This window comes from Symphodus melops (assembly GCF_947650265.1).
Source record: "Symphodus melops genome assembly, chromosome: 5".
Classification (NCBI taxonomy): Eukaryota; Metazoa; Chordata; class Actinopteri; order Labriformes; family Labridae; genus Symphodus; species Symphodus melops.
Window position 1 is genome coordinate 24,782,828 of NC_136695.1, and position 72,089 is coordinate 24,854,916.

A 72,089-nucleotide genomic window follows, 5' to 3' on the forward strand; every position below is an offset into this window, starting at 1 on the left:
AAATCTTGGCACTAAGGGGAATCGGCTTGTCCCAAAAAAACTCCTACACCTCCTCTTCATTGATTTAGTAGGCAGGGAGGAATATTGGAGGGATGCCTCTAGTGTTTCTTTTCGTTTTGTTTGCGTCCAGATTTTTGCATTTTTTACGAGGAGATAGGGAAAAACTGAAATTTGAGAAAGGAGAGTGGGGGAATGTTTGATTTGAATTGATGAGCCATAAAAGCCAAATGGTCGCAAAATGCAAGGCAATTTCCATCCTAAGACTGGGCTCAGATGCAGACTGCTCAGGTTATCCAGCTGGTTAATGAGTGAAATATGTGGGATAGATGTTCTTTCATGCCCCAGCAGGGTGTAGCGCAATAACAGCTCTGCTCTCAGGTTGACCCTTTAGAAGAGTAGAATTAACCCTTTTTTTTCTATCACTCCACAACTTTTCTATTCCTATTTTCCCATAAAAAGTACAGCAAACGCTCTTGTAAAATGCCACTAAGATCTCCAAAGCGTCTGACTTTAATGAAATGTGGTCAAGATGGAGTTTGGTGGCTGAGAAGATTTACAGCTGAATCCACAGAGATGGTATACGGCTTTCACAGTTGAAAAAATGTTGGTAGTAAAATAGCTTGCTAAATATGACGAGCATAAGGTTGCCATATTGTGTGCCGTGATCTCAAGTGACATATAAAACTGTATTATTGTCATAATTGAGTCGGTTGTGCATCATTGATGCAACCTACCAGAGGGTGTTTTTTTTTTGCAGATGTTTGCAATTAGTGTGTCAACTCCTCCAACATGGGAGTTGACACATTATTGTGATTACATGTTTACCATGTTCTGTGTGAGGCAGCCTTCACCAAGGCTATATAGCCTGCTTATTATAGCTGTGCGCTGCAGTTCTCAGTGGAACGTGACTCCTGTAATAACTACCAAATGCTCTTCATGTTTTTTGAATTGACATAAAGTGCAACTTAAACAGTTCTTAATGATATTGTCAGCATTATTGTACTTTAAGACCTCCATGCCACATTTAACTGTATTTTATTTTACTAGACACATTTTTATGACACTATCAGCAAATTGTTACTTTTCATGGATAGCCTACACTTAGACTGAATGTTGAATATTGATTATCTGATTTGACTTTGTGCAAGATAGTGAATGAGCTACACCTTTAAGACAAAGCCAAATACACAACTGTACACAAATTTAGAACAAGACACACAGTACATGTTCCAATATATCTTTGATGTTGTTTTCCTTTCATATTGGACAACTGTACGGAACAACTTTTTCCTAGAGTTGCTTTCTGCCTCTTTCCCTAACAACATAGGGCAACCCCCCCTTCACTACACACACACAGAGAGAGAGAGAGAGAGCAAGAGCGAGAGAAAGAACCACTGCTCTCCTCCCTCCCCTCTTCCCTGGGCTTGCCCTTTTTAGGCTGTTCCTCTTTTTTTCCGTCTAAAAAGAGGGGTAGTATGACAGCTTTTCCTGCTCCTTGTGGATTGGAGCCGGGAGAGAGAAAACTCTGTTACTCACTCCGTCTCCAACTTTTAAAGGAAGTTACCACCTCTTCCCCAGACTCTGTACACACACACACACACACTCACACAGGCAGACACACGCTCTTCAGTACTTGACCGCAGCAGCAACAAGGAATCAACTGAAACAGCCAGGACTGCTTGTTGTGTTGTATTTATTCAAAATTTGGAGGGAAAGAAGACTTTGAGTTTTGCAGTTTGCTTGAAGCTTTCTGTGTGGACTGAAGAGTTTCAGGGGGACGACTCTGTTCATCACACCGGTGAGTTTGACAGTTCTTTTCAGTGTGTGGACTTTACAAGGGAACCACTGTGAACCACAACGTTTCTGTCCCTGTACTTTTACAATGAGTTAACTTTTTCTGTTAAAGATTGTCTACACTTTGAATAATCTACATCCCATATGAGCTCAAATGTTAGTCTGCCAAAGCTTGTTTGGAGGTGAGTGTGTTTGGGAAAACGTCCATGTGCTGTAAAGTTTAAAATCTGGTATCTATTATAGCAGCTCGAAAAAGGTTTTTATCATCACATAAAATAGTTTCTTGTGAGATTGTTTATGTTTTATTGAGGAGTGGTCAAGTGAATAAGTTTTGGTACCAAGCTCCTAAACACTTAACAAAATCAACACATGACTTTTATTGCTGTTCACTGTATACCCATAAGTCGTACATTATATTACACTGTTTCTGTCCTGATTTGAGCTCATAATCCACATTAGTCCATGCACAGTGTGTCTTTGCATACTTATGAAACCCCCCTGAATGTGGGTGTTTTTGACATGTATTGTATGAACCGCTGCCAAAGAGGAGCTGATGCAGCACATCTAGTTGAGAGTAGAGCCTGGGTGCAGCTTTCCTGTGCAGCTGCACGTTACTCTCTAACCTTGATGCCATTAATTAGTTGTCACCAATCAAAGCAAACATCCTGTTGCTTTTTTTTTTTTTAATTTTTGAGATAAAATATGTCATACAGTCAAAAAGAAGCAAAGCAATACGCTTAGTAGGGGTTTAAATTGAGGTGTCGAAATTCTACACATGGGACATATGGCTTGTTTTGTATTTCAGCTGTTTCACAACTTCTTTGTGCATGAGCTCAACATTCGCGCAGGACAGCAGTTAACCATATGCCTCAGCTCTGAAATCTCTCTGGATGTTAGAGGTCAGCACCTCTTATCGAGTTGATGGAAGAGGGAGTTGATGGGTGGAGGGTGAATAAGGCTGGGCTGCTCTCAGGGGTCTCCTTTAATTTACACTATCTGAGTGGGCTGGCTAGCACTTTAGCTGTGCCTCCCTCCGGTCAATCAGATAACCTTCAATAGGATGAGTGTGAATGCTGAGTTAAGTAAGCCCTTCAAGGCTGGATCAAGAGAGTTGACTTCTGTGTGACCTCTCCAAACCGTTCATGCCTGCAGACTTTCCTTTTCCCCAAACCCCACTGACTCACTTATCATTGGGCCTGTCTTATCCGTCCTGACGATGGTTGTTAACTGACTATATTTACCCACAGATCAGAGGTCAGACTCTGACTTGAGTTGCCTGTCTAAACTCCCAGGGTACCAATCTGTTTTGAAAGGGAGATACAGAAAGTTTCAGAGTGCACAAAGCTCAGATAAGTCAAGAGAACAGAACCCCACGTTGACATATTTACACAGTGGCAAGAAGTAAACACAGCCCCTTGCACAGGAGGGGGTCAAATGTGCCATTTAAGATTAGAACAAGGATTTTGAGGAAAAACCAATATAAACATCATATATATCAATATATCAATATCAACTTTATCTAAGACTTGATTTAGAAAACCTGAGGTACATCAAAGATGATGAATCTGGTTGTTTTAGCAGGCTTATAAATAGCTTTTTATTTATAGTGGTCTTGTAGTTATCCTTTTTTGATTTACAATAGATTCGTCTTGATCTTCTTGATTTGTACTTTGCCTGCATTGTGCTATTATTTATTCTCTGTTCTGCCTTGAATTTATTTGTGTCCATGCATGTTTGTAAGCTACTTAGGTAATGGCTAATGTGGCTCCAAATAAACAAATGCACAAAAATTGTCCCTGTGGATGTTAGCAGTAGAGCACATTCTTCACCTTTTGTACTCTCATTGAGTGTATCTCTGAAAAATGAAAAACAGGCCACTGTCAGATCCTCTTCAACTAATGTAGAAAACAGTAACACAAGTTCCACAGTTTGCAAATTAAATGTAAGTTACATAATAAGGAAAGAAAATGAGCCAAAAATGGGTTCCATGTTCAAAGCCGTCACTTAAAATCACAAATAGATCAATACTTCAGTATTGGTTGTCATTGTCTCGAGAGCCTACTTGGACATGCTAGAAAATTCTGCATCAGACACTCTACAAGTCTAACTCAACCCAGTTCAGCGTGACCTCCCTGCTCGTTTGTCATGAAGCCGAGCAGTGACTCATTATATTGCAATCTCAGAAAATAAATAGTACCATTTCTACCTCAACTGACCTATAATTTTTGAGGACCAAGGACAGTAATATGTTCACAACAGAGATGATTTATCAAGCTGAAAGAAAGGTCGCGAGTCACAAGCTAACTAGGAGGAATACAGAAAAACACTGTTTGAATAGATTTCACAGTGAATACTTAAGCAGTGACATGCAGCCATTACTGTCACCAACATCGGCTGATCTCCTTGAGGCACCCCTCCCCTAAGAGATTCATCCAAGCAAACACTTGGCTCTCTATATTTCATTCCGTCTTTAACCCTCATAGACATAAAGTGTCAAATTCAATATATATACAATGTAATATATATACAATGTTCTTTTCAACGCAAAAATGAATATATATATATATATATATATATAATGTAAACAAGATGTCATTTTGTGATAAAGAACAGAGAGGTTGATTTAGGATGTGTCTCAGATACCATGTTTAGCAGAGCTCCCATCACCCACTGATGTCTTACAGGTCTCAGGGCTTATGTCTATTTAGCAGGAGCGTCATTGGTCAAGACATTCCCTGTGTTTCACTCGCTGACTCAGACAGATGTTTGAAATGTTTAATCCAGGGGGTTTGCCTCAGTTTACACTCCTGTCTGTGATACATGTAAATGTAGCTACATAGGATTAAACAGAAACACTAAAACACCCTTCAATTTAAACAGAAGTGATGGCCGTTTGATTGATCTCAACATGAATACTGAGTGAAAAAGTTGAGAAACCTTTTGTGCACATGTTGTGTTAGCAATGTTAGCAAAAAAATTGGGTTGAGCCAAAACAAGTTAGTCGCAATCTGGAGACATTTAAAACATTATAGAATGATTTACAATCCTTCAACAGGCTTTACCCAACCTATAAATCCCATAATCAACTTTGGAGCCACCTCATACTTTACACAACACGGGTGCACATGGGCCTAAGAAAAAAATGTGTATGAAATATTATTTGCAGGTAAATAACTCATCCATATGCAGGCAAACTTATGAATGAACAATTTCAACAAATCATAAATCGTAGAATTTAAAACTGAATAAACTGTCAAGCATTCCCTCATGTCCCACACGGGGCCTCATCCCAAACTTTGGGGAACCTCTCATTTGAGATGAAACTGTTAACAACATAGCATAGAGATCTTTTTCTCGACTGTTAATTTCTAAAATAGTCTAACGCCGCATATACCAACTGATTCATTACATTTTACCCTTTAGCAATGAAAACCACATGACTGAGAGCCTGATTTACAAAATGATTACGGGGCTTTTGTGCCTGAAAAACACATTTAAATCACAAAGCAGGCTCTAATTGCCATGAAAGTTAGAAAGGAGCAATGACCATCCATTGAGAGTAGGTTGTAACTGCCCCACAGTGTTTGAGATTTGCCCTTGTTTGCTCCATCCAGGTAGGAGGCTTTGTTTAAAACACTGAAAGTCATTTCATGTTTTCCTGAAATCTGACATTAGAAAAAATGTTAGAGGTTTCCCCTCCCCTCATAGCTCATCATCTTTATGTGAACCAAATTGTGCTCCATCAGCATTTATCATATGTTCTGTTGCGACTGGGATTTCCCAGTTTGTTTTTTTAATCTATCTACCCTGAGGGATGACTCTTCTTTGATAAAAATAGAGTGTGTCGAGAGATGAACGTTAGATGAAATAAATGCTTGCTATAGTTGGTTATCTCAAAGCTTTTTTTTTTTCAACCTTTGAAGAGCTGAACACATGAATCTTTACCTTTTCAACACAAACAACATCTCTATCGCAACAATATTTGGGTGCCATCCTTACTTTCATGCAACATGTTTCTCAGCAGTATTGCATAAATTCTATGGACCCAAACACATCATGGCCAAACACATGTTTTGTGTCACTGTGTAATCCTTAGAGTCTATGTAATTGATACACTGTGTTGTGTTGGCGTTCAGCTGTATGGTGGCCCAGATCAATGCAAAGGCTACGCTCAAGGCTCTATTTTTGGATCAAAAGCATTCATCAGTTTAGCCAATCATGGAGGAATGTTCATATAAATCAATCACACTTTACAGAAACAAACAGAAAAGTAGTCGACACAATAAAGCTGTCAACACAGAGACACATACTGTACACACTCAAATAAACGCTGTCAGCAAACACGCACACAGCTGTGGTTTCAAGATGGCTTCCGACTGCCATAAGCACTGGTTGATTTGCTTGATAACGTCAGTATCAAGATGGCTCATGTGATATCTCCTCTGGATTTATATAGCACAGTATTCTCACTTTACCACACATCAGGAACACATCTGGGTACTATTAACCACTTGCCCTAACCCCCAGCTCAGTCCCATATCTCCTTTAACCTCCTATTACCTGCCATTGCCCACAAAATATGCTCTGTACTGTGGTTCACTTTTTATGATATGAGGATACGCAGGGATTTATCAGGGCAGAGGTGGCAGTAACTCTTAGCCTGACTGGCGTCGCGTTTGGCGTACGAAGCCATGGTAAGGTTACAATCCTTGTCTTGTTGAAAAGCACGGGGCGTCGTCAGTCAAAAAGCAACTAGCTAAGAATGTGCAACTGGTTTAAATAAGTAGCCTATTGAAAAGGTTTTTGTCCTTGAAAGCGAAGCTGTTGTTCATTTCGTCTATGTTAAATAAAGTTCCTGCCCAAAGCAGAATACATCAGGGTCTGAAAAAACAAAGCTTTCTTTTAGCTCTTTGTCAAACACTCCACCATATTCAAAAAGTGCGGATAACATCTCAACAGCTCTCTAATGGAAGAAAAGAGTGAAAAGTGCACAGACAATACAGGCTTAGATATTTATTTATTTCCTGTGCAGACTCTTATCCCTTAACTTAATAAAAGTTGGCCAAGTTCAAACTTTGCATTCATTGAGGATGTATATTTTTGCTGCTGGCGGCACTCTTGAAGTCATAACATGAGGTCAAAACTGATATATGGTTTAGTTTCCATCAGAATCATTTATTTCTATTATCTCATAAACTAAAGGCTGTTATGAATTGTCAGAAGATTTTTTTGGACTGTCAACAGGTGATGATAACCTTCTTTAGGCAGTGAAGAGCGATAATGGACCTTGATTTTTTTTGACGGTATTGCGCTTTTTAGCACCTGGTTTCTCAGTCCTCATGAAACTGTTGATCAAGCTTGTAATGATATATAGTATCTGAAAGACCCTGTGCCCATGTGATGTGTCACACTTAGGATAACCCCAACAGTTCAATCCTGACCTTTGATTAAAAAGCAAATCTTGCTGATGTGATTCATTTGAAAGCTCCAGAACATGTGAGCAGACCTTGGTTGAAGATTGATTGATCAGCTGCTTTTGAGGTCATGGATCAGTCTCCATGGCACTAACACAACTCTTTTTAGTGCATCAAGCACTAGACATTTTCTCTGGGTGTCATGTTTCAGACCCCTTATTCATAGCACATAGAACTATTTTTCCTCTGAATTTGTCTCTCAAAAGATAGGGAGTGATTAAGACTCCGAAAAAATTTAAGAGACATAGACTGATATGACAAATGATTAAGATATCCAGCCAGAATCAGACTGGGACGTAAGCCAAAGTAAAATGTTATTACATTCAGTTTTAGTTGGATCAACAAACTAAATCGACTTTTTGAACTGCATGTTACTGTGTTGACTGTTTTGAATGGAGGGGGCAATGGACCTTTCTTTGGTGTACTTAGAGTTTTTTTTTTTATATTTCAGCCCATCATATTCTCACTGATACTCTCTGCCTTATTGATAGTGCACTGACAGTGTAAAAACAACTTTTGAAGTATTTGCAAATAGACCACGTCCTGGGTCAACTTCACCTGGTGTTGCATGGCTCAATCCTGATGGCTACCACATGCCTATCCTGTTTCCAAATGCAAAAGTTTCCCTCTCAGTCAGACACTCCAGCAGGCTTTGACATGAGGGGGAAGCAGCACTAGAAAGTTGCACTGCTTGATACCAAAGATCTGTCAGAGGAACTGGGAAGAAATGCACTCTGAGGACATTCTTGAATGCTTTAACAGACACGTTGAAAACAGATCTTAGTTTGGACAATGTTTCTGTTTACCAATGGGAAAGCAATTTAATTCACCACTGCTATGGGGGAGAGCTTGAAGTCCCATTATGTTTTACTTGGAGACAAGTTTTTGGCTTGATTACAGGTGTGTTAAAAATGGCTTCCAGAGAAGGACATCAAGTGGACACTTTTCTGATACAGTTTCAGATACTTTGGCTGTTTGAAGCTTTGTGCAGCTACTGAAAGAATTTCTCCATGAGTTAGTGTGCAATCCAAGCCAAGACAAAGTTTTGATTCTGTATATTTATTCAAGAGAAACACACAAAGATTCAGAATGTGCTCTCAAGCTAAGAATAGGAAATGAATCACCTAGACTGGTTTATTTGATGCTGTGCACCATTAAGTCCAGTGACAGCAACAGAATCAAAGCAGGAACGTTTTAATGAACGCAATCAAGAGCACAGACACTGTGAAAAATGCTTTCAATTCAAATGGCACCTCTCTTTGATTTCCCTCAATTGAGCCTGTGTGTGGACTTAAATCTAAAAACAATTACATGTGATCAAATTCAGATTTGGCTGTTTTCATTCTCTGAAGTTTCATCTCAAAGCAAAGACAGAGCTTCCAATGTGCCAGGACTTTTTTGAGGCTAAAAGAAATTTAAAGTATGACAAATATTTCTTTCCCCTCTACAGTTCAGCGTGCGTCCTGACAATGGTGGAAATAACATTGACTTGGTACCTTGTGTAATCTGACCTTTTCATCCTCTATAGATAAATTAAACGAGGCTCAACTCCCTGCATAAAATCCACTGGAGGGCTATGACTTTGATTTCCTCATTGTGGCAGAACAGTTTTGTGGTTGGATGGTTTAGGAAACAAGCACTGGTTAAGTATCTGGGGAAAACTGCTTCTATTCTGAGGCATGGTTTCATTTCGGAGGTCTAAATCTCTCAGTTGACAGTACAGTAGGAAGCGCTGTCATTCTGTTTTCAACAAAAGTTCTCGGAGACAATGGATGTGATGCTAAAGGAAGGCAACCTGGATGTTGTCTCTGCGGAAATGGACAAACCTTGTGGGAAGCACGGTCTATTGTTGTTATCTCCAAGTGGATGTCAACAAAAATAACTCTACATGATAGTTGAGAGTCTTTCTACGACTCAGCCCCTTCAAGGAAAACCAAAGTAAACAAAAGAAGTAAACAGAAATAGTGTTTGACCTCTGCTCAGGCCATGACAAAACACCAAAACATGTCTATACTGGCGTCAGTGTGAGCACATTTTCTGCTGTAAGTTTACTGCAAATAAGTCACTGTTGATGGACAGATTGTGGGAAGAGAGAGATTTCCAACCTTCATCAAACTGCTTCAAGGATAAACGTTTGTTTTGATTTGAAATGAGACATAGACATCTACACAGTTAAAGATAAATAAGGATGGATTAAATCATAATTTATTAATCAGCGTTTGCAAAAGACTGGGGAAGTTGCTGTCTCAGTGTTCGACCTCAGGATGTGAGGCCAGGACAAAAAGAGGGATAAGCTCCAGCAGGGATGATAAACAGCACTTAATATTAATACTAAAGCTGCTAAGATGATAAACTAAAGTTAAGATGCACCTTTTTGGACTTGAGCATGAGCAGTAGTGCTTTGTAATTATTTTGTATAATTGGGTTTTTCCAAGGTTTTACACAAAATAACACCATATGGTGTACCGAGTCTTCAGCTGCTCTCACTTCCTTGGCAGGAGTTGGTGTGAATGCTCTCACTAGTTAGCACTTCCCAAAATTGGCAGTTCAGAGTGTTAGAAGTTTAAAGCTTTGTTTGTTTGTTTGTTTGTTTGATTCTTTTCAAAAGTGGATGGCTGTCTTGATCCCATCCAACATGATGAAGTCACTAAATAGGATTTGGAGTTTGGTTTGTCCTGCGAAACGAAGCTGTCAATTTAAGTCTGATTATCAGATTACGCAGGAACCATGATTGAAGGACGGTTTATACATCAAATAACTTAAGCATGACTCCCCCGGTAGGATGGAGATCTTCTTTCCAAGGCTGTATAGGGAAGGGCAACATCTGCTCTAGAAAAGCAAATTGGGTCACTTGAAGAAAATGACTGAAAGTTGAGTCATGGGATATGACCTAGCTTGGGAGGAGAGGGTCTGTTAATAATTTCCTACTTGAGGTAAAACAAAAACACAACAGAACAACAGGGCAGGATAATGAGTGTTTACATAAGCTTTAAACAGGTCTCAAGTCGTCATTAACCCACCGTAACGCATACATGAGTCCTGATGAAGCTCAGGTTTGCTGCATTCCAGTGTCAAAAATGAGGCCTGTTACTGTAGGTGTCCAATCATTGCCTTTGACCTTGGCTTGAAGAGAGACTGTAGTCATTTGAGCCGCTCGCTTTATTACCCTTGAGATACAAACAAAATATCTCATTGAAAGCCCATGTTCCTCAACTCTGCTTGGATAATGATGAATAGATTCCATTAGCAGAGAAGGATTAGGCTCAGCGGGAGAGACGAAATGAACTTGCTCATAATTGAAAAGAAAGGAAGGAAGCTCAGCAGGAAGACAGCGTGAAGGTCCATCCCTGAGGCGCTCTGCAAAAACAAAAGGCCCATCGTCTGTCTGACTCTCGTGGGGACTGAGGGTGGCCTGGAAAGCAGGTTGCCATAGTGACCGCTCTGTCACTTGGCCCCTGAATGCTGTCTCAGTCAGGCGCTCTGTAGTGTACATAGGCTCTGCCAAGAGTCAACGAGATCAAAATCTGCCCTACAAAGCATGGAAGCTCTGCTAAACCAACTGCAGCTGGCAGGAGAGTTTTCCCCCCCAAAACACAGCAACAAGTCAGAGAACTTCACCGCTCAGCATTTCTCACAGTTTATACCCCACATGGCATGACAGGACTAACACCCCAGTATGTTACAGACCAAATATTGTGTAAGGTTTGAGAGACTTAGACTAAAAATAGTCACACAATACAAATACAGACCCTATAAACTCAATGAAAATAGAAGGGGAATTCCAATTTGTATACTCTGTTATTGAGACATGCTACACACACATAGGTTGAAGTAAACCCATGCACAAACAGGATCCTATGGTCTTGCACAAATGGAGAGATGTCAGAGTGAGGGGGCTCTCCTTGGCTGTTTGGGGGGGTCCACAATGAGACTTGAGCTGCATGGCGACCTTACAGTCTGAGCAACTGCTGCCCCAAATAAGAGACTTAATAAGAACAAACAGTAAAATTAGGATAATAAGAGAAATAGGCCTTTCTCACTAATTGCTTCAGTCAATCTTGAACTCTGTCAGTTTTATAATTATGTCTTCCAGAGGTGTGTTCCTTTTACTGAAAAGGATGACTGACCAAACGTTGCAGATGACGTGAAGGCTAACAGTGTTGTTTCCACTGCAATCAAACTGCCTTTGTTGCTGCATATTGAAGTGAAACAGCAAACTATAGCTCCTGCTCTTACAGCCAGAGGATCAATAGGACAAACCTAATGAGTTTAAACAAGAGGTCCTACCCTCTGGCATCTATTACAGTTTTTTTTTTATTGTAAAAGAAATAAAGTATTTCTGGTCATTTAGTTGTAAAAACTCAAACATCATGGTTTGTTCTGTAAGATTTTCAATTGATATCTTTTTATACTGCATATAGCCTGACAGTCCTGTGTTTTTTCAGTCTCTGTGAAACTGTGCGGACTTAAACAGCACAGTAGAGCCACTGAAAACAGAACCGCCTGCCTCTAGTCTCTTGCTAGACCGTGTCTCCTGTAAAAGGCCTGTCGTTGTTTGCATTGCAGTCGCTGCACTGACTTTGGATCTAATGTAGCTTGACATCTGTGTGTGTGTGTGTGTGTGTGTGTGTGTGTGTGTGTGTGTGTGTTTGCTCTTGTCTGTTTAGCCTGTGGACCAAAGATCACAGCGACGGAGAGACAGGCATAGGACCAGCGATCATTTTGCATCCAATCTCAAACAGCTGATTGCACAATGAGCTGGGACTGAGGACAAGCTTCTAAGTTTCATTTTGTGGTAAGTTTAGACTCTTTATGTGTTTTACTTTCAGTTTACTTTGACTTTTACTGGGAGATGTTTGCTGTGTTTCAAGTTTATTAGAAGGCTAATTATCATATGGTTCACATGTGTGGTTTAAGGATTGAATTTCACTGGAAGAGACCTCAATAAACCAGGAAATGCTTACATACAGTAAAGCATCAAGGTTTTCAAATCATTATAACAAGAAGGCACAAAGGTTATCAGTGGGTGAAATTTAGAGGTGAATTCCAACCTAAACATGTGGTTTGTGCAGACTGTACAGACATCCATATGATTCATGTGGAGGCACAGTAACATGTGGTTTGACTTAGAGAGCAGTACACACGGGTTAGAGCGGGACGGCTTCAGTTTATCGTCATCGTACGTGATCAGAGTGATTTTCCACAGCCAGCCACAACACTAAACACACGTAATCAGGTAACATCCCTTACATAACAATTAAAAGACTCCTCCTTCTTTTGTGTGTGACCTGGTCTCGCCTCTGTTGCCATCAAACACTTGCGTGCACAACACAGTGCAACAACATGATGTCACCAAGCCAGGGAGGTGGAAATTGTTCACAAACTGGCAAAGTGGAGAAGAAAAGCCAGAGTCAGCAGGAAGGGGTAGCAGGGTGGAGAGGGAGGAAAGGAAACACAGAAAGACCCAGGGGCACTACACAAACCTGGTTCACTATTCCATGCAGGCAAATCCAATAGACGAATTTCTTAGATGAAAAACAGGCTTGTTTCTCCTGAGGAGCTCGCAGCAAGGTAAAACAGAGGACTGGATATGGATAATTTCTGAAAATAAGAAACAGATGGAAAAGGAGACTTTTGACAGGTTCTACTTAAGACAGACTTCCTTAAGGAGTCATGACTGAATGCACGTACAGTTAAAAACACAATAGAGCTCTCCAGACTGACAGGAAACACAAAGGACAGATATCTTGAATGTGAGTGACACAATATCCTTTCAAACATAAGTCAACATCCCTTTCTTTTTTCTTTGTGCCACTAAATTGATCTGGGAGTCCCATCAGGCAGGAAGTAGTCCTCTGTGGCTTCTTGGAAAATTGACTTTTGACCTCCTTTATGGAGGGCTGTCATGGTTCAGACAGAACGGTAGAGGCAGAGTGCCATGTGCCAAACGCATAACGATGATCCCAGATGAAACCAGTACTTATGGAGGACACAGAGGGGGCTTTGTTTGACACTTAACGGCCTCATCCCACCCACTCCAGTGCACATGAAGAAGTGCTATGGTCACTGGGTTCGACATTCAAGCGCTGCACATAGAGTAACTCTGTACTTTAGAGAAATATTGAAGAAGAACAGGCATGGCAGGCATCATCTCCAGCCTTATATACCTCATACTGAATGAATACAGCTGTTAGTGTAGTTTTTGTTTTTCTTTGTAGTTGTCACAGACTTTTACATGAAAAATGAAATGTGTTGGCTCATTAATCTGTCCTCTCATCCTGACATCCTCCTATGGCAAAATGTTATTAAATATGGTGTCATGTTTTTGTTTTCAGATAAAGACAGAGGTGAAGAACAATCATGGATGTGAGGAAAAAAGAAATGGACCTCCTGAGCAACAGCATAGCTGCATATGCACACATCAAAGGTAAGTGCCAACCACACACAACATCTTCATTGATCTGTAACTTAAAAAAACTGACATTAACATTATTCATTTTTTTCGGATTTGTCTTTAGCTAACCCAGAGAGCTTTGGTCTGTACTTTGTGCTCGGAGTGTGTTTCGGACTGGTGCTCACACTCTGCCTCCTGGTTATCCGCATCTCCTGCAAGCCGCGGACAAACATCGCCCCCTCCACGCCTGAGAAAAAAAAGTTAAAGGACATCAGTCAGGAGGACGACGACAGTGAGGATGATGACGATGATGACATTGCGGACGATGTAGAGGTTCCTTTAACCTTGCCCAGCACAGAAATCCCTGTTGGTAATCATACCAGCCAAATAGACGGGACGCTGAGTGTGAATGTATTTACATCAGCTGAGGAACTGGAGCGGGCACAGCGGCTGGAGGAGAGGGAACGAATCATACGTGAGATCTGGAGGAATGGCCAGCCTGATATACTAGGGTCAGGGACAGGGACTATTGGAAGAGTGCATTACTACTAAGACAAACAAGGCATCATGGGAAACAATGACAGCCCATGGAGGTCAAAGGTTAACCCGAGCTCGGTTGGGCTCGATACACCCGAAGCCTGAGAGACTTATGAGCTTGTGTCACGAAGCAGGACCAAAGTGATAAGACACAAAGACATTCTTATATTGAGCTCTGATTGAGCTTCATGATTGCACTTCCTATGTAGCAATGTTATTTTTAAACTAACTACATAAAAAACTGAATAACCCAAATGGAATAGATGCAAAATGAATGTTGGAGCTGATTGACACTCAGCCTTTTAAAATGTGTGGTGCTTAATGACCAAAATGTACACAACATATCTGTTTATTTAGTTTGCAAGTGAAAATGGAAGCATTATGTAAGGATGATGTATGTATACATGTACTGTATGTTGCAATGAAGATCATCTGTCTGTTTTGAAAAAAAAAACTTTTTGAGTCTTATAAGGAAATTCAATAGTTTAAGTTAGAAAAAAATAGTTAATGTAGCCAAGAGTAAATTGTAAAGACAAATACAATTTGAGTCTGTAATTCACTAATAGGCTATGTTAAATCATTCTGTGTCTGTGCTTCAGGGAGAATTCCACCAAAGGAAATGACAGAATTAAAGTATTAAGAGGAAATAATGTAGACTATTGTTGTTTCTCCTCATAACGCTCACATAGGATGAATATATGTCTGCATGAGCTCTTTTTTTGTTGTTGTCATGCCATGGATTCATAGTGAAGTTTAAGAGAGAGATATGATGAATGAAAAAGGCTTTCTTTATTATTTGTTATGTCATTGTCTCTCCTTTACCCATTACATGTAAGAAATAGGCCTTTTGGTCGTTAATAAAATGGCGGTAGAGTCAGATGGATTAACCAACTGAACTTGTTTTCAAAATAAAGATTGGATGACCCTGAGTAAAAAATACAGTTCATTAAGAAGAGTAAATAAACCATTACAGTGAAGGGAGAATTATGAGGTACTGTTTGTAACACAAATCAAACGCACCCTCCAGCCTATGCACGGGCGGTCCACTTAACCTGTCAACACCTGCTAGACCGTCTGCTCCTTTTATAGCTGCTCCTGTGGAAACGTGAGGCCATTTCCTCGATACATTTACAGATGAAAAGTGCAACAAAGTTCATTTGGCTGTTTAACTTCGTATGCGTGTCGCCCGCCATATCAGATGTCCCCACACACCTTGAAGCAGTTTCACCTGCTGCCGCTGTCAACTTGCACCGCAGCGCCTCCCCTCCAGGTAAGTGATACACAAACAGTAATGTCGTTGTGAGTGATGTATTTCAATGTTGCCCGCTGTGCCACAGCAGCAGACAGGCTAAACATTTGGACTGTGATTTAGTCCCTCCACCATTTCTACCGAGACTGAAAACAATATAAATATAATGATAGAAATACAACTATTTAATGTAAAGCCCGAAAGCCGTTTTTTAAACATTCATTCAGATTTAACACAGTGACAGTATGTTTTCCTTTGCTTCCTGTGTCTTTTAAGTTTCTGTATGCTAATGTTTGCTTACATGCTGTGGAATATGTGTGTTATTCTCTACTAAATTAGCTGTCCATGTTCTTGCTTTACTGTTACACTGTTGCTCACTATTTTCACTGGTTACTGTGAATGACTAAGAACTCCCCATTGCGGCTGAGTCTGACTCCCCTCTTGGTTATGTGGCATGTGCATTATGATGCTTTGATGCTTTTTATAGTGGCCTAATTATTTCTGTGGCATACATCCTTTTACTTTGTTCATTTTTTCCGAGGAGGACTTCTGGCTTTGTACAACAGTGTCTTGCATGTTGCATTGCATAACTGTGGTCTGAAACCTCTTCACACAATTGTTTTACTCAAACTTTGGCTTCATAAGAAACACAGCACGACATTGATCACAAACAAGACTGACGGTTACTTTCACATTTTGTTTTGTTAGATTACAGACATTTTTCTCTTTACATGACCGTCTGCCTTACTTTGCTTCCATAGTGTAATTTTCACAATTACAAACTCATCTTCCCTCAAGGTGGTCACACCTATCATTTCATAATTATGGATATTTCTGACAAGGACCTCTAGGAATGGCCACACAGAGACAGAACTCACGTGATAGTATATCGAAAGAAAGATAGAAAAAACCCACATGTATTCATTTTACATTAAAGCCGTTGTCAGGCTCCTCTGACTCTGATGAATGTTTCTAAGGAGTGACAAAGTCAGAGAAAGATGCCCAAATCTAATCTAAATTTATTCCCATGTAAGCAGACCCACATAGACTGATGGAAATATTGTTTGGCTGCTTGTAAGGACTGAAAGAACATTGATGAATCACCCACTCTGAGTGAATGTTTATACTGGTCATTAACACATGCCAAGCTTTGGTGGTTTGGTGATTTACGAGATCTGAAAGTATGAATTCTTGGCAAGCAGTATAAAAGGACAAATACTAATTAGGATACAGTATATGGCACATGCCCACATTTTTTCTGGGTGCCAACTTAGACCCAACTCACATCCTCAAAGTTGTGGTAGCATTGCTTGGTTTTAAGATGGAGACAAGCCAAGAACTTCCATCATAGAGTCGTCCTCAAAGGCCAAACTCTGCTGGAGGATGAGAGTCAGGTTTGCTTTGGGGCCTCTTCTGTTTCTAGATGGAGCCCACACTGAAGTCTCCTCTGTTGGGGTCTTGGAAAAGCCTTGCATGTGGTCAGGGGTTTTCAGTATCCAGAGGCGTTGATGGGATGGACGCTTTGAAGACGCTGTGTAATTATGTTTGCGTAAACCTAGAGAGAATGGAGTCAACTTCCAAATATAGGACCCAAAATGTGTTTTACTAGACCTACTTACAATATTATCCGTAGTCTCTTTGGATTTCACAGGATGTAATTAAGATGTATTTGAAGCAACATATTTTGGCCTCTGGGAATTACACAGTTATGGAACAATGTAGCAATAAAACATGGTGAGCATCAACATTCGGGAAATCCAGCGAGGGAATGTCATAAAACTGAACCACAACACAGTGTGGGAATGATTGCTTCAATTCGACTACACAGATTAGACTGTCTTTTGTGGTCATCTGACCAACCCCAGAAACCAGACTTGACAACACATGACATCTATAGCTACATTCAGGTTTAGTAACTACTGTTTTAATAGTTGGATTCATCACATTTCATTATAAACTGATAACAAACAAAATATTTCTGCGGTTATTAATAGAACTCAGCCCTGGCTATGATCCGTCTCAGTCCATTTTAAATACTCTGCAGATTTATTACCATTTCCCATGAGGTCATGCATAGCTTTTTTCTCTGCGACGGCCAAGCTCTCCTCTTCGACAGAGGCGAACTGTTCTTTTCTCGGTTCAGCTCCTTTTTTCTCCATTTCTAAATTTAACTCAGAGATCTTTTTTTGTGTTTGACCTCTGAGCTCCAAACTGCTTCGCCGAGTGCACTGTGCTTTGTCGTTTATGTCTGAGACCTACAGTACTCTATGTTTTCCTTGAGTCAAATATCCATACATGCTGTTATCATTTATAGAAACACCTGAATCTGCCATCACTGACATTAAGTACTCAAAAAGTGGAAAACGTTAAAACTTTGTGACATCAACTTTACACGTCTTTGTTTATTTTATCTCACCTATTGCCCCTTCCCCTAATATGGAACTATTATTTAACAGAATTTTAAAAATAGTATGTTCCCATGGTAGTTTCAGAAGCAGCCGTTCACTGATGAGCTCCAGATGTCATCCAGATGTTCTCTACAGCGGGCAACACAAGTAGGCTTGAACAGGAACACACAACCACTACTACTATTACTACCAACGCTGCCAAAACCAAATCTATACCCCTTGATGAAGTTAAATCGCTCTCTTGTGGGTGCAAAGTATTTGTCATTGACTCCCTTCCCACGCTCTCTAGATCCATCAGTGAGTCACAATGTTCAGAGTTTTCAGAGTGAGTCAGTTTCTCTCTGAGTGACATGGGATGCCTTTTTACGCTTAACTGCAAAAAAATAAATAAAAAAAGTAGGCCACCACAACCTCAGGATAACTCCTGAAGCATTTCAACAGCTTTTTGTTTCATAAAAGAACAACCATTTACCTTATCATTTGCATTAATCTTAACACATGTACCCCTCTGTATAAAATTTATTTTTTGCTTCCTAAAGGGAGGCCGATTCTAGTACCACATACCCCTTCCACCAATCCAGCGTTCACTAAAGTGAAACATTTGTCTGTAAGTAGAATTGTTTAACAGTGTCCCCCAGTGGCTCAAGGCAGCATTACATTCTGTTGTAGCAAATATCGGCACATCAGCTCCGTCTTTTCAGTAGTTTTGTTTTGCACATATAACATTCACATAACAGTGCATTGATGACTTAAAATTATATTTCAGGTCTTTGCAAAAGACATCACAAAAAAATCATCTTATGCACAGTTGCATATATTACAAGTTGCATTCAGTTTTAAAATGTAAAAAGTACAGTAAGCTCAATGATAAAGGTACGAAAGGTGACAGATGAAACAGAAAAACAGAAAACAGTCATTAGCAACCAAAAGTAACCCATCTATGACCAATATTTGAGATTTCCAGCATTCAAATGTGTAAAAACTTTTCAAGAAAGTTTTTTTTTTTTTTTTGCTGAATCAGGCTTCTACAGTTCTGTGCTGGGTAAGCCTGATGCTTTCATTTAAACTTTACTTCAGAATATAGTCCTGGTTTGTGTGCCTGCAGTTGGAGCGCGTAAGCTTGTCTTTACCATGCCCAAACCACGTCAGAAAAAATGTCCGTCTTAGTTGAGCCTTGCAGTACAAGAATCGTCATGGCGCAGTGTCGGACAGGCAACCCAGCCCCCAGTCTGTGTTGGGATTAATGTTTCATCCTCAAAGCTTTTACTTCCTCCTGAATAGAAACAATCCACAATTAGAGAAATGATCTTTGTGAAGACAACTTCAGCAAAATAAAGCAGACAAAACATTGAAAAAAAAAAACCCTGGCTCACTGACCTGCAGTGCCAATCGTTTGTTTTTCTCCTCCTTCAGTTCTTCTTTCACTTCTTGAATGTCTCGCCTGATCAAAAGAGACAGACAAACAACCAGGAGGTTATGGACAATGTGTGAGTCTTAAGTAGGTCAAGATATACACTGACAGTGAAGTGAAACTATCAATAAATTCTAAGGCCGCTTAGTAGTTAGGTCCAACTAAGAAATGATGTCATCGCTTTAATTTAGCAGCAGCACTGAAACATATATTTGTGTAATGGTGCCTTGAGGATTAGAATGTGCTAATAGTCAAATGAGAGTTTAGCTTTAATGTGGAAAAGGCTCATTCATGTTGATGAACCTGTCACCTAAATCTCTAGCTCCACTTATTTACATGAAGTCTATAGCTTTTGCAACTTTTGCTGATTTAGCTAAGTCCTATGTTTCCTGTGCTCCAACAAAAATCATATGAGAGGTCAACCAAGCCCAGTGGATACACATCTGCATAGTCCTTAAAAAAATGTCTTAAAAGGGAACACAGGTGAGAGCAGTTTTGAATAGACATTGAGCTTATGTTTGCCAATGAAGTTTTTTGTTAATTATTTCACAATATGGAACACAACTTTGATGCCAAATTTGCTTTTTAAATGTTAAATCCAATTATTTCAGGTGTAAGAAGTTCTTTGGGTAGAACCTCATGTGGCTGCAACTGCACACAACATGGCTCATGTTGACCAACCAGGCTGTATGGCTGTTTTATGTAAACGCAGAGCAAAGAGACAAGAGATGCTAAAGAGCCAACAAGTCTCCTTCTTAGTTTGGAATGGGGAACTCAAACGTACTACGCAATTTTTGCTCCACTCGTAGGTTGTTATTTGTCACTTCCTGTGTGTGCTAACATCAACAAACAGCACATAATGAATTAAGGATGGGAGGGTCTGTTTACGCCCTCTCGGTCAAAGAGGTCTGTTAGTGTGACTAGCTTTGATTCTTTTTGAACATGACTCAGATCACCTGAATCAGCTGGAAACAAATGAGCAGTGCTCACCCATGTCGTGTCTGCAGCAGCTCCAGAGCCATCCTCAGCTCTTTGATTTCTGCCTGCAGGCTTTCCAAGCTTGACTCGTCCTTATGGGTCACGGGTTTGCCCTCCACAACAACTTTGGGTGGTGCTGGTCGACTGGGAGGCGGGGTCTTGGGTCTGGGGTCAGGCTTTGCAGGTGATGGCAGAAGATTTTCTGTGTTCTGTAAAGAATACATAGCATTCCATAATACTGTACAAGATCACTGACCTCCAATAGTGCTAAAATACACATCTATTACATGGTGCTTCACTGAAGGAGCAGAGCTTAACTTATACGTGTATTTGCAGACCAGAAAATGGATTCTGTAAATGGGCAAAAGTTGCTTCCTTAAAGATTGTTTTACTTATAAAATCCTCACAACCTCCCTTAATAGCCCACATTGTTAAACAATGCAATGGGCTGCAACATTTTGTTCGGAAACAAGAATTTCTGTATTTCTCAGAATGCCTTCTGCCAACCACTTGAGATCAAGTACCAACTTGCTGCTGATGAAAACCTCAAGGGCCTTTCCCGTGTTCAAAAACATCTTGTGGCTTCGTCGCAATGAGATCTTGGCTTCTCTTAAAGTGTTTGGACTTGTAGCACTCTGGAGCCTTTTTGCAAAATGTGTCGAGTCTAAGAAACCCTCTTCCACCTTGTTGCACATTACTGGTACTAAGTGTTACTACATATTTTATGCAGGACAAAATGTGTTTTTTTGCTTACGGCCACATCAGACAAGTATGCAAAAGATAAAGTAGGCGTTGTCTGATTGTTACAAAGATAATATGGTTGCAAAGGTCATCTACAGAAATGTTTGTTATACTGTTGTGGTCATTGGTTACTGCCAATGTTGTGATAAAAGAAAAAAGTGATGAATGAATATGAGTGTGTCACTGACCACTGCGACCAGGCCTGATGGCGGTCTTCTCTGCGGGGGTTTAGCTCTGTTGGCTGTAGGATGACTCAGCTTTTCAGTCTGCAGATCCACGCCATCAAACTGGTCGGTCTCTTTCTCCCGTGGTTGTTTTGGAGACACGTTGGCCTCATCTCCATTGGTTCTGCTGGAAATAAGAAAAACAGTGTTTAAAGATTTGGTTGTATTTGTCTGTCACCCTTTAATAAACGACAAAGGGAGAATCAGATGAGGGGAAAAACACGTCAGAATACCGCAAAAAATCTCTCATATTTTCTTTGGAAGTAATTTGGTGCACACTTAGAATGTGGTTTCCAGTTTCCTGAACTGTGCAAGGTGCAGGTGCAAAGTATAACAGCGGAAGTCTTACAGTCTCTCTGTATCAATCTGACCTATTTGTGTATGAACACTGGATTCACGTCAAAGCTCATTCGCAACTCGTCTTTGATTCACAAATGAAAGGTATATAAAAAGGTTTATAAATAATCAGCCTTGAAGGTTAAGGCCTGAAAAACTCAGCTTCAGCACTGAAACATTCAGAGAGATTCTTAAGAAGCTGGTTTGGAAGGCATCCCAAACATATTTGCTTGGAAACACATTTCAGTAAAAGCTTGTTCTCCATTAGCAGCCCCCTTAAGACAAGCCCGTTATTGTTTTCTCAGTTGTGCGTGTGTGCCTGTTTCTGTGTGTTTTGCCCAGGAAACAGGAAATGGGCTGCTCTCGTCTGTTCAGGCCCGATCTGACTCATCCTAGAGTTTCCACTAAGCCGCTAAAGGTCGGGTATCCTGGCATTCTTCTTTAAGGACACCATGGCAACTGGTGGCGATGACCAAAACCTTTAACATCTGAAGGCGCCGCATTCGGTGCCAGTCTAAAGAGGAGAAACTTGTCCTGACATTTCTTAAAGGCTTTTTTCTTTAAAAACGGTTGCTATTGAATTACCATTCATGGCCCTGACATGGAAGAATTATTCTCTTGTAAGACTTTAGTGGCTGTGCATGGAGATTAGCTGTTGTGAGGCACACTATAAGAGCTGTTGGACTTCACTCACCTTTGTAAAACCTTGTTGGGTTTGTCTTTTACTGGAGGCGGGCTGGGCTTGTTGAATGACGGCAGCTTGACTTTGGTTGGAGGATTACTTCTCAGGTCCTTTATGTCCGGTTTATCATCTAAACAGCAAATGTATCAGGTTTAACCTTGAAAGAAATGTGTCCTAAATATATATATATATATATTTTTTTTAAAGTCACTGCCATTTACCTTTCTCCATCGCTGAGGCCTGGGTCTTTACTGAAAACATATAAAATTATTGTTAACTATAAAATTGCATTTAATTGTATAAATATACACATATAGAGTTGCAGCTTAATAAGACCTGTAATTTATCAGACAATCACAAACATTGTAGAAGTTAATCTGTGACATCAACTGGTCAGCTTCATATGTCCAAAAATATTTAAGTCTTCAAATATTTTCAAAACCACCTGTTCCTGCACCTGGATCTCTGTTATGTTAAGGATCGTTAGCACTGAAAAGCACCAAACTTAAACAAATGGATGCATGGATGTTTAAGGTAATTAAAACCAAGAAATAACGCAATGTTGAGTACCTAGGACTTTAATTTTAGATAGATAGATAGATAGATAGATAGATAGATAGATAGATAGACAGACAGGCAGGCAGGCAGGCAGGCAGGCAGGCAGGCAGGCAGGCAGGCAGACAGACAGACAGACAGACAGACAGACAGACAGACAGACAGACAGACAGACAGACAGACAGATAGATAGTTTATTGATAGATTTTTTTTCCTGTTTTTTTGGGGGGGGGTTCTCACCTGTGTGCCAACGCGAGTGGCCGCACATTCAGTAGCTCCGTCCCTGTCATACTCGTCTTTAATTTTAGTCGCTGTGCTATCCAAACCAGTTTGATTTTTACGAGAATTGTCCAAAGGTTAAAAATCTAGTGCCATGACACCCTACACGCAACTACTTTGAAGGTGCTCTACGATCTGCAGAGACTCTCACAGGTGTGATTGTGTGTTACAACAGTAATATAGAGCAGGATGTTGCTACAAAGACCATGCATACTCAGCAAATCTGCCTGCCATAAATACAAGCTTTCATACCTCATGCAGGTGTGCCCTGTAAAATGAAAGCACTGCCTTTTACTATAGTATTATTGTGACTTGGGAGGACTAAAACACTGCCGCTAAAAAGCTGTGGGTTGATTTGATTTGACAAAAGAGAATAATTAGCCTTTGTTTCGCCCCAAAAAGCCGTAAGTTTTAATGTGGTACAGAAAAGAATGCGCCTGTGTTTTTGAATTAAACTAGAATCTAGTTATGAGCAGTTGCATGGGATGGCGGAGATGTGAACAGTCACTGAAGCAGGCCGGGCCACAGCTGTAGCCAATAGCACTGCAGAAACAGTTCTCAAGGGTCCCAACGAGTTCGTCAGGGACAGTCACTCTGGCCGAGCTCATACAAACACAGCGCCTGAGAAGACCTTTGCCTTGGAGACTGAGAAAATAGATGCAATTGTTTGAGAGGTTCCGTGTGGCTGTGTAATTCCAGTGCCTATTCCAAACAAAGACGGTAAAAGTGCAGAAAAATATAAGCATCTTACAAGTTAAACTACCCGTATTTATCCTTCATAAAGAGCAGATTACTCTGCACAAACAATAGAATGAGACAACAGGAAGCCTACCTTGAATGTTCAAAGCATTGTGCAACATTTCCTCTCAAGCAAACCATCCACACAGCAGCAGTAGCTCAAGTGCTGCTTCTTGTGCTGCTTCTTGTGCTGCTTGTGAAAAATCTCTGTGACAGAGCTCCCCCCCCCCCAACACACACACACACGCACACCACCACCACCCCCTGTTTCCTCCAAGACTCCTAGACTGGGTCACATGACCAATCTAACCATTCCCCTTCTCTCTATAGTCTCAGACATCCTGTAAATGAAAATACTGTAACAGTTACTTGATGACTGTGTGCTGCTGATAATCAGGTTGTTCAAGGTGAGAAGTCAATCACTTAGAAAAGAGCTTGATCTTTAAAGCACACAGGTTTTTGATGTGATTGAATTTGGAATTCCCTTGAGTTGTTTTTTTTTTCTTCAAAATTGTGCTAAATTTGCATCCTGTATAACAGAGTACACTCCTCAGCTGCAGCCTAACAAGAAGCCACATCCTGCTATGTATAGCTGGCAGATTGGTTCTTCTTTATTGCTTTTAAAAATCTTTTGATGTTTGTTTGCTCTTATAGTCTGACAATGAAAACAGTTTAAGACAGGATTTTAGTTTAAACAAAATCAGCAATGCATGATAGGTAATATAAGGAAACACATAAATTGTCATTGTTATACAGATGACACTAAACTATACGTATGAGTTCAGTCAGATGACACCAATTTGTTATGTAAACGGGAAGCATGCCTTCAGGACATTAGGACCTTCAAGACCAGAAATCCCCCTCAACGCCTTAGCTCAACCCCAACACAGCTGGCTGTTCAACGTTAGTCTGGCTCTACTCGATTTTTCTGCCTGTTCAAGGACGTCTTGTTCTTGTCTCTGTAAGGTGGATTAATGTAGGGCCTTTGTAATTAGAAAAGAGTACGCTGTACACCTACTCTTTTCTAATCTTTCTTTTCTTTTGAAAAGTGTCTTGAGATAACGTGTATTATGAATTGACACTATAAAATGAAAAATGGATGGAGTGATAGGTATGATATTGATGATACAAGATAATCATTTGATAGATATTAATAGATTCTGCTTGATGCATGTAATCTTGTGAACTACTTTTCTAACCAAGATAAAAGAAGCAATGCCAGCTTGTAAAAAAAACTCGACCATTCTTTGATAAACAAAGGAGGACACAAGGACTGACATAAACATGTATCCAAATAGCTTTTTGTGAGCACAATTTCAGAATCAAGAGTATTACATTTGATCTAACAATGGATGTGTTTATGTAGAATGAATGGTTACAAATAGCTGCTTAGAGAAATGTACTTCTGAGTAACTTACTTCATTTGAATAAATCCTAATTTACTGATTGAATAGGTTTGAATTTACAATTTAAATCTGCAAATTAATTTGTAATCTCAGCTGGCGGACAATGAGGTTTAGTATAACAGCCTCCAAATATAATTTAAGTAGGAGTATTTAAAGTTTCACAAATTGTAGTCTCTCAAGTACAATAAGGAAAGTATAGTATAGTTGCTACTGAGTAAAAAAAGCATGGACTGAACAGAATAAGTGCAATAAATGAATGTTGAGTACTGTACTTCCAGCACTTTCAGTTGCCTCAGCACCACTGAAATAACAGCATTGATCAGAGGGACATTTTGAATGCTTTTATAACACACTGAAAATCCCCTGGAAAAACTGCAGCCAAATGGTCCATCTGCTAAAACAACAGTCCTTCACAGCCCAGACGTCCAGTTTAAACACCTCCACAGCCAGAAGTCGTGAGTCAGACAGGAACCTTTTAAAGATGTCAAACAACGTTTGTCCCTGAGTTTGATCAATGCCTACATTACATCTGGTTCTCTTACCTGAGAGTTTCTTGTTGACGTTGCGAGCAGGCGGTTGGCTTGTGGTCCCAGACTAGAGGAGGAGAAACGGAAAAGTCACCATGTTGGCAAGAACGTCCCCTTGTGACTTAAAGCATCTCTATTTGACACTCTTTCCACTGTGGGATTTTTTAGTGAGTAATTCCAAAACAGAGGATGTTGAATACAACCCTGACTCACTCCAAACTGACTGACAAGTACCAGCCAGTGAAGAGCTAGCATAACTTTAGCTATTTTTAAATTACAACGGATATGTATATAAAATATGCATTACAATGAAGTAGGTCCATGGATTCATGGTAGCACAGTTAAGTCGTCAAAACGTGAATATCTCGTCAACTAGATTGGTCCCGTCCAACAAGGAAAGTCCACAGTTTTAGTCCACTCACTTGCAGACTGTCCATTGGTGGAATCACCATCACATAGTTATCAGGGAAGAAGCCACAGCGTCCATTTAACTCTCCCTCCCACCAGCCTTCATCTTCTGTTTCCTTCAGATGGAGATTAAAGAGTCACATGAGAAGCTCAAAGACAACAGCAGCATCCTCTGGGACGTGAAATTGCTGCACAAGAGGTTACCAAGCGGTCAAGCAAGACATGGCTTCCATGTGATCAGTTTACAATAAAGACATCTTAGAAACCTTATATCTTTTAAATGATACCTAAAATTTGGACGGCTGCCATATTTGTGTCATGAAAACATGTGCGTCAAGGTGACGCGACCAGTTAGGCTGGTTGAACAATATTATACAACCATGGAACTTCTTCGTAAGAAACACCCAGACGTGTTCATGAGTCTGTCAAAAAGAAAGCATGACATCATGGGAAAACACAGTCAGAAAAACAACAATACGATGTGCCCATACCTTTCTCAGTATGACCACCAAGTCACCCTTTTTCAGATCCAATTCATCCTCTGCTTTGGCCTTGTAGTCAAACATGACTTGGCAACACTCCACCTCTGAGAACACACAGATTAAGAGACAACATAGTTACTAACCCCAAAGCACGTACACATTGTACTGTGAGGCACGTGTGACAGGAATAACAACTTGAAGCTTTTAAGACTATTCTTATCAGTCTTTACAGCACTCACGTCTTGACTCAAAAAATAACCGGAAAGAAGTTGTGACATTTCGAGATAAAAGGTGTAAACTTTGATCCTTGAGAGACTTTCCACTCTGACGCAATGCTCTACGAACTTATTGAAGGAGTCAGTATTGTAAATGTGAATGTTTGATTTATAGTATTGGTAAAGTGTGGGAATTACAACTTGTCACAGGTGTTCCAAAGCAGACATGTCTATCTTCTTCGCCTGTCTAGCTGCTGTTGAAATGTGGTTTAGACATACCTATCGTCTTCACCCGTCAAGCTACTTTTGGAATGTGGTTTAAAAATAGAGAGTACAGAAAAATGTAATTCTATTGGCATAAAGTCCAGGATTTATCACTAACTTTAAGAATTATCAGTTAGTAATATGGATGTAATGAAAACATTGGGACTTACTTTGCTTTGTTTTATTCCTCACACTTGCCTTTTGAGATATCTTTAAGAGAACAATAAAAACATTAAGTTCAATATTTCAACAATTGCTGTATTTCAGTAACATTAAGTTTGTACTCTTACTTACCTCCTTACTGAACACTGCATCAGTAAGCTTGGGTCTTGACTTGCCCTCATTGTGCTTTCCCTCTGTAAAAGCATTTGCCATTGATGAATTGGGCTGTTTTATCAATGTTGTGATTATATCACATGCAGAATGAGGAACATGATGAAATAATAGAAGTGTTGGCTTCACCAACCTTTAGGCGAAACAAATATTTCCTTGACAAAATTGGATGGAAATGCGCCCACTTTGCCATTTTTTATCCCCATCCACCATCCGTCTTCTATCTGTTGAGTATCAAATCAAAAAGAGGCAGAGTTGGTAACAAAATATTAAATTGGCATTACGTTGCTGCAGGGACATTTTGCTCAAACATTGAAAGCAGCTGGAAGCTTAAGCCATTATAGCTTTCTAACAGTATAAGGTGTGTTTTCAGAAAGCAATGAAAAGATTATTTAAAATGAGTAATGAGCAGTTTAGGTTCCCATTGGTTGAGGTCTTAGTCATTTAAATTTGAATCAAAATGGCTTTTTAAGTTCTGGGAATGTCAGAACTTAAGATGACAAGAACACAAAATAATAACCACAACATTCAACTAAGTTAACTAAGTTTCAGTCTCAATATATAGTTTTTGTAAATATTTTAGTATTTGATTAATATCATCCAGTGTGATTCCTGAGACTTAAGTCACTATTTTGAGATCTATGATTACTTCATTGATGGCATGAAGACTCAGAACCAGTCAGATCAGTTCACATGCATTTCTGTAAAAACATGCTTTGTTAACCTTGTGGCTAAGAACAAAGGGAGCGTAACACACGAACAAACATTGGCATTATCATGAAATAGGCTTTCATTTACCCTGGGAAGATTTTCCAAGCAAACATTTCACCTTGATTAACATATAATGCCAAGATTTTGTCTATCAAGCAGCTATCAGGTCTGAGTTAGAGCATTAACAAAAGAAGGGGACTCTACCTCTCTGACTATCTCTATCGTCTCTCCAACAACCAGCATCAGCTCATCTTCATTCAGGGGGTTGTAGGCAAACGCAACCTCACATTTCCTCGCCTGTTTCATCTTCTTTGCTGGAAAGACAAAGAATGAAAAGCTACTTGAACAGAGGGAAGAGGAGTTTCAAATGATGGTAATGCAGACAAAGAAACTCAAGCTCTATAATGATGGGTTTAGCTTGAAAGGATGCACACTAATCCCAACAGTATAGCGCTAAAATAGCAAAGGCTCTAATCTGTCCAAGCCACTGTTTATATCTACTCCATCTTCATACTTTATAATTAAGATTTGTGTGGTGAGGATGTGGTAGATGTATATTTACAGTCAGCTTGCTATCAGCCCTGTCTTCCTGTTTGCATGTGCCACACTAGCCACAATTTTAAACACTTGTTTTTTTAAGAACGACAAAAGTTACCATAGAAAAAAGAACCAACTTTTTCAGTGCTTGGTAAAATATGTGTTATGCTTCATTTGAACTGCAAGCTGTGATTAGATGTTCTGAAGGTGTTATTGGAGGATAATGTCTTAAATTGCCTGAAACTCCAAATCATGTACACGACTTTAAAAAGACAGAGATATTGAAATGAGGAGTTTCATTACTCATGAACTAATTGTGTTCATATTAGGGCTGGGATCTTCAAATTTGATTTCGTATCTTGGGATCACAATTCAATTGAGAATCTATTTTCGGTTCAATATGATTCTGGTTTCATGATTCAGTCTGTTTCTGAGTTACTTCAGGATCTACTCCAGTCATCTGTGAGATGGCTGAATTTCTCGCTACTCTCTTTGGCTTCTGAGTTAAAGAGCTTTAGCACTTAGCAGGGAGTGACTGATTAGCCCAAAAACAATAAATTGATTTTTGGAAGTTATGAATCTATGTAAAAAAGAGAACCTCAATTTTTTACATAAATCGATTTTTCCTCCCACCTCTATTTAATATCCCAACATGAGGAAATAAAAGTTCACTCCACTGCAAGTGCTGAATTCAGTAGTAGACGTTTGCTTTGTACAGTCGTGTCCTGATGCAGGTCTTGCGACCCTCCAGGTTTCAGTCAGGCGACAAATTAAAAACCAATAAGGAAGAAGAAGAACCCCAACCAACATGTGATACAACCAAAGGGAAACACGTCATCCTTTTTTTTTTGTTTGTTTGTTTGACAAAGCATAAAGCTACATCTCTATATGCTTATCACTGTGACAAAAAGGGAAGGAAATATTGACTTGGCACTTTACTTGTTCTAATGCTTCGTGGTTCCCTCTGGCTGTCACCCATCAAATAGACAGGCACCTCCTGGAATGAAAAAATACAAGGAAAAAAAGGCATGTTTTACCACACATTGGTAAAAAGGTCCACACATAAACACACTGCACCATGACAGTGCAGTCTAATATCATGTGATGTGCAGCGTTTACAGACCTTGACAAAGTTAGCAGGAAAGATGCCTCTCTTCCCCCTCAGCTCCCCCTCCAGCCAGCCCTCCTCACTGGCCTTGGTGACGTTTTTGACTACATCCCCCATCCTCACAGCGAGCTCGTCTCCCATGTTGCCCTCGAAGTCGACCAGCACCAGCACCTCCACAGTGGGAGCTGCAAATGGGGCAGAAAATTAGATCCTTTGTATAAAGGCTGCTGAACAAGCTGACCAAGTGATGTGCCCTGACATTTCAATACCCAGACAAACCTCCCAGCAGTAAAGGCTATGGTATTGGCTTGGAACCAATTTGGATCATTGCAGATAAACCATGCAGTACAGTTTCTTTGGTCACTTAACAGTATTTACTATCCTACAGGAAAAAAAGTTTAACTTGATGGAAAAACTGCAATTTCCCAGCAAACACAGATGCATACACTCAGTCTTTGTATAGTAATTTGTATCCACACATGAATGCTTTAGTTCTGTGTGAATGTCAATATAAATCCATATGACACAATTTAATGTCATTTATTTACACACACTTTTTTAAAAATACCATCAAATTCAAAGATTCCCAGAAAACAGACAGCTGAGAAGAAAACATCAGAAATGTCAACAGGCCACAATTTAACAAAGCTGACTCACCCATTTTATCTCTCTTTCTTTGTCCCTCCTATTTGAACAACTGATTCCTCCACAAAGCTACAAACTCCTGCAGAAGTATTGAAGACACCCGAAAGAGTGTGACTGTGTTGTCTGAGACGTGGTGATATGGCAGCCAAGGACCTTCTTCCTGCTTGTCAAACATTAACATTGAGCAATTTTTCCTGCGGGCCAGTCAGGGCAAGTCAAAGGCAAGGAGTAGGATGGGTCACACAGAGTAGAGAGACAGAGAGAGAGAGAGAGAGAGAGAGAGAGGAGGAGGAGGAGAGTGGGAGGAAATGGAATAGAAGAACAGGTAAGACGGGTTTATAGTGAAAGAGCAATACTCATTATAAGAGAGGGTTAAAAATGGAGCATGTCAACAGAGATAAGCAAAGGTAATTGACAATAACACTTTAATGTAGATCTGTTGATCTCAGTCACAGTATGTGTGCATGCTGAAGAAAACTCATAACCTACATCAGGTTTCTTGTGGGGGTTTGCTTGAGTTGTGTGTTTGTTACGATGTTGTGTTGTTCGTCAGCTCCTTGAGGCAAACTTGGACGTCTATTTAAAGAAAGCAGAACCCGGCTACGCAAGAGTGAATTTCACAATCCATAACATCACACTGAAAAAGTATCAAACCACATTTTACAAAGAGAGAGAAATGTACTTTAATTAGACGTCGCACTTATGGGCTATATTTGTCACAGTTGGGCCGTGTGTAAGGTTGTGCTGTGGGGCTGGACATTTACATTTTCAATGAGTCGATAAATCAAAAGAGTTATCAGTGTTTCTTTTTAATGATCAAGGATACTTTTTTATGTTTAATGAATACATTGTTGTATTAAACACCTTTTCGATGTTCTTGGCTTCCCCAAGTCCCGAATGCTCAGAAGTCAGGATTTAAACCTGAAAAAGGAAATGCATCTCTGTTCTTAACAGTCGAAATAATCAATGGGCTCTATAGCCTTCCAATTGAATGACGACCTAATAATAAATCAATTATCTGATAAAGGAACTGTATAGATCTGCATGAAGGCTGCATCAACAGCATGAGGAAAATATCTCTTATCACAACTCACACATTTCAGAAAAGATAAAGGCGCCTGATTAATGTGGTGAGCAGGCCTGGATTGGCCAACAGGTTTCCTGTTGAATAGGTCTGTGTTTTGTCACAATGCAAAGTCATCGTCAGATTACCAACTTTCTCATGATGCTGAATAAGAAGATGATTCATCTCACTCCGCTCTTTGACATGGTTCAGGAAACAGTAGGATACTGTATTTTTTTTGTTCTATCAAAGTTTTTCCCTGGACACAATTTTTCATCGGTTCAAACCCCGACCAGAAAAAACAAAATATAAATAGATAGAGATGAGGTTAAATGTTGGCTCAATCTAGACTTCAAGCCTGTAAGAATGTTAAAGCACATGTATGTGCATTCGTCACGTTAAATTTAAAGAGTTGGCCCCTGCAGTGATTATAAGCATACTGTATTGATTACATATGCAGAGATATCAGATGTGTCTTGTGCTAGAAAAAAACTAGAAGTTTATTGTAGCACGACACCTTTTGGCAGAAAATGAGCTCTCTTGCTTTTCAATGCCTTCACATTAAATTGCTGCAGCACTTCTGGAAGAAAACAAAGTAAGGTACTGATCAGTTCTTCAGAAAGATGATTCACTTGGTGAGCCACACTGTTGACTGTACTGCATTTTGGCAGTGCCTCTGTTGTAACTGTGTCAACTGGTGGGAATCTGGCTGACCCAGTTTGCTTCTCCAAAGTCAAATACTTGCAGACCTATGAGAAATGACAACACAAGACACATGAGCGCAAACGTTAAAGTGATCAGTGTCTCTTTAATTTACAGTCTTGGAGAAACGAACAGTAACAACACTCTTTAAAAAAAGCAATATTCAATAAACAGATTACCTTTTAACAAATACAAACAAATCTCAATTAGTCGGCCTGTATTTTCAAAGTAAGACCAGCGCAATATCTGCAGAAGGCACAACAGTTGTATGATTAAGTGGTGTGGACATTTGCCTTTAATGCATGAACCTAATCCTATCTCGAACATCATTGGTACATGCACTGAAAATTGCATTGATTGTTTTCTCATGTAGCTCTAGACATACTGTGATTCTTAACCCATACACTACCCTGTGTCGCATGTTCCTTACGAACTTCAGATTTAAAAAATAACAATTGGGGCATCTTTAATCACACTGTGCACACAATTTACATATATGATTATATCACCTCGCTGGTGAAAAAAATATCAACAGCCAAACAAATTATTTTGCAAATAAAACTAAAAGGACATAAGGTCAAAATCCTGCCATGTCAGTTACAAAAACTACAATGCCTTTGAAGTAAAATATACTACAGATATTTTAGAAGGCCTATATTTTTAAGTGGTATCCCAGGTTAATCAAAGATTTACTGTGAAGTCAGCAAAATGTGTCATTCACAACAAATTCAATGTACAAATAGTTAGAATTATAACAACAGCCACATTTGCTGGCAGCAAATTCTGTTGACCTCTTTACGTTGTAAATGCAGACCCTGTACAGTTTGGTCCCATTTTCAGATTAGGGTCATTTTTCGCGATGCTGTATGCTGATGTTAACCACAGTGCACACATTGCTGTAATATAATCCAGTCTAGACACAACTTTCTGTTAAGTGTTATAGTACTTGTTATTTAGACAACTCACAAAACGCATTACAACTTTGAATAATGTAAGGCACAATCTGATTGGATCTTTTTCTCTGCTTATAAATGCAAACGTCATGAAGATGTCACTTGTACCATAGTAACCTAAGAAAAATCCAGAAAAACAACATATAAACCGAATTTCAGTAATACATACAAGAAACAGTGCTTCTACAAGATCCTGCAGATTGACTCTTAATGTAAGTAAGTAAAATGAGTTTCATACACAGAAGTTCAAGAAAAAAATTTCTCTACTGATAGCTGAGTTGCCTAAATTGTATCTGCATTTATGAATTCCCTGGTGGAGTCAGATCCTTCAACAACACGGGGAAATCACGATTTTCAGCACATTATTTCACTGCTCAAGGATGCTATTCATCGATTCCTCCTCCTTTATGGTCCTGTGTTGTCTCATCTTCCTGCTTGCCACTTTGCTCCCCGTTGACCTGGAACTTGTCGTGGGCCCATTTGGGACTACTCGTGTTGGGGCCGCCGGTGGCTTTTCGGATGATGAATCGAGCCCGACCTCGTGAGAAGCTTCCTCGTCCACGCCCTCGGCTGTCCTCCCACTTCCACTCTGACTCACCATCTCTGTTATCATGCTGCGAGAAAAATGGTAAAAAGGATGGAGGTGTCAAGAATTGTAAAAGAACAAACTTGAACTTTACTCACTGAGAAAATACCACCTGTTTGTCTTTTAATCAAAGGAGCTGTTCTGATATCATCTTGGCTTCTATAAGAGTATCCAATACCAGTGTGATAAAAACTCACCAAACACAATCATTAATTTTAAATGCTTGTTTATAACTAATCCTGCCTGAGGCTTTGTGATGGCTGTCACAGTTTAATAGCTTAACACTTGAACATGTTCGAGGACTTTTTATGGACTTTGACATTTAGTGAGAAGAAAACACATGTAGGAACAAATAGCATTGGTTCACAACTTTTTGACACAACCTCCCCTTTAGTTTGTCACCAGCCTGAATTATTTTTATTATTTTTTTAGAAGGGTGTAATGTTCAAACACTAAGCTAGGGCACACTGAAAACATTAGATGCAGGGTCTGTAAACAGATGTATTTCCTGCAGTTTATTACTCGGAAGTATGTTGAATCAATCGTTTTTCTTTGTCATCTTATACATGTCATTTATATCTACGAAGGCCACATGTATCATCCATGCAGTCCGTTGTGTTGCACTGTCATGTCACTACACTAGCCCAGAAAGGAAAACCAAAAACTGGCTCAACGGTTGGCCTTTTGCAATTATCATGGTCACCTCTGGTTCTCTTATACACTTAGAAAGAGTGAGAGAAGCTGTTGTGTTGAGGCTGCAATCTGCAACCCCACTTTTCCCCCATTATTAGCATGGTGTATTTGTTATGCTAGTTGAAACACAATTCGGAGACAGCAAATAGAAATCCAAATCAAATCCATACCAAGTAGTATTTTCTTTTGGGGATGAACTCTGGGTCTTCAATTTTTGGGTGTACTTCCATGTTTGTCATGTTTCCACTATGTGAACAGTTACCCTGATAATTGCCTCTGTTCCAGCCCCTCCCACGAATTCGGACCTGCTGCAAAGAAAAAGACCAGGTTGGGAGAAAAAAAGAATATTGATACCTTGATACTTGATGACTGTGAAAGTCATTGTCATAATATAACTGAGCAAAGCCATTGGACCAAAAGTATCCAACATCATCAGAAAAACTTACGAATCCTCCACGAGGCCTTCCACTTTCAGCTGGTCCTGGTGTCTCCTGTTGACCCAGACGGGCCTTGTTAAAGCCTTTATCTTTGGGATCAGTTTTGCTATTGGGTACATCTTCCTTGTGGGACTCTGATGATGAGGAAGATGAGGATGAACTCGAGCGAGAGCGCTTCTTCTTATTTTTCCTACAAGGAGAAATGGTAAGGAAAAATGGTATATGACTGTTTATCTGTTTATCAGTCATGGTAGACAAATGTAAGTATTCAATAACAGTAGATAATTAGAACATGGAGTTTGTACATACTTTGATCTCTTGTTGCATTTGGAGAACCTTTCTAAAGATATTCCTTTACTAGAATCTGGGGACTCTCCCATATCTCTTCCACAATCCTGATTAAAATCTCTTTCATGGATGGAATATTTTTTGCGGCGCTCAATATCCAAACGAAGATCCATCGGGTCACCCTTCATTTTTTCCCCGACGTCCTGAACAAATCAAAACAGAAGACAACGTCGTGGACAGACTTTGGATTAGCATGTTTATGCTATCAGTCTGCTCTCTGCCAAGCTGGTTTGTAGACTAAATAGTGACATCCAGCTAGCATAAACCAGTAGTTTTGCATCTTCCATGGTAACCTAAGTATCTGAACCCTTATCCAAAGCATTTGTTTTTAGATTGATTTTCTGCCTTCAAGTGAGGTAATTTAGTTTTATTGGATAATTACCAGGAAAAAGCTTTTGTTTTTTTGCTTTTGTTTTTAGTAAGGCAATGCCTCACCATCAACATTAGGTCAGGTACTGGATGGTCAGCCGTTAGGACATGTACTGGAAACATCCCTGTGGGGTTCTTTGAAATGTTCAAGTCCAGCATCCATAAACAAGAACAGCCAAAGCATATTTCACATTCTTCTTGCTTGTTTGTTGCTCGACGTAGAATATGACTCTTGCATTGTGACCATTAAAGTTCTAGCCACATTGCAAACAATACCTAAATGTGAACAGTGAAATATTTCATATTTCAAACATGTTCCAGTAACTGTAAGTTTACTGTCGTACAGACATCAACTAATAAAAAGGTTCAATATGGATCGGGGGAAACCAATCTAAAAACGTTCATACTGCTTTGGGAAATTGTTGCTGGTATTCTACTCTAAATCAAAGAAACCTTCAAGAGTTACTGTTTAATTTGCAAAACCACTCGCATGGTTCCTCCTTCAACAATGGGTAAGAACACAAAGAAAGGACTGTTCATGCTTATTATTAAAGTTTACTCAGTCTAATGTATTTCAGCAGGATGTATGACTAAAGTTTACGAATGTTTCACCAAATAGGTCCATGCGAATTAATAAAACATCAAGTTGACTGAATTTAGCTGTACAGTTGAGACCATGTATTCAAATACAGATTTACACATTCAAACTCACTCTTCACAATTCCAAATATTCCATGCGACCATACATTTCTTCTAAGTTTATTATGTACCTTATGTTATTTCATAACTTTGAATAATAGCCCAGGTCAAACTTAATTGAGCTAATGTTTCCAAGAAACTGGACTCAAATTTAGATTTATTTTCTTTCATGCTCCTTTTGTATATTTTGTGTTTTTCATCATCCTTTATACTTGACATTTTTTTAAATTATTTTTTATATATTCATAATTGCTAATCATATTTTATTCTATTTAAGTACTTGTTTTATCTTTCGCACTAATACACTAAGACCAATTCCTCATACATGCAAATACTTGGCATTTGTACTTGGCAATAACAAACAATTCTGTTTCTGATTCTGAAAAGATTTGCAGCTGAGCATCAAACAGTTGAGTGGAAAGCCAGCATAGTTAAGTCCTAGGCCACAGTTCAATGCCAGAAAACAGTAGGTGCTCCCTGTGAGTTTGGAGTGAGTTACTGCCTCAAGCGAGCAAGTAGGCTTTTCTTCACAAGTGAAGGTAAGATGAATGCCCATATTGAGAGACAGGTTGGTGCAGTGTCAGTAGTATTGCAGGTGCTGTTCAGAAAAGAGGATACTAGGAGTCACTACACAGCATCGAGAGAGACGGTTGAGGCCGTTGGGGCATTTCTGTGGGGTGTCTCATGGACATGTCCAACTGGGAGCCACCCAGTGGCAGACTCAGAATTCACCTGAGAAATTTTAAAGATAAATGGACTTGGGAACACTTTGGAAAATAATCATTTTTTATCTTGGAAGGAAAAAGGTTGAGGGTTTCCATCTAATAAAACCATCCCAGCTGTGAAGCATGGGGTGGCAGTGTTATGCTGGGCTGTTTTGCAGGAAAAGGGCCTGATGCAATTGAAAACTAGATCTACCAATAGGACACACTCCCTAAGCATCCAGCTCACAGACAACAAACAAGGAGAATTGAAATGACGATCACAAAACCCTTATTTGAATTGAAGTGAGAATGTGTGACCTTCACTGACAGAGGTGTGTCCAAGTCAGAAGCCTACAAACCTGACCGGGTAAAACAAGCTATGTCAGGAGATATGGGCCAATATACAGTACTGGTAAAATATTAAGAGAAATTTGTGGAAAGCTACCTCGGGCATCTTATTGAGGGAATCAAAAGTTTATTTAATCAAAAACTATTTTTTCTAATGAAAGAAAACTGATATGTCTTTCTTTGCTGTTTTTTTTAGTTAATGTATGCCTTATCACAAAAATATGGAACCATGAAATATGTGAAGTTGGAAAAAAACTTGAGTTTGAAAGTTTTTTAGTCAATGTGTATAAAAGAATAGGGCCTCAAAGAAGCATAGGTGCATGAAGGGCTTGCTTTTATACTTCCGTTCCTTATTCTTATGAAGAATACTTACGAAGACATTTGAGTCCCTTGAACCGCTTTGGCACAGTGGTTTCCATTTTTGAACTTATATGATTCATAAGCCTCGGTCAGGCTTGTGCCCACACTCTAACCAATCACCAAGTGTGAAGGCAATGTATAACAAACAACAAAGTCAAAGTGCCTCATTGGCCTTGTCATTTCTTAGACTTTGTGCATCTCCTCTCAAGAAAAGCCACAAGTTTTAGAAGAGCGCAGTCTAAAGGCATCTTGCTCACTCGCTTCTGTTGTTTGTTTGTTCCAACATACTTCATACTTCAAAATGTTCAGTCACCTTGTAAGTGCCCTCCTCTGAGCTTTTCATCGCCTCAAACACTTGAGAGTGTTTCTTAAGAGCTCTTGGGGAAACATCAATTCTTCTGTGAGGAGAAAAACATGGTCGAGGAAAAGTCGTTAATAAGAGATAATACAAGATTTAAGGTACAGGAGTGCAAACCCACACACACAGCTACGTACAATGAAGTGCAACAACAACACAAAACAGAAAAAAAACAAAAAGACAAGTTGGTGGGAAAATAAAACTGACCTCCACCGAGCATTAGAACAAAAAAAAAAAAGCCGAGATAGTCTGGTGATTTTCAGGTAGGAAAAGTGAGAAAAATACCTGAAAGCTGTTAAAAGAGGAGGTGAAGCCACAGCACACTGAAGGTGAGAGGGACACTCAATGGGCGACTCTACCTGTGTATCTCTGGGCTTTTTCTTGGCTTCATCATTTCCTTCTCTGCAGCTCGTCTCTGGTACACTGTGAATCGTTCGTTCAGAGTCATGCCAGAAGACTGAAAGTGCTGAGCTGTGCAGGGACACATGAAGAACAGATGTTATAGTCGTTTGTGTTTTTCACATCATTTTCTCAAGGACGCCGCAGTGAACAGAAAGTGGATCAATCGTAAAAAAAAAACGAGAAAATATTTGAACCCTTCTTTACAGTCCCCTTACAAAAGAGGTGCAAACATGATGAAGATGATGATCATTAATTTAAAAGATAAATAGGATTGTCATCACTTTATAACAAAGTTAGTTTTTTTAGTCTTGTCTGTAAGGACAGTGAGAGAAGGGAGGACTCACCTTTAACATGGTGAACAATGGCGACAATGTGTTGAGCGAAAAGCTCAGAGGGGCTCCTCTGTAACTGAGCTGTATGAACATGTTGAAAGATGGAGCGAAACTCCTGATCCTTTTTTGAGGACTGCACAAGATCCTGAGACAACTGTCGCTCCTCAGCTAAAATATCAGAGGAGCTGAAAATCACAATAACAATGTTCTTAGTCTGTTGCTCTTCCCTTCAAAAAAAATGGCTAAAAACAGAAAAAAATATACTCTGATCAGACAAATTAAAAAAGTAAACAATTACAGAAATATATGATTTAATTTGCTTTTCTTATAGATAAATCAGCACACCATCAGCGTACAGATAAAGAGCCTTTCACAGTCTGCAGCTGCATGTTCATGTGTTAGAATACTCACTTTAAAAGGCTCTCTCCGAGGAAACCCATCCTGACATTACATTTTGCTTCCTGATTTCTTGAGGACATGAAAGATGAGTCATCTTCCCTGACCAGGAACATCTCTCTCTCAGAGTTCCTCCTGGCTGCTGGTGTAGGAGATGGTATAAAGATTTGTTTTGCCATCTTACTAGCTGTACCAACTTTGTCTGGGGACAATTCCTCAAATTTCCGTTCTAACTCCCTCTTTGCAAGCACTGCAGCAAAAGCTGCTGCTTTATCTTGCTTTTTACTCAGATAAACGTCTTCTGCTATGGCGCCGAGGTCACATTTTACTGCTTGTGCATAGGCCACATTGTGCCATTTGTCGAAGCATTCTTCAAACAGTTCACGGGCGGATTGAGTGACCTTGCTAATTGGCTTCGAAGACTCGCCCCCGTTGTGCTGGTCTTTGTGGAGGGACTTTGACAGAGACTTGACTATCATCTCGTCTTCCTCCTCTCCATCAGCAGACAGAAAAGGAGAAGCCTTCAAAAGGCTGCTCAAAGACACTTCCCCATCATTGTCTTCCATGTACTTTTTAGACACTGAGTCAGTGACAGAGGCAGATGCTTTGCCATTTGCTTTCCCTTTCTCCATATCCACATCATTTGATCCTGTGGTCTTATCATTTTCCCAAGCACTGTTTTTTTTATTTTGCTCCTCCAAGAACCTAAAAAATGAGAGATATGAAAATGCATTAAAGTGGCTGTGCAGGTTGACAAAACTTTAAACTCACATGTCAACTGGTCTAAAGGTAAGTAAACAATCAGACAACAGTCAAAATAGAGCAACATTCGTTGTAAGCAGTTCATCACACACATCAATGTAGAAATGTACAGCTATTGCAAAAAGCTGCTCATATGAGCTGCTCATATATTTCGTTGAGGAGAAGAATATCTTGTTCAGTTCATGTGGTTATGAGCTGTGTTAACTGGGGACATAACAGCGTCCGCAGATCAAACCGGTCTGCAGAGTGTGGCTAATGTTAGCAGTGCTAGCACCACCAGCCTGCCCAACAATAATGAAAAATAAAATCTGTTTCTGGGAAAAATAAGAAATAATTCACAACCTTTCACATGTCTCTAAAAACAATCCCAGAATCAATTTGAGAAAGAAAAAGGAAAATCTGTCTTACTTTCCAAAGGCGATGGAGATGGCTGTTTTATCTCCATCCAGGTATTCCTCGTTGGAGAAGAAGTCAAAGCTGGGAAGCATCGGATTCAGACCTTCATGTGAGCCTTTTTTTGTTGGTGACAAATTCATCACTATTTTCGAGGAGGGGGCGCCGTTGCTGATGCTGTTTGTGATTTTTGGGGAGAGACTTGGCTGTTTAGAAGTTTTCTGACCAACAGTAACAGCAGAGCTTGCCAGAGGACTCGCTCGCTTTGGACTGCTGTTGCACTCTGCCAGGCTCAGCCATTTCCCCTCACTTTTCCCATTGCCTGCATCTCCATTGGCGTCTCCTGCCAACACTCTGACAAGCTCCTCTGGCTCCCCATCTGCCCCTCCTTCTTTTTGGACCTCTTTAAAGGCTGAAAGCTCCTCTTGCTTACTCAGCAACGAGCCTGGCCTGCATTTTGGAGAGGAGGAGTGTGAAGAAGAGGATGAACGGTGCGAGTGCCTGGATAATGGTGAAGAGGACTTGTCAGAGCGGTGAGAATGACCATGAGAAGGGCTTCCTGAGCGTTTCTGGACGTTGTGAGGTCGTCCTCGGGAATAGTACTGCTGCTGCTGGTACTGCTGCTGCTGCTGCTGCTGCTGCTGGTGTTGCTGCTGGTGTTGCTGCTTTTGAGGGTGCTGCTTGTAATTCTTCCAATTTTGGCGGAAGTTATTATTGTTATAGCCGCCGCCACCTCCACCACCACGCTGGAAGCGTCCACGTGGGAAGTAGCCGCGCCCTCGACCTCTGAAGTTGTACGGCCTCCGGAAGCCGCGGTTGTAGCCCCGGAACTCCCGATTGTTTTGGTATCCCCTTGGATACTTCTTCTCTCGATTATTAGGGGGTGAATAAGATCTTGAACCTGACCGAGACCTAGATCTGTGAACAAAGGAAGGGTGGAAATACTGAATTATCTCTGAAAGTTATAATAGATGTAAACACCAAAGAATAGTAAGTGAATCCCTTAATTTCATACAACAAAAAAGCTGCTTGACAATGAGAGAATGTAAAATCTCTGTTAGACTTTGGACAGTTTCTGAGTCAGAATGAGAAATAAACAGGCATGGTCTTATTCTAGTTTGAATATTGTTCTGTAACATGTAAAACATGAGCCTGGGACACATGCCAAACATGATCACTTCCATTTTCTGTCCTGTACTCATTCTAATTGTTTAGCCTGTGTTGATTTGTAAGTTTTTAGTCTGTTAACTAGCAAGAAAAAAAATAATAATCCAGAAACACAAATAAAAAAAACACTTAAAAGCTTGCCAGGTCTACATATCTTTTCATTTTCTTAACACGTTCTTACCTAACCTTACACATGGAAAAGGCTTTGCATCAATTTCCATCACTGGAATTGACATAACATGTTTGCAAGTAGGAGCGTGGCAAAAAAAAAAATCCTCGTGCAGAAAACCAGACCTCCCCATTGTGATCCTGCAGCCAGGCTGCAGTATACGACTAGTCCACTTGGTGGCTCTGCTGCACCGATGATAAGAAAGCTTTCAGTTGCTCGCCAGCCCTCGAACTTTAAACACACTCTAAAGATTATAACCATGATACAGAATGTTCTCGTCTTCAAATGAACAATTCGAAAAGCCAAGCAATTAAAATCCCGACTGGACGCCAACATGGCGCTCTCTGCTGACACCAATGAGCTCAAGGAAGAATATACACTACTTCTGTAACGTTCTGTCATTGTTCTACAACCACAAAGTCAGCAACTTCATCCCAACGGTCAGTATATTAAAAATGAACCAGCATTTAAATAAATAAATAACAGCATTTTAAACAATACTATGTTGAAGGTTTGTATAACATTACGAAGGACGTAGAAAGTCGACATACACAGCTGAAACATTTCAAACCGTTGCAAAGCAAAGCCACACCACACGCACACACAGCCGTATGACAAACGGAAACATCACAGCACTCACCTAGTGTGTTTTTTCATTGGAATACGGAGTGTTTAAAAAAAGGCAGCTCACCGAGCAGCACTGCACACTCACAGTGTAAGCTCCAAATACTACATCTCTTCGAGACAGCTCTGCTGAAGCACTGCGTCACATAGACCAGATGGGTGGGGGGGGGGGGCAAACCTACTGGAATCCTTTGCCTCGGCGCACACCAGCTACATGCGCTGTTCAAACTGTTCAGTAAAGCTCTATAATACGTCACAACTGGAAAGTCTTTTACAACTATAAGAACAGTTCCATCAAGCTACACCCGACATGTTGCTCTTGCTGTGGTCATATTTCAGCAAGATGCACATGCATCATTTACTGAGTTGATAAGTCAACATTCTCCATCTGTGTTTCATTCAGCTACTGAGTTGATCGTGTTCAAAGCAAGGGATGGTCCAGAAAAAAAGCTCCAAAGTGGAACAGTTTTATGAATGTGAGACTGTTGGTCCCAGGAGATGATGGAGTAACTCTGCGTGTTCATGTTGAGCATTTTGAAGTGTTTTTATTTGCTTCGATGTTTATAGTCAACTTATGCAAACGTGTGTGTCCAACCATGTATACTTCCACAGTAGCCACTAACTCATTTGCAAATGTTCAAGGTTGGTTTTGGAAAGATTAACCATTAGATTCCTTCCATGTCTCTTCTTTATGCAAATGTTTCTTTGGTTCTCTGGCATTGCCAGGAAATGAGCTGCCCTGTCACTTCAGCGCTGTGCCACAATCATTCTGCCAGAACCAGTAAAAGCGTCAGAGGGACCTTTCACTTTTTCCTCCCCAAAGTGAAGCGCACACCGTAGCCAGCAGATAGCCCTCTCAGTAAAATGCTTGATCAAATATTTTTTTGTTCTTCCAGGTTTAACTCCTGGAAAAGCTCCCGTGCAATACAATCTGCAACAACATTCACTCTCACGTCGGTAAACTGAATAACCGACAGCTGAACCCTCCCTCAAACACCAATTTCCTCTGGATACAGAAGTCGACTCAGAATCTTGAGGAGGACCCAAATCCATTAATACGCTTCACCAGCTTTTTCCAGAGCATGTAAGATCATAGTCAGAAAGTTCAGGACAAGACACGGACTTACAGACAGAAAATGAGCAGATATGAAGCATCAAAGAAACAAAGAACTCCTTGTGGACATTCTCACTATCACAAATGCACACATCTAAAAGTCCAATATTACACGCATATTGCATGGTTGGTCCCTTAATGCTAGCTTAGATTTAAGGGTCTGAGTTTGAATGGAAAATGAGCTCAACAAGAAAGGATGGCTAATCAAAACACTGAAGTCGGTTCAACACTGCTTGGCTTTACAGTCGGCACCTGCTGCTAGTTTCTCTATTCTTCATGACAGCTGACTTTGTCATTCATACCTAATATGTTAGATCAAATCAGTTTTTAGTTTTTAAACGCTTTATAAAACTAATTCATGAATTAGTGTTACATTATGAGCAGTAAGTCCAGTCAGGCATGTTGAACAAACTGAGTGAAAAGCACTAAAACAGCACACGACACAACAAAGCCAATAGAATATTCAGAAAGAGGATTATTCTTAAAGTAGATTCTACCTGTAGTAACGCTTCCTGGACCGGGACCTGGACCTGGAGCGACTCCTGGAGCGAGAAGTGGACCGGGATCTTGACCGGGACCTCGTGCGGCTCCGAGACCTCGAGGCTGATTTTGTTGATCTGGACATCACTGCTGTCTGCTAACCTCAAACTGTCACACACAAAAAAAACGTTGTACAGCCACATTAGGACTTCAGGAAACATAAGACTCAGAACTAAATAAAATAGAGTCCAGCCACCTTTTCAAAGGACTGGATGCATAGGAGTGATATTACCTTTCTGAATGAAGATTAAAAAAAGTATCATTGCGAAAAGAAAAAAGAAAAATCCTGAAAGAGTCCCAAGAGTCAAAAGTCCATGAAATATAATATCCAACAGAGATAAGCCATCTATGCACTTCTAAAGCAGCCGGGGTGAAAAGACAAGACAGCTGTGAAAAAGGAAGAAAGCAGTGTGTCGCACTGTTGGGCATCCAAACAGAACCAGTTTTATTTAGGCTCTGATCATTTGCATAGAGGGCGTCTTACGTCAGTCATTTGAGTACTGTAACTGTTGAAATATAAAAAAAAAAAACAGCCTTCATCACCTTATACCGGTTCGATTATGTGCATCCACTCGGCACCAAGAAATACAAACACTTAACTCCCCGTCTTAACAAGAGGTCATTTCTCTCAATGATTAAACCATACACATAACATAACATATATCTCCTCGGAGCCTCACAACTGAGCCACACATTTAACGTCATATTATCATATCATCAGCATAGAAGACATCTCTCCCCTTTAGTAACACGTCAGAACAAAAGATCAGGATGTGATCAGATTGCTGTATGCAGATGATGACATGCTTCATGAATACAAAGCTGGAGAGTTGAAACTGTTGCTAAATGTACGACTTTTAAGACGAATGTTTGACTCCAGTCTCATCGAGTCTTTGTTGTTTCTATGGGCTTCACCATGAGTCTTTAAAAGTCCAGGTTAATGTTAAACTCACTCCTGACGAGTCCAAAAAAGAATGCCGATATTCATTCTCCCCCCATGAGATTGATGTGAAAATAACTTATTTCCTCTGAAGGCACCTGAGCGTATCTTATTTGCTTGTGGTTAATGATCTGCTGTGAATGTATTTTAACTTCAAAGGATGCTGTGTTTATTCTCTCATGGTCTTATACTCCTTCACTGCTACCCCTGTGTATTCTCCTTTGTATTATTATTACACTCCTATAGTAGAAGCATATAGTGCTTGCCAAGGTCCAATGGCTTTTATCTGTGACATATGATCCTCGGAGTACAGTAAATGCCAGGGATCAAATAATTGAGCTTTCATTATAAGGGTCATCTTCATAGACTTTAGGAAGGAGGAAATTGCAGAGTGGCGTTCCCAGCACATGACAGGGATTTAAAAAGCAGGCCACGCCAACACATGGTGGTCGCAGTGTGCACCCTTTGCACTCTATGTTAGAGTAGTGAAGTCGATCCGTCCTCCCGCAGCCTCCTCCTCTTCCTCATGCTCCATGAACTTCCCTCTCGCCTCATTCCTAGCAGCTTGTTGTTTTTGGCCTTTAGAGAATAATTTCCTGAAGGGCTGGCCTAAACGGACCACCGATTGAGCTTACTGTGCACTTTTATAAGAATGGCATTCAGATGTGCCCCGTTCCAGCATGTGGTAGCTGAACAGTCAAATAAATAAATCGTAACAGCCAGCTTAATTTATCTTTCAGCACATAATTAGTTGCAGGGAATTTTTAAGACATTTTCTTTTTCACTCTAATGGATTATTCTCTTTGATGGATTTTATAATGTGCACAACCCACCCATCTGTGTTTCAGACATCTTCATCCGGCCAATTATAGCTTGTGTGAAACTTTTCGATTGTTGTCAGCAGAAACTGAAAACAAAGCAGCTACACGTACCTAATGTTCCCAGTCAAAGTCGCTCTGTCTTTAGGAGCTCTTTACTAACACGTCACAATCCTTCTCCAGCTATGTTTGACTAGTGTACAGCGTATGCACAGTGGAAGTTAAACCCCTAACAATGTCCTTGACACTTAAATTCAATATAAAGACGAGCTGGCAGAATTGAAAGGTGGCGGTCTGTTTCAGTCACCCCTCTGAGAACTAGACTGATAACCAGCTGCAGCTGTCCCTGCACACACTGTGTGGGCTGCAGCCTGATCACTGAGATTTCAGCCTTACAGTAAGCCTGCTCTGTAATCATTCACTGCTAGATTTGCACACAAAAATACAGTTACAGGCGAGCCCATGATGAGTGCACGCATGTATTATAGTGCTCAGAAAATGGCTCATATTACAGTGCTGCAATTCACTTAGCAGACGCTCTTATCCAAAGCGGCGTACGCCAGAAAGTAAGCACAACACTAATCCATTCATACACCTTCACCAAAGCAGAGGAAGCACATCGAACCCTCGACATTTCAGTTGAGAGGTGATGACTCGACCAACTGAGCCACAGGAACATCTATTAACCTTTATTTCTCAACTTTTTTTAACATTGTACTTTTTTTCACATCACTGTGAACACGACTGTGAACTTGATCTTCAGACTTCGTATAGCTTTTGACCCAATAATCTTACCAATTAACATTTGCTGCACTATATGACTTTGCAGAGGTTGTTAGAAGGCTTCTTTTTTAAGGCACGATATGCGGAATTTGAAGACTGAAATATCCATTAAAATATATAAATATATATAAACGTATATTGCATTGTGCTTGCATCACTTCAAATAACTTTCCAACAGTTTTAAAAGCCAGAGAAATCCTTAATTTTATAGTTGTAATGGTATGTGTCTTGTCACATGACAGGCGAGACATGTTTATCGTTGCCTTGGAAACAACGATCGTTAAATCAATGACCGCTACATAAGCTGCTGTAGTGGTAATGAAAAGGTAGTGTAAATGATACTTGTATTCATGAGCTCATTGTTGAACATATCGCTCATTATATAGACTACAGTCAAATCCATGTTCCTTTTCATCAGGGGGGTAAATCCCATGATTCCCTGCCAACCTCAACGTCATCTTTTGACAACTTGTTATTGTTATAAAAAAAAAATAAAAAAAAATAGCAGCTCTGACTTTTCCACCTTTCAGAAAACAAAACAGGAACTATACACACAATGAAACAAACTAGAAGAGCAGGTTTTTCAACACTGTAGGATAAAAACGAATGCAGGAAAGACCCGAAAAGACCCGACGGTGTGTGATTGAAACAGTGGAACAGAATTAAACTGGTAATGGAGCACATGCACACATGATTAAGGATCCCCCATGGGACAGAGGACGACAGCTGTGTAATCCTCATCAGCTGTTTATTTCATGTTACGGCAAAAGTAGCTCTGATCAACAATGGCCCTGCAACTTGACACGCAGCTCAGGGCGTTGGGAGAAGAAACACTCCACTCAATCAACTGGCCTATCATTAAGAGCAGGAGGCCACAGTGGCAGCTGGAATCACATTTGCTATCTATATGTGCCCCTGAGACACCCCGCTCGCTATTTCAGAAAAGCCACAGCAACTGTCATTGGCACAATCTTTGCTCGCTGAAATGTGGCAGACCCTCTGAGGGTGCCCTCATGACGCTTCACATGTGGAGCAAGCTCATGGATAACGAAGCCGCTGGCAGCGCTGTTAAAGGCGAGATAAACCTTTTAGCGTCAACTTTTCGAAAAGAAAAAAGAAGAAACTCTGAGTAGCCTCATTCATTCTGTGATGTTTAGTTCAGAGCTACTGTTAAGTCTGCAAGAAAGACAAATGGATGACCTCATGCAGACGTTTCCTGCAACTCCTTTTGTTATTCATCCACAATGACAGACAGCATTTAGCTCGACCACAGGTTTCAGGATAATCAGAGCTCAGTTGCAGCTACCTTTCTTCTTACTAAATGCAGTTTAATATCACTCGATCCATATCTGTCCTGGTCTGTATTGGGACTACTTCTGCCTGGAAAATGAGTGTCGCTCAGACATCCTTACAACAACATGCCTCTCCACTGTCTGTCAACACAGCGCCTGCTTCACTGTGCTGCTTGAAAGAGGGAACTCATCAGCTGCAGGTCCTCTCTATTTAGGTCAGCTGGAAACAGCCGGGGGAATGATGAGGTGTATTTCCAAAATGATGTTTTTCTGCCCTTTAAAGTCCGCACAAAGCTGGATGGTGTTTATGCTGGTAATTGAGAGTGACAAGTTTGATTGGCCAATATGCTTTCATCTCTAATAACAGTTAGGTATGTTTATTGAGGACTGAAATCTGCACTTTAATTAAAGATTAAATCCATCCAATATAAGCTATACTATTTGTTGGCAATGTTCGCAACAACTTTAAAGCCACAAAAGTAGAATATAACTCTCAACTCGTTAACTGGGCTGTCATCGAGTTTTCTTTCAAGTGAAATGAGCCGTTGAAAGATGCAGCAGTGTTGTTCTTTCACATCAATGTGACTTTAGGGAGACTCTGAGAAGGGGTATCCACGCTGCGCTTAAAGGGAAAAAAATAGCATGTGATTAACTGCAATTAAAACAAATGAATGCATTTGTTTAAGTCCTTAATCGCAGTATGCTGACAGACTTATTTTTCTTACTTATTGCGATCGATTCAGACCGATGCGATATATATTGTGAGAGCTTATTTTGCGATAATGATAAAATAGTTTTCAGAAAACAAAACTGAAACAATTGGTAACATTATTGTTACATGAATGCCAAATGAACCATGGGACACACCTTTTCATTGTGTTTACTTTAGTGCAGCTGGTATTTGTTAAAGAGGATTGACTCCGACCCGGATCCTGTAGCCCAACAGGAAATTGCATGATAACTTCTTTAGCATCACTAAACCCCAGAAATAGATTCACATTGGACCACAAAACCCCAAGAAAAGGCATCCACAATAAACCCATGTCTTAGAGAATTTTCTTGCCGCTATATGAGTCCTGTTAGGCTCGGTTCTCGATTGGAGCTGTTTATGGTAGGTGGATGGATAGCTTGGAGAAACCTGCAATCACTACAGTCATGCTGTCATTGTGTTAACCACTAAGAGCAGCAGTCACACCACCAGGTCTTTGTGCTGAGACGCTCCTTGAACCCTCCAGTGGTGGTCTGAGGATGCACTATGAGGATCACTGAGCACTGCTGACTGCTAAACTTACAACTATGTGTTTAGACTTTGACTTCACATTATCACTGCACTTCTTTAAGAAAACCTTAATTGACATTATGCTAGAAATGTAACGTAATGTCAGTCTCTTGATATTGCACTTGTTTTCAAGCAGCATGTTAAATCAACAGTGGGAAATGTCCCGGATGTCATTCCTATAGTTTCAAACTGTAATGCATAAGGATGCATAAGGATGAGAGTTTCAAAGCATTCAAGCACACACAAATTAGTAGTATAAGGAGAGCTAAATATCGTCCAACGATTCACTAACCATTCATCCGTAATTTTCAAGTGGGAATCTGTGCCCATCAATGTTGGGTTTTTTTTTACGTCTTTTGTGCATAAAAAAGTAGTCCCCCTTAGGTTTAGTGACTTTATATCACGTTTATATATATTATATTTACCCCAGAGCTGCGAAACTAACACGTCTTTTGTGCTACTAGCATTTAAACTTTATTCATTTACAAATGTCATGCTGAATCGTTCAATAAAATAGTCTGAATCTACTACGTACCGGTCGGCGGGGTCCTTCGATGTCGTCGCGTCACATTCAGGCAATGCGCTGTATCAGTGAACAATGAGTTAGAATGTCTCCTCGGACTTCTGTGTGTCTGTGCTGTTGTGTCACTTATGTCAGCCTAACGTACCGTATGTGTAAAGTGTGTGTGTTTGTGTGGCTGCGAGTCTGCGGTGTTCAGAAAGAGAGAGGGGGGCGTGACCGCTCCGCGCGCGGCTCTGAAGTTCCTATTCCGCGTTCGCCGCTGCTGTTCACCGCTGCCTGCACGTGCGCCTTCGTTACATCGCTGTGCACGAGAGTGGAGTTTTTATTAGAAAAAAAAGTCAGGCTTTAACAGAGCCAGTTAATAAAGTTAAAGTGACATTATGTCAAGGAAGCCTTATCCCATCCAAAAGGGAGCAGCTACAAGAATGAGATAGTATAACTGGGATGCTGGGTATTAAAAAAATACTTTAGTGTGTACTATTTTGAAATCATTTTTAATAGTTTCTTTATATATTTAATATATAAATGTATTTAATATTTCCATGATTGACAGTGTATTTAACTCACTTCCACTTTTCATCTTTGTTATTTGTTTTTTTATTTGTCTCTCACAGTCATTTTTCTAGATATTTAGGATAGTTTCATTCCTTAGGATCAGGCACATAAGCTGCAACATACTGCCCTCTAAATATACTGATAATCGATCATCTCACTTCCCATTCTCTAATCGACTAAGCAGCCAGTAAATGAACCTGATTGCAGCTGACCTTTCTTTTTTTGTGTGTGTAAAATTGATTTTAAGACCCAGCTTGGTATTACTGTTGTTTATCATACTGCCCAGTTATTTTTACCTTTGTCAACCATACTCAATTGCAAGCATTCTGCAAGCTTTCTGACTCATAGCTGGTCTCCAGAGGGTGTACCGCGTCCTAGAAATGTATTGTTTTTTTGAGTTGTAGCTAGTTCTAAAAATAAATAAATCCATTAGCATTGTAACCCTATTGGATGCAAATGACTGCTTCAGGTATTAGTAATTCCCACAGGTATCACCAGGGAAACAGAGTTTAGGCTTGTTAAAACGTTTTTATTGTGATTGCAAAATGCCTGAAAAGAATGTAATGGTCTCAATTTTCTTATTGAGCAGCAAGTGACCATGGTATAAGTGGGATAATGTTCTTTCAGGGAGTCCATTATCAGGTGTTAATCAGGCCTCCACGTCATCTATAAAACCTAACAATCAACACCTTGGTGGGAATTACGTTTTGCATCTAGTATATCAAGTGTATTATTCAGATACTGGTAATTATATCACTTGCATGTTACATTGATTCTTCTTTTCAAGAAGATGCTGTTTAAGAATAACCTTCAAGCTTCTATTTGAGTAAAAAGTCAGGACTGGTTTCTGTCAGCTTTAAGGAATCACATATGGCAGTATCCAAGACTCTCATCATCTGGTTTTCTTGGCTTGCTTTCACTATCAATATGTTCAGTCATGACAGTTGGGAGTTCATGGGGCTGCTGCTGTTTGAGCTTTATTTTCCTTCCCCTAGAATCCACATCATAAGATATCTATTATCGTTATCATGTCGACATTGCACAGTAGCCTGCATATGTGACATTATCATTCACAGTCCCACTGGGATCAAAATGTGTTGCTAATCCTTCTGACGAGTGAACCAAAATGTCCTGGTACGTTTGTCTACATTAAACCTTGCTTGAATAAATGTGTTTTTCACATACTCGTATTATATCGTATTCCTACCAAGACAGAAGCTCTATTCAGACTGTTGCTTCAACATGTGCTGTTCATGTCTCTGTGATGTTTCACCTTAATTATGTATGTTGCAGAAGGATAAAGGAGGGAAGTAGTTATCTCCCTTCTGTGCTGCCATTGGAGGTAGTAACAGAGATGTAACAGGGCAAGGTGAGATTGGTGGAACAAGCAGCAGTGTGTGTGTGTGCATGTCCGACTGTTTGTGTACGTGGAGCTCCCAGTGTGTCGTGCTCTCTCCCGCTTCTGCAAAACCATAATGCAATGTGTATTCATCTTCTGGGACAGCAGTATAATGTTGTTGCATTGTCAGTATTTCCTAAGGATTAATGACGGCCGAGCTTCGTGATGCTGCTGTTGCGGAATTGCACTTTGAAAAGGACTGTAGACTAATCCATGTCTACAAAAACAACATACTTTGGGATTTGTCGACTTAATATTAAGACATCCTGTTGTATTTCAACATTTGATCCCGAAATTACCATAAATCTTAATTTGGACCAGACAACTTTTACAGGGTGATAATATTTTTAAAAGCGACACAAAGAAAGTGTTTTGTTCAGGGTTTACAGAAGCTTAATTTGAGACTTATGTTGCACTGCAGTCATCTGCATCACTGCTGGTCTGCATCGGGGTGGGTGGATCCATCTGTCCATTTCAAATAAGATATGCAACCTTTTTTTTTTTATCATTCTTTCTCACACCGCCTCTGTGTTATTGTTGGAGTACAGAAAGGAACATTTTGGAAATGATCCACTTTTTGATCTAGCAGACCTGAAACTGACACAATTTGGTCAGGGCGAGTTATACTCTAAAGGATTTTTTTCTTAATTTAATTTAGTTACTTAACATGGGCTGTGAAACCATCTTCTTTACTCCTGCACTATTACTGATTAGCTATCTGGTGAGTAAAGGTGTCCCCTTATCATACAGCTCCCTGTCTTTACTGGAACAGTGTTGCATGGCAGATAGCCGAAGTGTATATTTGTATTAGAAACAAATGGGTACTGTATGTGTACACATGTCATTGAAAAATGCAGGAAGAGACTCTGTACTGTGAATTTGATAAATGAAAAACATTTGACACATGAAACAGAAAGTAAACTTGGCTAATGTAAGGCAGATTAAACAGGAAAAGCAGTGATTGTATATTACTACGCTGAACATGATTGGCAAAGGAAGACTTACTGTGTTTATTTTAAAAGACTATGAAGTTAGAAGCCAAAAAGGAAGCTATATGCTGCAATAAATTAGACTAAGCTGCTTACATTTGTCTGGGTAATTACTAAACACAATGCTCTGAGCAAGACCTCTAAAATGTGCTTGAAGTCTCTCCAGGGCAAACAACATGGTTTTAAAACTCATATTAAAATGATCATCATCAGTCATCTGCAGCTGGACAAGCATTAATATCAGACAGTCTTGACATCTTGTTTTGACAGCTTGTTTAATGCCAGGTCTTTTCATTCTTCAGTCTGACATTGCATTCAGTCTAAATCATTTGCACAAATCAATGTGCCAACTTTAAAGGAAAGTCAGTTTATGTTTAAACTTGTGATTTGCCATGCCGATAGGAACGTTTTGCTAGTTGCTGGTTAGATACATAGTATAAACCTATTTCAACATAGAGTCATTCTGGCATGATTTACATACATTATATATTTGCTGTGGGATTCAAATTGAAAATGCCTCAGATGAAATCATTATAACTAAATGATGGAAAAGACACAGTGAAGGTAAATTTGGTCCATTTGGATGCAAATATAGTAGACATGGAAAACCCATTACATTCAGTTGTAGCCTGTATTTCCTGCTAATTAGGAAACGTTAGCATGAAAACAGATTTAACTGAGATGGTAATGGTAAACATTATACCTGCAAACACCATCTTCATCATAGCATGGTCATTCTGAGCATGTTGGCAGTGTGAAGCTAGCATTAAGTCCAAGCCCCCTGTGTCAAAGTATACCCTTACCAACTGCCAGCATTGAAGCGCAGATGTTTAATTCTGACAGGTTTTTTTCGGTTGCTTTTATTTTTTGTTAATCTATTTGTGAGGCACTCTTTAATTATAATGTAGAGTTAGTCTTCTTCATACCATTACTACAATGTCCAATTTTTTACTGTCAACCCTTCTGTTCAGGATAATCCCAAAAAACCACAGCCCCTGCTCTCGTCACATTTTCTCTATTTACAGTAAATAGCAGTCACATAGACTCTGCAGATACAGAAATACCGCAAAAACCCATTTACTGCCCATTTATAACCTTGACTCTGTCTTCGCCGACAGTCAGTCCTGGGATGGCCCTGGTTTAGCACCTAAAGTTTCCCTGCGGCCCCTTCCCATCCATCTCTCTCACCTCTTAGCTCTGCATCATATCGCCACTGCCCAGACACCAGGCAGGTTATTTTGGGCAATCCCTTGACACCACTCTCTCCCTCTGTGCTGGGATAAGTCCTCCCCACCTGTTAGAGCTGTCCGTCTCCTCTCCAAAATCCCTGAACTCACAGAGCTACAACATTACTTCTAATTATTGCAACTAAAATCCCTCATGGGGGATGGACAGTGGACGGACATCTGGGGACAAAATGCCTGTTGGCCATTAGAAATTTCTTGATATTGAGCTTCATGACCATTTAAAAAAAATACAGTACATTCAACCAAGTAGTTTTTTGGATATTCATATTCTGGCATATTTTGAATTTGAGTATTTGCATAGTGTCAAACCCAGGCCTTTTGCATAAGCTGGTTTTGATCTGTTCCATCTGGTTGTGGTTACCCTTGATTCTGAGCCAAACCTTCCGTCAGACTCATTGTTTAATCAATCTTTAATCAATCTTTAAGGTCACGATGGTAATCTTTCCATGAAATTGTTCTCCTTTTGGAAACTCTGGTTTTCTTTTGCAGCGGCCATATTCAAATCACCACATTATACCCACCCCATGCTAAAGAGACATCCCTGTTTATGAAAACACACACAGAGCTGACTCAGTATGACTCACAGATTGAGCCAGTGTTACATCTGACTTCAGTTCCAAGTTCTGTGTCAATCTACAAACCTTCCTCCTCATGCCGTCCAATACAGAGTATTTATCTTCAGTTTATGAGTTGAAATATGGACATTATTATTAAAAGGAGAAGTGAAGTCTGGTTTGAATTGAATGATTTGGGGGGAAAATAAAATTCACACCTATTTACAAGTTAGAGTGTTGCCTTTGTTTAAACACTGAATATACATCACTGGATGGTTTTTACTGATATATCAATGCTCCCATTTGTTATTGTCTGGCTGAGGCTAAGCCGTTAATAACTCATTTATAAGAGCAAATCGTTTGTGAATTCTATTATTATTAATATTGTATGTTTATACAACACTTTCCTCTTAAATATAGTGGCTGGGAAAATACAAAGAAGCATCACATGGAAATACTTGAGTCGAGTGAAGCAAAATGGTACTCAAGTATTCAATGCTTTAGTGAAAGTCTTCAGTCCACTGAAGACATCATAAAAAGAGATGAGCACCTGCAAATCAATCAGAGCCCTCCTGTGTCCGCCTACTGTGAGGGTGTCAAAGATAAAAGGTTTTAAAGGCTCTCACATACAAAAAGGTACAACCTGCTGCATTTCTTCACAATTTAAAAACGTTGTTTCAAGAGTCCAATTTCATTTCAATGATGCAATATATATTTTACAGTGACGAACGGCATTATGCATTTCAGGCAGTGTCAGAGGCCATTTAAGCTATTGTTATTGGTATTGGAGCAACTCTTCTCCAGATGGTGTTTAAAGTCACGTTATAATTTTGGCTTTGATATAAAGTTTGATTTGGAACATCCATTTAGATCCATCTTTCCTCCCCTATACTTACATTCAGCCAGAGTGAAATGACTCTGCCGACACACTCTCCACCGTCCTTTACCGTCACCATATACGTATGTCAGGTTGTCTGACACTTTTCCAACACAAGATGGATGTCTCTCCAGTCCTCTTTGTTGTCAGCACAGCCAAACCAGCTGAGTCTGAGAGGATGGACACGTTGGCAAGACAGCTGCCTTTTCCTCCGTAGGCTTCCATGACCCCTGTCCAGAAGCCTATTATCACCTTCTAGATGTTTCTGAGGGGGTTTGAATCCCACCCTTACCCATCAGATACCATGTCAGCGACAGGAGAGAGAGGTGAGAGAGCGGTGGAGCTGCTGACTGAGAGGGTATAATAGGATCTCGGATTATGAGCAGGAGCCTGAAGTGATTAGTAGACAGATAAAGAGGGCCAAAAGTCATTAAACTGGTGTGCCACTAAACAATGTTGCAGTTGTTTGAAATAAAATAGTAAGAACACTCTGTACCTTTGTCTCTGAACTACCTTGGATCACATAATACGTTTTCTCTGTTTACTACCATTAACTGCATCTTTTAAATACAATGGGAAGAATTTGGAGTAACTCACGTTTTAGAGGAAGACTGATCTCATGAACCAATTTGCATTAACAACTCTGTTAGAAAAGAGACACAACAAGTGGTCTCCAGAATATATTCACTGCTTCGGGATGCCTTTTATAAAACACTATCTATCTTACATGTTTAGTCATGCGAACTGGAACACTACATCGGAGGTGATTCACTGGACTGGGAAAAGATTTGGTCCGCAGTTTTCTTTGCTTCTAAAAACCCAGACCATCAACAGATCCATTTCAAATATATCCACAGGACTTACCTCACTCCTAGGAGAAACTTTCTCATGAAACGTTTGACATCTCCAATCTGCACCCTGAGCCTAGATTGACTTATAGGTTCATATATGCATATGCATTGGGAATGCATGGATGTGAGCCTTTTTATGGGTGAGGTTTGTACTACTTTATCTAATGTACTAGATGTCACTGAACCATGTTCTCCCACTAAAGATGACATGTTGGAAAATATGTATGTTCTTGGCAGGCATCACTGCTGCCAATAAGATGCTGGCTTTACACTGGAAACCTCCACACACAATTACTAAGTCCCAATGGATTAACACATACACTGACATAATTAATTTAGAAATATCGGTGGCAAGAATGCACAGTGCTGGAGCTGTTCTTGCGGCAAACAATGGCCTATAAGATTAATGAATTCCAAAAATATGAAAGACCTTATATGAATAATCACAAATCATCATCTCAATCATCTTTAAATCCAAGATGTTGTATTTATGAGGACTGTTACATATGTCTCCCCCGAGCAGGCACCCGTCCCCAAAGTTTGAATCATTCTTAATTTGCTGGAGGCAATACATGTACAGTATATAAAAAACATTAAAAGTTTCCAATTGAATATCCGGGAGCCCCAGTAAAACCTTACTGTTTTTGTTATACTGTATTCAGCTTCATTGGCCAAAGCAAAACGTGAAAAAAAGAAAACTCTCGTGAGACAAAAATGCACATCAAATCTTTTTGTCAAAGCAGAATGGAGAAATCTTCGATTTCATGTCAATGTTTCTATGTTATCTTATAAAGTTGTTATCAGTGTGATCAGTCTCGGACAAATGGAGTTACCACGTTGTGAAATAAACTCATTAGATAGTATCTTTTAAAGAGGAAACTCAAATTCAAGCTAAAGATGAAACAAAACCATCCTGTTGGCTTTGATACTGCTGAAATACACAACATTTGATGTTATGTTGAAGGGGAAATGAAGTCCAGATAGTAATGAGGTCTCTGTTTTCAATAATATAATCTAGATCAAGCTACTAAACCTGAAGTATATACCAGAACATGCTGTTTGGAACAAAGAGGCCAGTGTGTTTTAAAGATACAATTTGCATTGAAAGCACATGTCAGGCACACAATCCAAAGGGGGGAAAACTGTTTTCTCTGTGGGATTTCTTTTGCACAGGGATCAGAGTAAATACTGTTCATAATGCAAGCATCATGACTGAGATAGTTATGAATTCTCATACATATATTATTGCCTAATCAACCAGAGATGAGCGGAATAAAAGTTGGACTTAGTTCAACGTTCTTATTGTGAGTCATTCATGGTTGTTTCTCTTTATGCTCCCCAGCACAGGATGTTGAAAACCACATTGTTAGACAACTTCTGCTCTTTTGTCCAAATCCAAACTATAGCTCACATATCTTTGCATACAGAAAGAGCTGAAGGTCTTTGTTTTTAGGGTTATTTATTTTGTTTTACCATATGAAACCAGGATAAGATCCTAACTGAACATTTTCTGTTGGGTCTTCTCTGCAGACTCCCACCACAAAAGAAAAGCCACCACTGAAGGAATGGACTGCTCACACCACTTTCACCAGTGATCAGTTTCCCCTGCAGGGCTTCTTCTTTCAACTAAGTTTGGTTCTTAAGCCCCTACTTAGCATCCCTGCCAGCAGCCTGGACCTAAATAGCCTTCCCCATATGATGCAGCACAGCAGTCTCATAAAAGAGGACCTCTCTCTGTGCATGTTGCTCAGCCCGGCAGCTGGGTCAGTTGGAGTTACAGCTTAGAGCGTCAGGTGGGGGATTGTTGGTTAGGGGCCTCAAGGTTTCCATGTATGAGGTTTTGATGAATCAGTACCTGTGGGCCGTGGAAAATGTTCTGCTTAAAGCGTTAGCCAAATTCATGACCGGTATGAACTGCCCATCAGTGTGAAAGCAGGTGGTAGCACTTCAGCAACAGCCAGTATGGCTAATAAATGACCAGAAAGTGAACTAAATTGGGGTCTAAGGCCACTCGACACCTCTTGTGGCATCTTCCCAAATATTTAGCAAACTCAGAAACTGGATCCACTTCGTTGATTGCCCTCCGCTGCTTTACAGCTTCTCAAGTTTGATATTCTATAAGCCAACGGAGGGAAAGAGCAGTGAGCTCGGCTGTCTGGGATCGAGGTGCTTATTATGCTCGAGGTGTAGGTGACTATGGCAACACGTTGGCAACTCTGAGAACATTTTGCCTTGGTGATACTATAAACCAGATGTGGTGTGATTCAGCTCCTTAAGAAGTTGACACGCTAAATTCCCATCCATGCTTTGCTGAGAAAAGACATTCAGCAGAGCATTGAACTTTACTAACTCTAGTTCCACATCAATTTAATAAAACAGAGATAGCAAAGATTAGCCTGAATATGTCCCGCCATGAAAATATAAATGACCACCACTGTAGAAGTCCTGTCTTCACTTTGGGAAGATAGAAGGCAAAGCTCAGAAAACTATGCAACTTGTAAGGTAACATTAGGTGGTAAACGTGTGTGCATGCATCCTTCTACACCCCGTGTATTTGTTTGTGTGTGAAATCCCCATGGGAGAACATAGTGCAGGAGGAAAAACACGTTAGCTTCCATCACAGCTGCACTTTCTCAAACCCAAAGGAGGCATCCCCAAGGGCAGCTATTTGCCCAAAGGATAGAGCAGCTGAGGCTGCCACTCTCCGCCTCAGGCCAGTGGAGGACAGTGTGTGATCTGCTACATCAATAAAAAAACATTACAAGCCCAACCTCCCCCAGCTGTAACCAATGGGGCTATTTGTGTGTGAGGTAAAATGATGAAGAGCTGACCTGTTTTCACACTCACACACTCATTTAAACAAAGATGCTAACACAGGGGCTCTCTCGTGCTCTGCAGCATCTATCTGTGTTCCACTGTGGATAAATTTAGTGCTCGTGAAAATCCACCCAACCTTGGGTGCCCCGTCTTCCTGAGCTGTCACTCAGTATTACAAGCTGTCATCGGTTTCACTTACAGTAAGCGTTCCAATGGATCTCCGGTAATCTGAGAACTTAATCAGGAGACGGACTGAGGCGAAAAAGGCTAAAGATTCTTTCATAAAACGTGCATTATGCCGTTCTAACACCTGAGAGGCTGTATAGTCATTTCCTGTACCCTGTGCTGGCTCACATGTTCAGCATGTTTGAATAACTTGCTCAACAAAACATATGCAAATATAAAAAAACCCTAGATGGCAATTCAAATCCAAAAAGGAGCTTTATGTATTCATTGGGTTCAAATCAAGTTCAAATAAGCATCATATTGGCTTATTACATCAACGCTGTATGGTTGGTTATTTTCACCTTCGTCTTTCTAGTGCTGGAAATACCGTTTTAACAACTGTGAAATATATATGGGGTACTTGACATCGTATAAATTAAATTTATTTGTTGATCTTTTCCCGCTGGCATTTATGAGGCCACATTTTTTTTTCAAAGGTCATCTCCTTCATCGTAACTTAATCATAGCAATGAATGGAGGGGATACTTTATGTCCTGGAGGTAGAGGCTCAGGGCCTTTAGCCAGACTCCTGAGGTCATTTTTGCAATTGAGTAGCAAAGTGAGTTGAGACACAGTTGAAGTTCACACAGCTAAAGAGAGGTGGCCTACACATGCCCAGTATTCTGACTCACAGGACGTAGAATGACAACAGTTTCAGATGTTTCTTAAATACTCCTAACTGCATATAACTGCTTTTAAAAAGTCTGAGTCACTACTTGAAACAAAAATCTCTTTGCAAGCAATCTAATCTAAAGACCGCAATGTTGTGTTTTTATTTTTTTTTAAATGATTTGGGTTGTGCAATGAGTAACTTATATCTAGCTAGCTATCTATCAACTATAGCATACTCTCAGGCTTTGAGTGCTGCAGCTATTTTTGTCGATCAATGTTCCTTTTCCATTTTAGTAGGCTACAAAAGGGAATAGTCTTGCTGTCTTCAGAAAATCCCATGAAATGTCTTCTCCCTCTTTAGCAAAGCATTAGCACTGGCACTATGTACGTCTGTTTGGCAATTTAAGACAACATGCTAATAGACAATCACTGTGAATTCCCTGCATTGATTTAGTTTGACAATACACAAATCACATTTATTGACCATTTATTTACTTGTTGCTGCAGTTTAGAGCTCAGAGTAAAGCAAAAAGGTTATCAATTAATAATTTAACATACAGTAGCGATAATATTTACAGCAACAGTAATAATATTTGCAATATTGATGATGCAAGAGATATTCAACAACATGAAAGGAGTGTTAACTTAAAACATTGATGGCATGCTTCATTATAGGGGATGATTCGAGTACTTCAACATTTCTTCAATTAATGAAGTAAAACATCCTGGTCGTTGCTATTTCCTGTGCTCTAAGTTGATCATAAAACTCTTATCGTCCGACTTTTCTGCACACTTTGAGTAGCCATTAAGCACTTTAAAGGCGCTCGTGGAAAGAATAAACTTCAATCTGTGGTTCAATAAGTGGAGGCAGATGCCCACTGCAGGATGACATATCAGCAGATCCACTAATAGGTACAAACAGGAACAAATGTGCAATGAAAGTAAATCTCTTTTAAACAAACGTGAGCGTTCAATTCAACAACATTTAAGAGAAAAACTAAAGAATTCAACCATATAAAAAAGAAGGGATTGAGGAAGTAGAGGGAGGCAGAGGAATGCCATTGGAAAAACCACAGTGAGTCACTTTTGGTGAAAAAGAAAAACACCCTGCCAATTCTACTTCAGCAGGAACCGAAACATGTTTGTATAGGGTACATTCTCTTCGTCTGGCACATACTAGTGTGCACATAGTTTTTCAGTTTAAGGATCAACATATTTTTACATATGCCTGCAAAGCTATTGGATATGCGGCATGTCAACGCCAAACAGACCCTCACACACTGGCTGTTGTCCTCAGCTGCTATTGTCGAGTGTGGATCCATTTAGCTTGTGGCTGAAATGGTCATAACACTTGTGGCCTGAACGCGATGACTTTTTGAAAGCCTTTCCTGACAACGCACACTGTGTTCCTCCTCCACTGTCTGGACACAAGATGCCTGTCATTGGCCCCTCGGCTATAGGAGGGGTGCACGGTGGGACTTAAACAGCCTACTGACAAGATCTACATTTTTCCCAGTCAACATAAAAAATGGACACACTGAAAGCCTCAGTATTCACCCATTCCTGAATGTGTCAACTTCTGTTAAGCCAGCTTTAACAGCAGGGAGTCAGCAACACTTAAACTCCCAGATTCTGCAGCCACATGTCCGATGTGTTCTTGAGCAAGACACTTACCCAAACTTGCTTCTTTAGTGATGTATAAATTGTAGTGCATGAATTGTAAGTGTATGAATTAGGTTATCACTTGACATAGCAGCTTCTGCCATCAGTGTGTGAATGGACGTGAATGTGTAGGTGTGACCTGTGGTGTAAAAAGTGCTTTGAGTTGTCAGACTAGAAAAGTGCTGCAGTATACAAGCCCAAGTCAATAACATTATTATGACTAATAATACATGGTAACTTGTTGGGACACAAAGTTGATCTCTCTATTATTAAGTCATGAATGTTTTAGTCACAGACTTGTTTGATGTAAGCAGGCCAAGGCTTTATTGCACACTGCCACAAATTAAAGGTGTCCTATAGTGTTTTGACCACTAGTAGTGCTAACGAGTAATGCCATTTTGAGAGACAGATCTTGTTGATAATGCAGAGCTACAAAGTAATATGCTGACTGAAAAAGTAAGAAGATGATTGCAAGATAGCAAACATGGATGTGAACGATGTGCAAAATTAAAAAAGAAAGTACTTTTAAGGAAATAAGGAACGTCTTATAAAACCTTTTTCAAGGAATTTACTAAAATGTAATTTATTGACGCTCTGAGCACGGCAAAAAATATAACACTCAAACTCAAGTTACTGTAGTCAGGATTTAGTTAACAAGTGCAAAACTGCATAACTAGAAAATAGTGGTTGCTGAGAAAATGTGTTTTTTTTGTACTTTGGATCAATGAACCTTGTGTTTCTTCTAGTTTTCTCTAGATATTCAACTTTGACTTCAAACAGATAAACACAAATTAGATGCTGTCCTCAAAGTTGCTCTCTCTGTTCAGTGTTTGTGTGAGAATATGTGTTTTAACTACAACTTTTCCACTCTCATTAATAGCTTTTGGTGTTGGCTCTGTTTCGTTTGGCTATGTGTGTGTTGCCTGTGGCAGCCCAGAAAGGACAAACTGCGACCTGAAAATATAAGTGAGGTTTTCTGTTAGAAGTGTACCTCAGTAGCTTTTCAGACCCAACGGTAGAATGAATAGAAATGACATCTATTGTTCAAATACTGTAAACTGCCACTGTGTCACCTTTTAAGCCTAATGTTCTCAGAGCCACTTACGCAAATGTATAAATTGCATTATAAAAGCATTATCTGTCAAATCTGTTCATGTTTGCTTTGCACATGAGTCACATTCTCCTTCAAATATCCAGTCACACGGACACCAAGAACAATCGGACCCCCCAAGCCTTCTTCTGGTATTTGCTGCACAGCAGGAGATGAAGCCGAACATTTTGCTTTTTTACATTTCTCCTAAGATGTTTGAAGCAAGTTAAACAATGAAAGCCAGTGACCCCATAGTTATGACCTTGCCTTTAAAACGATGAGGTTCTAATGAGAAGAGCCATAGCACTACTTGGAACTGCAAAGATGTCAGTTTCCCCTGACTGAATCTGTTGACTGTCTTGCCCTCAGGCTATATTCTAATTCAGGTTTTGTCATTTGTGCCTTTAGTGGCCTCAAAATAAAAAAACACAAAAACAACATAATTTAACAACCTTTTGAAGGACAGTGGAATCATGGGAGTTGTTGTCTTCATTGTTACAGTTAGTTTTGTCGATGGAAATCTTGACTCCAAAAAATGCATGTTCAAGGATGAAGTAGTCATTCCTACTTGTTGACCAGGTGTGGTGTCACACTTACCTTTGTTGGACATGCCCCTCACCTCCATATCTGTGCTCATTGGTCTGGCCAACAAATCTAACCAATGAGCTTTGCATGTGCCTTATTGGCTGAGAAAAACATATGTGGATGAATTTGATTGGTTATCTATATATTTATTACATTTTTTTTAAATGTAAACCTTGTTTCTCAATTTCGTACCTACACTATTTCAAATATTTATGACATATTTCCATTACTGCATGTCCACAGGTCCTGTTTGTGCATGTGGCTAATTCAGATGCATGTGTGTGAGAAGCATGTCTCTCAATAATAGAGTGTAAAACCAGAATTTTCCCTTGGGATAATACATTAAAAAATTGTTTTAATTAGATGAAGACGGTAACTAGAAAAAAAAAATTATGAATAATCTTTTAAGTCTTTTAGATCTGGTATAAATAAAGTACTTGTAAGAATTACTTAATAAAGCACCTAATTTGTTGAAACTTTACAAAATAGATCTGCATCTAGTCAACCAGTATTTGGGTTGATATTTGGCTGTACACAACAGTTTATTTTTTTTTCTTATTTTATTTCATGGATTAATGTTGCATGCTCTCCTCTTGGCCTCATTTAACCTTCTGTTGGCTACAGATGACAGTAATTACTACCCCAGCACCAGCAGGGGTTTGCTAAAACTAAAGGGAAGCGGTGACTTTAATTAATGTCACATGGCTCAGTTTTATGGTGGAAATCAGGCAACGGGTATTTAAGGCTACATAAGTATACAACAATCTAGAAGATTAACAATCTTATAAAAAAAAATTAAACAATGTTGCATCTAAAAAAATGTGTTTTTATTAAAGCTCACAAACATCAGCTGAGGGGAGTTTCTATGTGTCAAACTTGTGATCAAAATTAGATGACCAGACTTGTTATTGTTTTTCAGTGTGTTCATCCCAGAGGAGATCACCACAATGGCTAGGACATAGATGTAATCAGGGAGGTCTGTGGGGAAATCATCATATCTGCAAACGTGTCACACAGCCAAACACACAGCAACACATCCAGCCAAAGGCTGCACAACTAAGCATGACTTTGGCCACTTGCCATATTTGGAATGTAAATCTTTCAGAAAGTGATTATTGTTTAAATAAACAGTCAAGATATCTCTGTTTGTTTTGGCCACCTAAATAGTCAATTATCTGTATGAACAGAGCTTTCCAGATCAAAAGACAGGGCACTATCAGAAGTGTATTTTTAAAAATGACTGTGTGCTCTAAAATTGTCTTTCCTGGCCAAAATTCTTTTAACATTATGGAATGGGAACATTATCCAAAGCTTCAAAATGTCTTCTTTGAATATTTATGACTGCCTGAAATATGTTGGTACAAAAATGAACTGAGGAGATGAATAATAGTGTTATCATGTGCTCACCCGGGAAGTGAAAATCAAACAAGTCCTTTGGCCTAATGAGCTTTTTAAATCAAAGCAGTCAGGGCATCGAAGTGATGTACAGAAAAAAGCCCACATTTTCTTTTTGGTGATCAGTTTATTTCCTGGAATTGCTCCCATCCTCTATGGTGTGCCAGAATCCCATCTGGGTTTGATTCCTTCTTGTACTGTGTAACTTCAGTGAAAATAACTGTTTTCCCAGAGACGTGTGGCCTTCACAGAAAGTTAATGCAAGTAAGAAAAGAGAATATTGATTGGCATCAGATGCTGATGCAATTAAAGATACCCTTACAAATTGTAAATGATTTTAATTGCCCCTGACCTATGTTAAACTGTTTAGTGATGAATTAACGCTCAATTTGGCAGCAAATGATGGAACACTTAATAATCAACATGTAATCAGATGTTTCTGTATGTTTGATAAATCTCAAATTATGATTTAATAATGCATCTAATTCCAAAATTAACTTGGTTTCGATAATAATATTGACTCCTAGGGCTTTGGACTGAGGTACAATAGAAAGAATATCAATTTGAAATTGTTTTGGAAATGGGAGTCAGTGCTTAATTACATAATTGTTTTTAAACAGCGAACTGAAGGGCGATTTGGAAGAACAGATTATAGCTGTTTTCTAGTTGTTTACATATTTCATGTTGGACAGAGATGTTGTAAAAAATTACCCAAACTTGTTTTTTTCTGTTTGGTCTGTGTGCTTGTTGGCTAACTGAATGGAGTTTCCTTAAGTTTTAGAGACATCAAGCAGACTTCACACAGGTTAACCACACAGGTTAAAACTATAGGCCTGCTTTTTTTCCAAAACATTACCTTCTAGGACAAATGCTGCCTAACCAACAGGTGCCATTGCAGAAAAAGGATCAATGCCACCTCTGATTGGTTGTAGCCTAATATTATTGCTAATCAATAAGATAAACCATGAAGTCATCCCAGATAGATAAAAAAACCAGACATTTTGAGACCATTTTTAATAAATATCAATCTGTAGCAAATAACTAACCAAACCTTTTTTATTAGGGCTGCTTTTTCTTTTCTTTTTTTCCCAAATAAATTGTTAGCTATTTTTAAACTGAAAGTGGATTTTTATTGTGCTCACATGCTTTACTCATTTGAGAAGCTACAATTCCAATATTATAAATTAATAAAAGTTCACTTTGTTGTAGGTAATCATTTTATAAAACCTTTCCCTAATCAGAGAGAAGACAAGTAACAATGTTTGACAAAGAGGAGCTCACAGATGTTCTTCCATGAGAATGTTTGGGAATCTGGTTTTAATTCTAGCACTAAAACACTCAGATTGTAGATATTACAACAATGTTGTTTGATGTTTGGCCTTCATTGCTTATTGTTGTGATTATAGTGGAAGAACTTTCCCACAGCCTTAACACTGCCATAATTATTGAGCCATGTTGGACAACATGGCAAATAACACTGAAACAAAAAATAGGAAAGTAATGCGTACCCATTTTTCTTAAGCTTGTGTCCTTGTTAAAACAGATTTGGCTTATCATGCTGCTATGATTAAGTACCATTAGTCTTCAGCAGAAATCAGCATATCACTTTCAGGACAATCATTTGCAGCTTTGTATGCTCCTTACTAAACTAAAGCTGAAGTTACAGAGCTGAGCTGAACAATATAGATATATATATATTATAGCATATTGAGATATATATATATATATCTCAATATGTGTTTTATGTGTGTAATATCCTTAATGGGACCTAAATAGAGACACTTTCTACTATACTTTAATGTTCATTCTCAAGTATCCAATGTACAGTGTGAATGAATGTACAGAATACACAATAGATAGATGTGTTTATGATTTCATTTCCTGATAACTGTGGTTTATTCTTCCAACCACACCATCTGTGTTTGATACTTGCTATAACAATTGTTCAGCCATGTTTATTTTTGTAATTATGATAAAAAAATAAGATAGTTTAACTTTTATTCTTTCTGTTTAATGCACAATTATTTGCTTAGACACCTTAGAGGCGATTCAGCTATTGACTAAGATCACTGAGTATGCTAAAGTTGTGATGAGCCAACCGACCTGTTTTCTATCATGGGGCAGTTTTAATCAAGAAAATGTGCTTGCTAGACTTCCTCAGAGGCTGCTTTTTTTTCTCTGAGGTGAATGAATGTGTTGAAGATTGTTTTCTCAAAGATTTAAACATTTAAAGTCACGGTCCTCTATTTGGAAAGAAAATAAATGCCAAAAACCAAGTGGCAGGGGCATAAAGAGGGTCAAAAGCAGAATCGTACTGTAAGGTTATTCTCCTGCTCGAACTCCAGTGAGGGAAACATTTCCAGTCCCCTCCACTTCCGAAAGAAACAACTCCAGTAGGAAAAAATGAGGCCCCTTTAGCTTCAACCCGAGCATTTTTTTTTCGTTCTTCTCATCCACCTATAGAAGTTATATGAAATATTATTGTATTCCACTATAAGTTATACAGTATTATGGCTCAGCTGCTGTCTTGCAAATCTGGAGAAAAAAGTTTATTTTTTGTCTGGATTTTATAAAAAATCTTCCGTTTTTGTGATGGCAAAAGAAGAGTGACCTCATCTTATACCCATTCAGTCTGGAGCCAGGGAAAAATGGTTTGGTTTGAATAGAACTACTGTTCTGCTTAGTTCTGTCCTGCTCGTCGTCTCTGCAGGGCTCAGAGAGATCCAGAGCTACTTCTGTGGCTTTTGGTCCCACTCCAAGGCTCAGTTAAGCGGTATTTCCCCCCTTTTCCCCTTGAGTCTCTGATCTGTGCTGCAGACTGATTCACAGTCTGTATGTACACTTGCTTTAACACATAATGCAGAAACCAGCCACGTTGTCACACATGTTCCATCCCTCTCTCCCTCATGTTGATACAAACATCATTTTCCATTTCACAAGCACATTTTTGTTTTCCACAACAAGGGCATTCACAGTCTTCCCTGTGCTACCTCGATGAGGAGTTCCTGTTTAGGGGCAGAGTGAGAGAAAGCTGTCTGTCAGCATTACATCCAAGGCTGTAAGGCTCAGAGAGCTTTCAGCTTTCAGGAATAGCTATGGCGACATACTGCACCTTTGTAAACTCGCATGGCATTCTGAAATCGTTCCCCTCATAAACAACCTCAAGCTTTAAATGATGAAATCATATCAGGTTCATAGGAGGGGCACAAACTTAACCTCCTCTTAAATTGTCTCACCCCTGCACCTACTTTTTTTCTTCGACCTCAAAGCAAAAGTTAAGTATACTGTAAACTGTTGCTCAACTTTTAGGTAAAGCATTTATAATGGTTGAACACCTCAAGCAAAGATTGCATGACATATATGGACGTAGCCTATGGGTTTAAAAAGTGAAGCCACTTGACTGCCCTAGGTGTAGCGCGAGTGGCCGAGCGATTATATATTTTTTTAATATATATATATATATATATATATATATATATATTCAACTTTTTTTAAACCAGGTCATTAACCCATTGAGAGCAAAATCTCTTCCACAAGGAGGACCTGGCCAAAAAGGCAGCAGCACACATCACGTCATTTAGGCTTTTATTGTACAGCACAGTCGGCAAAGTTTTTCAAAGCTGAGAGTCGTAGGTTGTGCAATTCGGTTTTATTTGATTCAGTGTTGTTCTGCTTGTTGCCTAGCAATTATTTTTTTCTGAAACATTATTACAAAATCAATGGATGTTTGTTTACCAGTGATTTGATTTAAATCACCTGACTCGACTCAAGATATACATCAAGGTTACAGGATCGATGAGACTCGATAGCGGTAACGATAAGCTCAAACAATATGGATTTTGGGGTTTTGAAAAATGTGGAACTGGGTTTGGATCTATCGAGTTTCCAAATTTCATAATTTCTGGCTAAATAAAATCAAGACACCGACAGCCAAGATGGCAAAGCTCAACGATTCAAATGGCTAGTTTTATATAAAAGAAATGGTTGTAGAAAGGTGGCTATGTCCATTTCTTATGTTACATTTCTAAGCTTAAGACATTCATTATTAGATTGTTGTTATATTATGTAACTCTGTGAGTAAAATCCCATTCAGTTGTCAATCCATGCAGACAGCATATTTGTATATGTGTAAAATGTGTAAGCCATATTGTGCATATGTCAAGAGTTCATCATTTTGTAAAAGACACTGATACATGATTGTGGTCTTCGTCCAATTCCAAATGAAATTCAAGATGTTGCATAAATTGGACAACGACTCTGTCTGTCCAAGCGTTGTGCTTTGCAGGTCATTGGGAAATATCTCTTTATGACCGTTGTGTTCAGAGTTACTGGGCTTTACAGGGGGAATGTTTAGAAAGTACCCTGGGACTGAACCTCCGGATCTCAATCCCCATCAAACTGTTCTCATCATTTTTTTTGTGTTCCTTGTCCCTAAGGCTCCCACAGCACTACACACATTGTCTGTATTTCACAGGAAGATGATTTAGTGCCTATTTCACACCAGATGAAGAACACATGTAGAGAACTTTTTTCTGATCCTGATGTTTCTTTTTCCATGGTGTTTTTTTTTTTTAATGGAAATGGGGAAAAAGAAAGGATAATGCCTTATTGTGCAAAAGGGTGCAAACATTTCTTCATGCATTAAAATAAAAGTTGCATGCTCTTGACAAAGTCCTTCTGATGTGAAGCATGGAAAGTATGCATTTTGCTGAAAATAATTAATGGAATTTCTGCACTTGTTATTCTTCTACATTGAGCCCAATGGAAGAAAATGTTACAAGATTTCAGAACCTATAATCAACTTCTTCTTGTGTTCAAAGATATTTGGCGTTGGTTTTATTGAGGAGGATAAGACACATGGGAACATACTGTGATTCTGCAAAGTGCATTCATCAAAAATACACTTCACATATTGCTGCTTTCATTTCTTCTCTTTTAGCATGATCCCCTGTACTGAGTGATACACTGATCTAAAAATGGTAGCGTGTATATGAGTGTGGCAACTCCTGCGACCACCAGCTCTCTGGCTTGCTGCATCCTTCCTTGGCTATAGTGACTGTTTTTTTAGTTGAGTTATGCAAGCTTACGATTGTAAACAAGTCCAAACCAATTTAATGTAACCAGGACCAGCTTACCCTCCTTCATGCCAACCCCACCACTTTGCCAATACCAACCATCAGAAGAAAAAAAAATCTCCTTCTTTGGGAATATATGTGGGCAGACAAAAACTTTCTGCAGGACTCTTTACAAACCAAGCAGTCTGGAGGCACTTGATGTGATTAGGTAATGTGCAAAAAGAGGCTCCATAACAAAATGGAGTCTGGTGGTGAAGAAGAAGTTGCGTACTTTGAGTCAGCTGCCATGCTGCTGAGCAAACCCCTGAGAATCTGAGAACATCTGAGGGCAGAAAGGCTGACAGAAGCAGTGACCACATGGATGACTTCAGGTCAGAAGCCTGCTGTGAAGCCACTTGTGAAGTTTCTTTTAAAAATAAAGTCCACTCAGGAATATGTTGAAGGCATTCTGCTTACTTTGAATCCACAAACTGATCTTGTGGCCTCAACAACCTCAAGCATGGTGGGCGTACTTTAGACAGCTGCTGTTTATTTTTAATTAGTGCTGGTCTTAGAGGATGGAGAAGAAAATTAATCAAGCTAGTTGTTACCTAGCAGGAGTTTTGCCTCAGCTCAGGAGCCCTAACACTCCACATGGTGTGCTATCTGAGGCATTTTTTTTACCCGTGCTATTGGCACTGTCAGACACTTCACTGGACTTCCCATGCAGCTGGAATAGTGAAATATAGGCTACATGGGAAACAACATGACAGCCTATACAGTGTGTTTCAGGCTTTTTCTGATCAACACCATGTGCTTATGGTAACCCCATATATTGTGTCCATGTGTCTTGTACGTCACAAAAATAGTTTTGATATCACATGGTCTAAAGTAGTTCCCAGTTCAGGCTAACATGTCTTATCTGGAGTCCCTTCTTTTCTGTCTTTCCTTTCTCTACAAACATGAAGTGAGGGGACTTGGCCAGTGAGTTTGCGAGGGGATAGGGAAAGCATATTTCATCTGTTTTATATAAAACATCACTACACTCTTCTTTGTAATTCTTACAGTGGTTTATATCTACGATACACAAACATGATGCAAGTTTAACAAGCAATTCTCCAACTTTCTGTCCTCTTGAAAGAGGTCTTTGACTTTAAAAAGCCAATGTGGGTCAGTGGCAGCACACCTCCAGAAACTATCAGTCATCATTAAATATGCTGAGAGATAAATTGGGCAGAAAAAGGCCTGTCCACGTCACGCCCGGCAGCACCAAACCAAAGACCCAGACAATTGACACTGCTGGCGAGCTGGCTGTGGCTCACATTAGACGAAAGGAGCAAGAAACTGAAAAAAAAAAAAAGGGATGGTACATTGATGCACATGAGGGGATTTTCCACTTCTAAAAGTGAGAACCAGCTGTGCCTGATTTCCCTACTGGGAGCGTGCCCAGTAAATCATGACAATAAGTGTCTTCTTTAGACACCGCTGGACTCAAAAGTTTTGAATAGTTAGCTAGATTTTCAAACAGTAATGCTTAGTTACTCTAACTGTAACTAAGTTACTGCCATGTTGATACACATTATTAAAAGATGATTTAGCATTGCTTCTGTGTACATTAACTTGAGCCTATGTTTATTTTAGCAGCTGCAGTTACATTAAATGCACAGACAGACAGACAGACAGACAGACAGACAGACAGATAATGTTCTTCATTTTAAGACGAGTACATATTTCTCACAATGATTCATAGGAAAAAAGAATGTGTGTATATCTCTTGGAAGCTACTTAATGTGCTACACTGCTTTTTACAATATGACTTATCATTTTTGACCACCTCTAAAAAAAAGTTACAGCCATAAAGAGAGTACATTGCTAGCACATTAATAAATAACAGTGAATGCAACTGTAGAAAGTAGAAATAGTAATATCCAACCTCAGTCACACCACCGTAACAGAACATCTAAGACCAACGTCCCTAAATGTCAGGGGACCGGTCACCTGGTGTTTTATGTCAGTTTATGTAAATACGTCTTCATTTTCAGTCTCTTTTCACACTGCCATCACTTTGTCTTGATCTTTGGCCCAGTGTGGTGCGAAACAGATTGAGTCACTGTTTTATTTTTTTAAAACTTTCCTTCCTCCTACCAGAATGCTTTTAGTCTGACAGCAATGACATCTCAGGGCTACTGACACCGGGTGGATGGTAGTTTCAGCCCCCACTCTCTCTCTCTCTCTCTCTCTCTCTCTCTCTCTCTCTCTCTCTGTGCTCTCCAGGGTCCCAGACGGCTGCTCTCATGTGTCATGAGAACACACTCCCTCTCCACACAGATACTCATTTGCAGTATGCACACACATAAAACCACACACCAACAGAATTGTGGGAATGCAAACACAAATTCACACACATTCTCTCAATGTATTTTTTCTCTTTCTCAGACAGATATCCTCCTACATGTCTCCTACAGTACAACCCCCTGTTAACCTCATGACCCTTAATCATTAATCATTGGGATTGTAATGATTTGCAGAAAATGTGAGACAACAGCTTATTTCCAAAGCTAGCTAAATGTAAGAAAATCTCAAAACA

At 39.6% G+C, this 72,089-nt stretch overlaps 3 protein-coding genes across 10 annotated transcripts; 1 reads left to right on the forward strand and 2 right to left on the reverse strand.

The window, feature by feature from the left end:
- The first annotated feature begins 1,509 nt into the window (after positions 1 to 1,509).
- On the forward strand, positions 1,510 to 14,849 carry eva1ba (eva-1 homolog Ba (C. elegans)). Its single transcript, XM_079344817.1, has 4 exons — positions 1,510 to 1,798; positions 11,936 to 12,063; positions 13,604 to 13,695; positions 13,787 to 14,849. Exons 3-4 carry the CDS (start codon positions 13,629 to 13,631, stop codon positions 14,212 to 14,214), a joined length of 495 nt encoding a protein of 164 aa, XP_079200943.1. The 5' UTR covers positions 1,510 to 1,798; positions 11,936 to 12,063; positions 13,604 to 13,628; the 3' UTR covers positions 14,215 to 14,849.
- Positions 14,850 to 17,350: 2,501 nt separating this feature from the next.
- sh3d21 (SH3 domain containing 21) lies at positions 17,351 to 30,594 on the reverse strand. Its single transcript, XM_079344338.1, has 16 exons — positions 30,449 to 30,594; positions 29,807 to 29,976; positions 29,623 to 29,680; positions 28,351 to 28,460; positions 27,569 to 27,659; positions 27,397 to 27,458; positions 27,273 to 27,312; positions 26,633 to 26,727; positions 26,156 to 26,257; positions 25,749 to 25,800; positions 22,450 to 22,479; positions 22,241 to 22,358; positions 21,175 to 21,337; positions 20,258 to 20,454; positions 19,234 to 19,297; positions 17,351 to 19,129 (listed from the first exon to the last, which is right to left on the reverse strand). The coding sequence occupies exons 1-16, from the start codon at positions 30,450 to 30,452 to the stop codon at positions 19,097 to 19,099; spliced, it is 1,389 nt and encodes a 462-aa protein (XP_079200464.1). The 5' UTR covers positions 30,453 to 30,594; the 3' UTR covers positions 17,351 to 19,096.
- Positions 30,595 to 32,287: 1,693 nt separating this feature from the next.
- On the reverse strand, positions 32,288 to 49,796 carry thrap3a (thyroid hormone receptor associated protein 3a). 8 transcript variants are annotated; one of them, XM_079342980.1, is made up of 11 exons: positions 49,603 to 49,796; positions 43,913 to 44,063; positions 40,357 to 41,259; positions 39,202 to 39,891; positions 38,803 to 38,975; positions 38,416 to 38,527; positions 38,012 to 38,096; positions 35,180 to 35,361; positions 34,880 to 35,060; positions 34,604 to 34,738; positions 32,288 to 33,768 (listed from the first exon to the last, which is right to left on the reverse strand). In XM_079342980.1, the coding sequence occupies exons 2-11, from the start codon at positions 44,038 to 44,040 to the stop codon at positions 33,538 to 33,540; spliced, it is 2,820 nt and encodes a 939-aa protein (XP_079199106.1). In that variant the 5' UTR covers positions 44,041 to 44,063; positions 49,603 to 49,796; the 3' UTR covers positions 32,288 to 33,537. The 8 variants fall into 8 exon arrangements, with proteins under 8 accessions (XP_079199106.1, XP_079199103.1, XP_079199105.1 ...); XM_079342977.1 differs by having other exon boundaries at positions 34,604 to 34,741; XM_079342979.1 differs by lacking the exon at positions 49,603 to 49,796 and adding an exon at positions 44,188 to 44,224 and having other exon boundaries at positions 34,604 to 34,741.
- Between the last annotated feature and the right edge of the window lie 22,293 nt (positions 49,797 to 72,089).

Coding starts and splice junctions, on each gene's coding strand:
- sh3d21 (XM_079344338.1), bottom strand. Junction 27,660..28,350: donor CGATAGAGATAGTCAGAGAG/GTAGAGTCCCCT, acceptor GATACTCAACAG/ATAGAAGACGGATGGTGGAT. Junction 26,258..26,632: donor TGGTGGTCATACTGAGAAAG/GTATGGGCACAT, acceptor CTCCATCTGAAG/GAAACAGAAGATGAAGGCTG.
- thrap3a (XM_079342977.1), bottom strand. CDS start 44,040: ATGTCCAGATCAACAAAATCAGCCTCGAGGTCTCGGAGCCGCACGAGG. Junction 39,892..40,356: donor ATCTCCATCGCCTTTGGAAA/GTAAGACAGATT, acceptor CTCATTTTTTAG/GTTCTTGGAGGAGCAAAATA. Junction 34,742..34,879: donor GAAGGCCTCGTGGAGGATTC/GTAAGTTTTTCT, acceptor TTTTCTTTGCAG/CAGGTCCGAATTCGTGGGAG.
- eva1ba (XM_079344817.1), top strand. CDS start 13,629: ATGGATGTGAGGAAAAAAGAAATGGACCTCCTGAGCAACAGCATAGCT. Junction 13,696..13,786: donor TGCATATGCACACATCAAAG/GTAAGTGCCAAC, acceptor ATTTGTCTTTAG/CTAACCCAGAGAGCTTTGGT.